The sequence below is a fragment of the Arachis hypogaea genome, chromosome 16 (assembly GCF_003086295.3).
Source record: "Arachis hypogaea cultivar Tifrunner chromosome 16, arahy.Tifrunner.gnm2.J5K5, whole genome shotgun sequence".
NCBI lineage: Eukaryota > Viridiplantae > Streptophyta > Magnoliopsida > Fabales > Fabaceae > Arachis > Arachis hypogaea.
In genome coordinates, this window is record NC_092051.1 from 51158392 (window position 1) to 51230480 (window position 72089).

The window sequence follows — 72089 nt, forward strand, 5'->3', positions numbered from 1 at the left end:
CCTCGATGAATTAATGCCAGTATTTCTATTTTCTATTCAATCACGTTTGTTCCTATCTAAGATGTTCATTTGCGCCTCATTATGATGAATGTGATGATCCGTGACACTAATCACCATTCTCAACCTATGAACATGTGCCTGACAACCACCTCCGTTCTACATTAGATCGAATGAGTATCTCTTAGATTCCTTAATCGGAATCTCCGTGGTATAAGCTAGAATCCATTGGCAGCATCCTTGACAATCCGGAAAGTCGAAACCTTATCTGTGGTATTCCTAGTAGGATTCTGGGATTGGATGACTGTGACGAGCTTCAAACTCGCGAGTGCTGGGCGTAGTGACAGACGCAAAAGGATAGTGAATCCTATTCTGGTATGATCGAGAACCTACAGATGATTAGCCGTGCGGTGACAGCGCACCTGGACCATTTTCACTGAAAGGAAGGATGGTAGCCATTGACAACGGTGATCCTCCAACACACAGCTTGCCATAGGAGGGATGTGCGTGCGTGAAGAAGAAGATAGGGAGAAAGCAGAGATTCAAAAGGCAAATCATCTCCAAAACTCCAACATATTCTCATTTACTGCATAACAAGTAACCCTTAATTCATGCTCTCTTGTTCATTTGCAAGTCAATTTATAACCACTAATTAATATCCTGACTAAGAGTTGCAAGATAACCATAGTTTGCTTCAAGCCAACAATCTCTGTGGGATCGACCCTTACTCACGTAAGGTATTACTTGGACGACCCAGTGCACTTGCTGGTTAGTGGTACGAGTTGTAAAAAGTGTAATTTACAATTCGTGCACCAAGTTTTTGGCGCCGTTGCTGGGGATTGTTTGAGTTTGAACAACTGACGGTGAATCTTGTTGCTTAGATTAGGAAATTTTTGTCTTTTGGGTCAGAGTCTTTTATTTTCTTTTCAAAAATTTTTCTAAAAAAAATAAATAATTTTTCTATTAAATCTCGTGCCAAACTTTAAGTTTGGTGTTTTCTTGTTGATTTTCCTTTGTTTTTCGAAAATTTTATTTTGGTTTTCTAAAAATTTTAAGTTTGGTGTTCTTTCTTCATGTTCTTGTGTTCTTGTGAGTCTTCAAAGTGTTCTTGAGTTTTCCTTGTGTCTTGATCTTAAAATTTTTAAGTTTGGTGTCCTTTGGTGTTTTTCCTCCAAAATTTTCGAAAACAAGGAGCATTAGATCTAAAAATTTTAAATCTTGTGCTATCTTATTGTTTCTCTCTTTCCTCTTTAAATTCAAAAATATCTTTTCTCTCTATTTTTAAAACAAATTTTTGAAATTTATTTTTAAAATTCAGAGTTTTCAAAAATTTAAAATCTTTTTCAAATCATATCTTTTTCAAAACTTCCTGACCACTTTCTCTCTCCTCATTTTTTTTCGAAAATCTTCACCTATTTTTATTTATTTTATTTTAATTTACTCTATTTTCGAAATAATTAAATAAATAAATAAATAAATAAAAATAAATTTTTCATTTTACATCATCTCCCTTTCTCCATCATGGATCTAAGTGGAAATGAACGATCTAGGAGGACTCATGCTAACCCCTCTACTGCTTCATATAGGAGTAGTATCTGCATACCCTCCATTGGAGTCAGTAGCTTTGAGTTGAATCCTCAGCTCATTATCATGGTGCAGCAAAGTTTCCAGTATTCCGGTCTTCCACAGGAAGAATCTACAGAGTTTTTGGCACAGTTTTTACAAATTGCTGACACAGTACATGATAAGGAAGTAGATCAGGATGTCTACAGATTATTACTGTTTCCATTTGCTGTAAAAGACCAAGCTAAAAGGTGGTTAAACAACCAACCTAAGGCTAGCATAAGAACATGGAAACAGCTGACAGAAAAATTCCTGAATCAATATTTTCCTCTAAAACGGATGACACAGCTAAGGCTGGACATCCAAGGCTTTAAACAAGGAGATAATGAATCTCTTTATGATGCTTGGGAGAGATACAGAGAGATGCTACAAAAATGTCCCTCTGAAATGTTTTCAGAGTGGGTTCAGTTAGACATCTTCTATTATGGGCTTACAGAAAGAGCTCAGATCTCTCTAGATTGCTCAGCTGGTGGATCTATCCACATGAGAAAGACAATTGAAGAAGCTCAAGAGCTCATTGATACAGTTGCTAGAAATCAGCATCTGTACCTAAGCAGTGACTCTTCCATGAAAGAAGAGGCTAAAACAGTAACTGTTGAACTCAGTCCTGCAGAGCAAGCTACTGAATTCAATCAGCAATTGGATCTTCTAACAAAACAGTTAGCTGAATTCAAGGATAAACTACAAGAGACAAGGATGGCTAATATAAACATGGAAGTACAATTAAAGTAAACAAAGCAGCAGCTGTCAAAACAAATAACAGAAGAATGCCAAGCAGTTCAGTTAAGAAGTGGGAAAGCACTAAATACCCCACTTCAAGGCAGCAGGAAACCAAGAAATGAGCAAACCACCCAAAATTCATCTGAGGACAGTAAGAGCCCTGGGAAAATAATTCTGGCACTAAAACGCCAGAAGTTGGGTGGAAGGCTGGCGCTGAACGCCCAGACCATGCTCAGGACTGGTGTTCAACGCCAGAAACAAGTAAGGATCTGGCGTTGAACGCCCAAAAGAAGCTCAGTTCTGGCGTTCAAACGCCAGGAACAGATGAGGAGCTGGCGTCTAACGTCACTCCAGCTTCTAACTCTGGCACTCAATTGCCAGTGAGGGATCAGACACACACAAGTACTGATAACAACCCATCTAAAAAGGCTTCTTCAACCACTTTTGTAGGAAATAAACTTACAGCAACTAAGGTTGAGGAGTATAAAGCCAAGATACCTTTTCCTCAAAAACTCCGCCAAGAGGAGCAGGATAAGCAATTTGCTTGCTTTGCAGATTATCTCAGGACTCTTGAAATAAAGATTCCATTTGCAGAGGCACTTGAGCAAATACCTTCTTATGCCAAGTTCATGAAGGAGATCTTGAGCCATAAAAAGGATTGGAGAGAAACTGAAAGAGTTCTCCTCACTGAAGAATGCAGTGCAGTCATTCTGAAAAGCTTTCCTGAAAAGCTTAAAGACCCTGGGAGTTTTCTGATACCATGCACATTAGACGGTAATTGCACCAAGACAGCTTTATGTGATCTTGGGGCAAGCATCAACCTAATACATGCATCCACTATCAGAAAGCTTGGTTTAACTGAAGAAGTTAAACCAACCCGGATATGTCTCCAACTTGCTGATGGCTCCATTAAATACCCATCAGGCGTGATTGAAGACATGATTGTCAGAGTTGGGCCATTCGCCTTTCCCACTGACTTTGTAGTGCTGGAAATGGAAGAGCACAAGAGTGCCACTCTCATTTTAGGAAGACCCTTCCTAGCAACTGGACGAACTCTCATTGATGTCCAACAAGGGGAAATAACCCTGAGAGTCAATGATGATGAGTTTAAGTTGAATGCTGTCAAAGCCATGCAGCATCCAGACACATCAAAAGACTGCATGAAAGTTGATCTTATTGACTCTTTGGTAGAGGAGATCAACATGGCTGTGAGTCTCGAATCAGAGTTGGAAGACATCTTCAAAGATGTTCAGCCTGATTTGGAGGATTCAGAGGAAATGAAAGAGCCTCTGAAATTTCCTCTGGAAGAGGAAAAACCTCCTAAACTCGAGCTCAAACCATTACCACCATCCCTGAAATATGCATTTCTGGGAGAAGGTGACACTTTTCCAGTGATCATAAGCTCTGCTTTAAATCCACAGGAAGAGGAAGCATTTATTCAAGTGCTAAGGACACACAAGACAGCTCTTGGGTGGTCCATAGGTGACCTTAAGGGCATAAGCCTAGCTAGATGCATGCACAAAATCTTATTGGAGGATAATGCTAAACCAGTGGTTCAACCACAGAGGCGGCTAAATCCAGCCATGAAGGAAGTGGTGCAGAAAGAGGTCACTAAATTACTGGAGGCTGAGATTATTTATCCTATTTCTAACAGCCCCTGGGTGAGCCCTGTCCAAGTTATCCCCAAAAAGGGAGGCATGATAGTGGTTCATAATGAAAAGAATGAACTGGTTCCTACAAGAACAGTTACAGGGTGGCGCATGTGTATTGACTATAGAAGGCTCAATACAGCCACCAGAAAGGATCATTTTCCTTTACCATTCATAGACCAGATGCTAGAAAGATTGGCAGGTCATGATTATTACTGCTTTTTGGATGGCTACTCAGGCTATAACCAGATTGCAGTAGATCCCCAGGATCAGGAGAAAACAGCATTCACATGTCCATCTGGAGTGTTTGCTTATAGAAGGATGCCATTTGGGCTGTGTAATGCGCCTGCAACCTTCCAGAGATGCATGCTCTCTATTTTCTCTGATATGGTGGAAAAATTTCTGGAAGTCTTCAGGGATGACTTCTCAGTATATGGAGACTCATTCAGCTCCTGTCTTGATCACCTGAAACTAGTTCTGAAAAGATGCCAAGAGACCAACCTGGTTTTAAACTGGGAAAAATGTCACTTTATGGTGACAGAAGGGATTGTCCTTGGGCATAAAATTTCAAACAAGGGAATAGAGGTGGATCAAGAAAAAATAGAGGTAATTGAAAAATTACCACCACCTGCCAATGTTAAGGCAATCAGAAGCTTTCTGGGGCATGCAGGATTCTATAGGAGGTTTGTAAAGGATTTTTCAAAAATCGCAAAACCTCTGAGCAATCTGCTAGCTGCTGACACGCTATTTGTGTTTGACACAGAGTGTCTGCAGGCGTTTGAAATGCTGAAAGCCAAGCTGGTCACAGCACCAGTTATTTTTGCACCAGACTGGACATTACCATTTGAGCTAATGTGTGATGCCAGTGATCAGGCCATTGGTGCAGTACTGGAGCAGAGGCATGACAAGCTTCTGCATGTCATCTATTATGCTAGCCGTGTTTTGAATGATGCCCAGAAAAATTACACAACCACAGAAAAAGAATTGCTTGCAGTGGTTTATGCCATTGACAAGTTTAGATCATACTTAGTAGGATCAAAAGTGATTGTGTACACAGATCATGTTGCTCTTAAATATCTACTCACAAAGCAGGATTCAAAACCCAGACTCATAAGATGGGTGATGCTTCTGTAAGAGTTTGATATAGAAATAAGAGACAGAAAAGGGACAGAAAACCAAGTGGCTGATCATCTGTCCCGGATAGAGCCAATAGAAGGGACGTCATTCCCCTCTCTTGAAATCTCTGAGACCTTTCCGGATGAGCATTTGTTTGCCATTCAGGAAACACCATGGTTTGCAGACATTGCAAACTACAAAGCTGCAAGGTTCATTCCCAAGGAGTACAGCAGACAACAAAAGAAAAAATTAATTACTAATGCAAAGTACTACTTGTGGGATGAACCCTATCTCTTTAAGAGATGTGCAGATGGCATAATCCATAGGTGTGGGCCTAAAGAAGAAGCACAAAGGATCTTATGGCATTGCCACGGGTCACAATATGGAGGTCATTTCGGAGGTGAGCGAACAGCCACCAAGGTCCTCCAATGTGGCTTCTACTGGCCTACACTCTACAGAGATTCCCGAGAATTTGTACGTAACTGTGACAGTTGCCAGAGAGCTGGTAATTTGCCTCACAGTTACGCCATGCCTCAACAAGGAATCTTGGAGATTGAGTTGTTTGATGTATGGGGTATTGATTTCATGGGGCCTTTCTCTCCATCATACTCCAACACTTATATTCTGGTGGCAGTTGACTATGTATCAAAATGGGTTGAGGCCATTGCCACACCCACTAATGATACTAAAACAGTGCTGAAATTCCTCCAGAAACATATATTCAGCAGGTTTGGTGTCCCCAGGGTACTGATCAGTGATGGGGGCACTCACTTCTGCAACAAACAGCTTTACTCTGCCATGGTCCGGTATGGGATTCGCCACAAGGTGGCGACTCCATATCATCCACAGACAAATGGGCAAGCTGAAGTCTCTAACAGAGAACTAAAAAGAATCCTGGAATGGACTGTAAGTACCCGTAGAAAGGATTGGGCACGAAGCTTGGATGATGCTCTGTGGGCTTACAGAACAGCATTCAAGACTCCTATAGGGACCTCTCCATACCAACTTGTGTATGGTAAGGCATGCCACCTGCCCGTGGAACTGGAACATAAAGCCTACTGGGCAACCAGATTCCTAAACTTTGATGCCAAATTAGCTGGAGAAAAAAGATTGCTCCAGCTAAATGTGCTAGAGGAATTCAGATTCACTGCTTTCGAAAATGCCAAGCTTTACAAAGAAAAATAAAAAAAGTGGCATGACAGAAAGCTGTCATCTAGAATCTTTGAACCAGGACAAAAGGTTCTGTTGTTTAACTCTAGGCTCAGGCTATTCCCCGGGAAACTGAAGTCCCGGTGGAGGGGACTATATGTGATTACAAGTGTATCACCAAATGGTTATGTGGAGTTTCAAGATAGTGATTCTGATAAGAAGTTCATTGTTAAGGGACAGAGAATCAAGCACTATCTTGAAGGCAATGTTGAGCAAGAGTGCTCAAGGCTGAAGCTAGATTAAAAGCTCAGCAAGGTCCAGCTAAAGACAATAAAGAAGCGCTTGCTGGGAGGCAACCCAGCCATGGGGCATCACTTCCTCTAAGCATTTTGCCCTATTCTTGATTTTATTTGTTTATATAAAGTTCACTGATACTAAGGTAAAGAGTCAATTGTATAAGTTCACAGGGTTACAGAAGGATTCTACACACAAAACAGAGAAAAAAAGGCTCACTGGCAAGAAAACGACAGTAAGAGTCTGTTTTGGGCATTCAACGCCCAAAAGAAGCATCCACTGGGCGTTGAACGCCAGTAAGGATAGCCATCTGGGCGTTGAACGCCAGAAAGAAGCTCCTTCTGGGCGTTTAACGCCAGATTTACAGCGTCCTGGGCGTTCAGAAAAATGCCCAGTGACAAAGGAGTTCCTGGCATTCAACGCCAGAAATAAGCAGCAGCTGGGCGTTGAACGCCCAGGAGAGGCAGCATTTGGGCGTTGAACGCCCAAAACATGCAGCGTTTGGGCATTCAAACGCCAGGATGGTGGGGAGGAGGTGAATTCATTTTTTACTTCACATTTTTCATTCTAAATTTGATTTTCATGTTTCAATTCATGATTTCTTGCATAAACATGTTAAGATCCCTGATTTCTAAAATCCCTAATTTTTAAAAACCCTATTTTAAAAATATCAAATGTATCTTAATCCATAAGCACAAATCTTTTTTCAATCCAATTCAACTCTTTTTCAAAATTTTCAAAACAAATCTATCTCTTTTCATTCAAAAATCTTTTCAACTAATCAATATCTTTTTCAAAAATCCAATTTTATCTTTTTCAAATATCTCTCATATCTTTTCAATTTTAAATTATATCTTTTCTTATCATACTTAAATTTTTCTTAAAAATCATATCTTCTATCTTATCTTCCTCCCTATTTTCGAAAACCCACCCCCCTCTCCCTTTAAATATGGGTTCAGCCTCCCTCCCCTCCCATCCACCATTGCACCTAGCTCTCCTTCTCTCCCTCTCCTTTCTTTTCTTTTTGCTTGAGGACAAGCAAACCTCTAAGTTTGGTGTGCTTATCCGTGATCACTAAGATCATGGCTCCTAAAGGAAAACAACCCACTCCAAGAGGCAAGAAAGAAAGCGTTCCAAAACCACTTTGGAATCAAGGGAAGTTCTTAACTAAAGAACATTCAGACCATTATTACAAAATAATGGGTCTAAGATCAGTGATCCCGGAAGTTAGATTCGATCTGAAAGAAGTCAAATATCCAGAGATCCAGGAGCAAATTCAAATCAGGAACTGGGAGATCCTAGCTAATCCTGAAACGAAAGTGGGAAGGAATATGGTCCAGGAGTTCTATGCTAATATGTGGCATACAGACAGGCAAAGACTATCTGGATCTGCTATCTATGACTATCGGACCTTGGTCAGAGGAAAGATTGTTCATACCCACCCTGACAAGATCAGGGAGATCTTAAAACTACCTCAGCTGAAAGATGATCCAGACTCCTTCAATAGGAGAATGATGAGAACAGACAAGGGCCTGGATAAGATTCTAGAGGATATATGCATCCCTGGAGCCAGGTGCACCACCAGCACGAAGGGTGTCCCAAATCAACTCAAAAGAGAAGATCTCAAACCAGTCGCCAGAGGATGGCTGGATTTCATTGGGCATTCTCTGCTGCCCACTAGCAACCGTTCGGAAGTCACTATTAGAAGAGCAGTGATGATCCATTGCATCATGATGGGAAAAGAAGTGGAAGTTCATCAACTGATTTCAACTGAATTCTACAAAATTGCAAACAAAAATTCCAAAGATGCCAGGTTGGCTTATCCAAGCTTGATTTCTTTGCTATTTGCTTAAAGAACAGGAGGAGCAAGGGCGTGATTTAAGGGAATTGAAGCGCCAGAAATTATCTCTTGAAGGACCAAGCACCCCGCAGATTAGAGGAACATCCACTTCCCAAAACAAAGGTTGTTAAATTCCAATCTTAGCCTTAACTCTGTGATAACTGTTTTTATTTTAGTTTTACCTTAGGAGTCATATAGTAGTAATTAGTATCTATATTTTTTATTTTATCCCCAATTGAGCTATAATTTAATTTTATCATCATCATTAAACATGAATAAAATAGAAGAATTTCTTTAGAATAAGAGGCAATATTTTTTCGAGTTTTTAATAAGATAAATTCTAATTATTTATATGTGGTGGCAATGCTCTCTGTCTTCTGAATGAATGCTTGAACAGTGCATATGTCTTTTGAATTTGATGTTTAAGACAGTTAAATATGTTGGCTCTTGAAAGAATGATGAACATGAGACATGTTATTGATAATCTGAAAAAATCATAAAAATGATTCTTGAAGCAAGAAAAAGCAGTGAATACAAAAGCTTGCAGAAAAAAATAGAGAAAGAAAAAGAAAAAGCAAGCAGAAAAAGCCAAAGCTCTTAAAACCAAAAGACAAGAGCAAAAAGCCAATAGCCCTTAAAACCAAAAGGCAAGGGTAATAAAAAGGACCCCAAGGCTTTGAGCATCAGTGGATAGGAGGGCCTAAAGGAATAAAATCCCGGCCTAAGCGGCTAAATCAAGCTGTCCCTTGTAACGACCCAACTTCCAATACGTCATGATCGTACCAAAAGTAAGGCGTTACTGACCTGTTTTCCTTATTAACTATTTACTATTAAGCCTTTAGTTCGATATCGCGATTCAATTTTAGTAAAAATACCAGAAATTTTTATTTTTATTAATTAAAATCATATAGCAAACATCACCAAGTAATAATAATCACATAATTATTAATAATAGTAATATTATACAAAAGAATTTAAATAAAATTCAGGTACAACTCCTATCCCTCTGCATAAAATAAAACCTTAAGCAGTAAGGGCGAGAGAATTCTATGAAAGAAACTCAAGTCATAAACTTAACTCGTAAGTAAATTCTAGAATCGCCCGCAGCTTCAAACTGAATCTTCAAACCTGTATCACTGAAAGGGTGGAAGATTTTGGGGTGAGAACAAACCACACGTTCTCAGTAGGGAATGGGAATGCCGTAAAAGTAATGATTAACATGCAAATAATTAACTTTGCTTAATAAACATTCTTTGCCAACCCTTTGAAATACTTTTTAATCTTACTTCAGATAAATAGTTACTTTCTTTAGATTTCTAAACCCAAAACAAATCTCAATCACAAAATTTGACATATTAAATATCTTTCAGCCACATAATTGATTCTCAGTCACAACAAACAGTTATCAATCATCTCTATACATTCACAAACTACTAGCACAAGTAAAAAAACTCAATTAAACACAAACAAATCACAATAAAACAAACAACACAATCACAGAGAAGTAGTATAAGCAAACACAACCAAATGCAAATGCACAATCAATATGATGCATGTCTGTCCTAAGCAGGCCATGAGCTCACGTGTCGGTTTACACCCTGCAGCCCGACATTACCTAGGAACGAGTCCCAGATATGGCTTCCCTTTGTGTCCTTAGTGCATATGTGTCGGTGGTAAGAATACCACTCCTTCGTGACTATCGGCAGTCGGCGCGAAGCCCGACCCCATAATATACGCACAAGGGGAAACAGTGATCCTCAGTTCGTGGGCGTCCCCGAGATCATTTCACAAACAAAACAGAGATCTTCAGTTCGTGGGTTATACCCGAGATCAATACACAATAACATAGCGATCTTCAGTTCGTGGGTTATACTCGAGATCAATACACAGCAAACAATGATCTTCAGTTCATGGGCTATACCCGAGATCAACATACAACAATTCATGGGTTATTCCCGTAATCAATGATTATCAGTCCGTGGGTTTTTCCCGCATATAAAACAAATAACAATCTATAGGTTTCCCCGAGATCAATGATCATTCAGTTCGTGGGTACTTCCCGATTTTAACCAATTATCAATTCGTGGGCTTTTCCCCGTAGTTAAACAACTAACAGTTCGTGGGGTTTTTCCGCCTTTTATCACTTTTCATTATCCTTTCTAAAACGCAACAATTCACATATCAATTCGTCATTCTCTTTTTCCCTTTGAGTTCTTAATATTTTTCTTTAAACCTTTCTTAACTTTCTCAGGCATTTATCCATAAAAATCTTAACCATCAAGCCAGTCATAATCTCTACTTTAGCAATCTTGACTCAAGCCAACTTTAAAGCTATTTTTCAATTTGGTTCTCTATCGAAAGACTCAAGAAAAATCATTTATTTTAAATTCATTAAACACTTTTCAAAACATAACCTCTCTTTGAAAATAATCGAATAGAACTCTTTCTCAAGTTCACTAACTTCACAAAGATTCAAAAATCATCTCTCTTACTATTCAAATTCAAATATTATTATTTCACCAAATTTCTAAAAAGGTAATCCTTTATTTCAAGTCCAAAACATAACTCTTTCTATATTGAATCAAATTCAAAACATAATTTCTTTCTTAAATAATTCAAGTTCGAAACATAATTCCTTTCCTTGGTAAATTGAACTCAAAATATTTTAATTCTTTTCTAAACTAAATAAAGCTCAAGTAATATAATTTTCCACATTCAAAGCTTCTAAAATAACTTTTCAAATGAAACCTCAGGTTTTTATAAAATTTTGGCAGCACCTCCCCTAAAACTCGGACTTAACCACCCTTACGGGTTCCCTCTTTCTCAACAAGTCTCCCCCTTTCCTCAACAACTACCAAATAAGAGGTTCTCAAATCAGTCAGAAAATTCACAATTTATAATAGCCAACAGTTCGGTCATAACCCACAATTCCCACATAACCCCTCAATTCAACTTTCACCTCATCAATTCGTAACTAACTTTCACTTATCATAGGATTCTTTCAAAATTAAACTCAATAAACTAGTATTCCAAGAAACTTGGTGTTGAGGTAATTTGGTCACAATAAAAACTTGTACCATCTCTCTTAAAATTCTGTTATTGTTTCCTAAGAAAATGCAGAAAAATAGCAGCAAGTAGTAAGTTTGATAAATTCCTTAAAAATCCAGTTTTCACCCAATGCCTTTCAAAACTCACGACCTCAAACAAGACTCTTTTAGCTTTTTATTGAATCAAATTCCAGATTAATACCATGTCATATGAAAAAGTTATAAAGTGAGAAACACAGCCAGGCCTTTTAGAATTCGGTTTCCAAAATCCAGTGAGTTATCCATACTCTTTTCAACATATCTACTTGGTTAAATAGGATATTGACATGAAATTTAAAATAAAGATTGTGGACACAGGAAGCTTGAAAATGCCGTTGGTTTCAGCTCAAATACTTACCAGAATTGAAAGTTAAGTGAGTTGGAAGTTGGTGCTTCTGCAGTAAAGAAACAGAATTTTCTGCAGAAACCATCAATCTTCAAAAATTCATTTCTCTCAAAATACTCATCAATAAATACTGAATTTTTCATGAGATGCTCAAAACACAGTAAAGTTTCATGCAAAAATAGTTTCATTCAAGTACATGACCTGGGATGCTCCCAGAAATTGATTCTTTCTACTGTCATGTATGCAGAAATTCTGCCTTAAGCATTTTCAACAACCTTACTTATCAAAAACCACATTTGAACTTATAACCCTTCCAAAATCACACGTTTAACCTCTTTCCAGTTATTCAAAATTGTCTTCATTGTCAACACAGTCCAAGAATCCAGAATCAATAATTCACACGATGTCAAGTACTTAAGCATCATCAAACCTTTTTCTTTTCTACACTATGCCAAGCATAATTTTTCATGTACACTCATCATCATTCAAACACACAATAACTCATCAATTCACACCAGCAAGCTCAGCAACAAAAGTAACACCATTTATTCTATCCCTTACACATTCAGTACGCACAATCATCAAATCAATCACCAACTACAGTTATAATTCAACTCAATTCCATCCATATCAGAGAAAACAATATCAATTACAACTTCAAACACTCACAACAAAGCCCAAAGACATTCGCAGCCTTAACCTGAATTCAATAATCCAATTGAAGCACTAATAAAACATCATCAAACTTACTACAAATTTCACAACCTCAAACCAAACTTATTTCTATCAATTAGTCTCTCATAACAACAAAACTAATTACATTCACAGCAATAATCAAAACTCAATTCATCAGTTATCCATACCACAGCTTTTCAATAATTAACTCGGCATATTTCAATTTAATAAATTATACTAAATTAATCATTAAACACAGCAGCATCTAAATTCAATCACAGCTCAAAATCATCACAACAATTAACTAACTTCAAACCCATTTCAAGCCATTCATGTCAACTAAGATATTATTAACCATTGTTAACTTTGTATAACTATGCTTCATTGCATACTCTGAGTATCTGTCATGCTTTGTGACTTGTTCTGGTAACAAGAGTTTGTGTTTTATATGCATGATTGTTTGATGATTAACGCTGTTAGTTTACCATTTCATACTTCATGGTATTAGGTCTGGCCAACTTAATACTAATGATTTATGTATATGGGAACACTAATAGTTTATCATAGACGAAATAGAAGTTATAAGTGATGCGATTAACGGGGTTTGGGTGCGATAGAATTTATGAAGTTAGTTTCGATTCAACGTATAATCTTTATTCGTGCCACATGAACTCGTGCCATCTTTTTCTTAGTTGCTTTCATTAGAATTCTCTAGTTTGAATTTCCTCCTTAGAATGTGGTTTGATTCTTTCCCAACCATACCTTGTCATTCTTGTATACCTTTGCTTGCTTATAATCTACTTGTTTACCTGATTCTTCTTGAATCTTCATTTTTGCTCATGCCTATACTTTGTCCATATATTCTGCTTTCTTTGATTTCAGTTTGAACTTATTTTATTTTAGCAATTTTCGAGGGCGAAAATTTTTCGAAGGTGGGTAGAATGTAACAACCCTAGTTTTTGAAAATCAAATAAATAGTTATTTGTGATTTATTTTATTTGTTGATAATTTTATTTTAAGAAAATTATTTTACTAAAGGTAATTAAATGGAGTTTCATGATAATTGGAGTTTAAATTAATTAGAATTTTTATATAATCTTTATTAGATATTTGGTATAATTGAAATTATAATTTTGATAATTGAAAAATAAGAAGATTTGTATAATTTAATTTAAATAAATTCTATTTTGAATGAATTATGTTATTAATTTGAACTCCTAGAAAATGATTATATTGATATTTATAAATACTTTAAGTTTAAGTCAATTAATGTTTGTGTACAATTTTTATTATAATTCATTATTTTATAAATTGAAATTAAAGTTTCAGAGATAGAAAAATAATAGAGATTTGTATGATTTAATCTAGAAAATTGATATTTGAATTTAAATTGTACTTTACAAAATATAATTAACTTGTTCATTTTATAATGTAAATTAGAAATAATTGATTAAACTTAGCCATATGTTGATAAATAATGTTTCTAAATATTTTTGATAAAGTATATTTGATTTTAAAATTACTCTACCTTTAATTTTATCAAAATATCTATTCATACTTATCTTTATTATTTTATAAAATCCTAATTTCTAACCCTAATTCCCAAATTGAATCAGAAACCTAATTTTCCAAATTGGAAATCCTAACCCTAGAGACCCCATCCCTCACCCACGGAAACCTCACAGCAAGAAAAAGGGGGAAAATGGAAATAGGGGAAGATGGGAATCAGAGAGGAAGGGACGGCGCTGGCTGGGGGGCCTCGCCGCCGTCGCCGTCGAGCTGAGGGAAAGAGAGGGAGCTTCACCACACCGTCATCCAACCGGTCGAGTCTGCTGCCTCACCGCCGCCTCCTCCATCGCGCGCTACTGCCGGCCTGGAACCGCTACCACCGCGCCTTGCTGTCACGATCTAACCACGTCGCCGCCGACCCGTGATGCTGCCTCCAGAACCACGCGGACAGAGGGAGGAGAGAGAGAGAGTTCGCGTCGGAGGAGAGAAGGAGCTCGTGCCTCACCGCGGTCACCCATGGAGCCACGAGCTGCGCCGATCGCCGCCGCGTCGCGTCGGAGAGGAAGCCCGAGACTGAGCGCCGCTGGGAGAGAGGAAGACGCGGGCTGGAGGAGCTGCATCCAGTCGCCGCTGACGCGCCACTGACCACCGCCGTTTCGCCGTCGCCGATGTCGCCGCTACATCGCCGGACATCATCGCTGGAGGACCGAATGGAGAAGCTCACCAGTTCTGCTTCTGCTTCTAGTTTCTGGAATCTGAGAAGAAGCCACTGCCACCGCTGGAACTGTTGGTTTTGTTGCTCTGCCCTTGCTCTAGATCCATTCTGATCCGTTACCATCGCCGTTTGGCTGACACTGAAGCTTCCCACTGCCAATGGAGCTGCCCGGAAACCCTGCTGTTGCTGCTCCGATAATTTATTGTAAGCTATCTGTAGTTTCAATTTTATTGAACTCATTTCCATTTCTGACTCCATTGAATTTGAACTCTATTTTGTTGCCACCGTGGTTACTACTGCGAGAGTGAAGAATGAATCGGAAATAATGCTGCTGCCGTTGATCGGAGATGCCAAACTGTTGCTGCTACTACTTTGAGATGATATGGCTGCTATTAAGGTTGTTGTTCATGAGTGCAGCATTCCCAATTTCTATGGATTTCGACACTTTGAGGTAGGGGATTTAACGTTTTTAATTTAGAATGCTTACAAAGTTATTTGGATAAGTGCAAATGGTTAACAATGGTTAAGAATCTCTTAGTTGACATGAATGACTTGAAATAGGTTTGAAGTTAGTTAATTGTTGTGATGATTTTGAGCTGTGATTGAATTTAGATGCTGCTGTGTTTAATGATTAATTTAGTATAATTTATTAAATTGAAATATGCCAAGTTAATTATTGAAAAGCTGTGGTATGGATAACTGATGAATTGAGTTTTGATTATTGCTGTGAATGTAATTAGTTTTGTTGTTATGAGAGACTAATTGATAGAAATAAGCTTGGTTTGAGGTTGTGAAATTTGTAGTAAGTTTGATGATGTTTTATTAGTGCTTCAATTGGATTATTGAATTCAGGTTAAGGCTGCGAATGTCTTTGGGCTTTGTTGTGAGTGTTTGAAGTTGTAATTGATATTGTTTTCTCTGATATGGATGGAATTGAGTTGAATTATAACTGTAGTTGGTGATTGATTTGATGATTGTGCTTACTGAATGTGTAAGGAATAGAATAAATGGTGTTACTTTTGTTGCTGAGCTTGCTGGTGTGAATTGATGAGTTATTGTGTGTTTGAATGATGATGAGTGTACATGGAAAATTATGCTTGGCATAGTGTAGAAAAGAAAAGGTTTGATGATGCTTAAGTACTTGACATCGTGTGAATTATTGATTCTGGGTTCTTGGGCTGTGTTGGCAATGAAGACAATTTTGAATAACTGGAAAGAGGTTAAACGTGTGATTTTGGAAGGGTTATAAGTTCAAATGTGGTTTTTGATAAGTAAGGTTGTTGAAAATGCTTAAGGCAGAATTTCTGCATACATGACAGTAGAAAGAATCAATTTCTGGGAGCATCCCAGGTCATATACTTGAATGAAACTATTTTTGCATGAAACTTTACTGTGTTTTGAGCATCTCATAAAAAATTCAGAATTTATTGATGAGTATTTTGAGAGAAATGAACTTTTTGAAGATTGATGGTTTCTGCAGAAAATTCTGTTTCTTTACTGCAGAAGCACCAACTTCCAACTCACTTAACTTTCAATTCTGGTAAGTATTTGAGCTGAAACTAACGGCATTTTCAAGCTTCCTGTGTCCACAATCTTCATTTTAAATTTCATGTCAATATCCTATTTAACCAAGTAGATATGTTGAAAAGAGTATGGATAACTCACTGGATTTTGGAAACCGAATTCTAAAAGGCCTGGCTGTGTTTCTCACTTTATAACTTTTTCATATCACATGGTATTAATCTGGAATTTGATTCAATAAAAAGCTAAAAGAGTCTTGTTTGAGGTCGTGAATTTTGAAAGGCATTGGGTGAAAACTGGATTTTTAAGGAATTTATCAAACTTACTACTTGCTGCTGTTTTTCTGCATTTTCTTAGGAAACAATAACAGAATTTTAAGAGAGATGGTACAAGTTTTTATTGTGACCAAATTACCTCAACACCAAGTTTCTTGGAATACTAGTTTATTGAGTTTAATTTTGAAAGAATCCTATGATAAGTGAAAGTTAGTTACGAATTGATGAGGTGAAAGTTGAATTGAGGGGTTATGTGGGAATTGTGGGTTATGACCGAACTGTTGGCTATTGTAAATTGTGAATTTTCTGACTGATTTGAGAACCTCTTATTTGGTAGTTGTTGAGGAAAGGGGGAGACTTGTTGAGAAAGAGGGAACCCGTAAGGGTGGTTAAGTCCGAGTTTTAGGGGAGGTGCTGTCGAAATTTTATAAAAACCTGAGGTTTCATTTGAAAAGTTATTTTAGATGCTTTGAATGTTGAAAATTATATTACTTGAGCTTTATTTAGTTTAGAAAAGAATTAAAATATTTTGAGTTCAATTTACCAAGGAAAGGAATTATGTTTCGAACTTGAATTATTTAAGAAAGAAATTATGTTTTGAATTTGATTCAATATAGAAAGAGTTATGTTTTGGGCTTGAAATAAAGGATTACCTTTTTAGAAATTTGGTGAAATAATAATATTTGAATTTGAATAGTAAGAGAGATGATTTTTGAATCTTTGTGAAGTTAGTGAACTTGAGAAAGAGTTCTATTCGATTATTTTCAAAGAGAGGTTATGTTTTGAAAAGTGTTTAATGAATTTAAAATAAATGATTTTTCTTGAGTCTTTCGATAGAGAACCAAATTGAAAAATAGTTTTAAAGTTGGCTTGAGTCAAGATTGCTAAAGTAGAGATTATGACTGGCTTGATGGTTAAGATTTTTATGGATAAATGCCTGAGAAAGTTAAGAAAGGTTTAAAGAAAAATGTTAAGAACTCAAAGGGAAAAAGAGAATGACGAATTGATATGTGAATTGTTGCGTTTTAGAAAGGATAATGAAAAGTGATAAAAGGCGAAAAAACCCCACGAACTGTTAGTTGTTTAACTACGGGGAAAAGCCCACGAATTGATAATTGGTTAAAATCGGGAAGTACCCACGAACTGAATGATCATTGATCTCGGGGAAACCTATAGATTGTTATTTGTTTTATATGCGGGAAAAACCCACGGACTGAGGGAAGGACAGAGGGAGGAGAGAGAGAGAGTTTGCGTCGGAGGAGAGAAGGAGCTCGTGCCTCACCGCGGTCACCCATGGAGCCACGAGCTGCGCCGATCGCCGCCGCGTCGCGTCGGAGAGGAAGCCCGAGACTGAGCGCCGCTGGGAGAGTGGAAGACGCGGGCTGGAGGAGCTGCATCCAGTAGCCGCTGACGCGCCACTGACCACCGCCGTTTCGCCGTCGCCGATGTCGCCGCTACATCGCCGGACATCATCGCTGGAGGACCGAATGGAGAAGCTCGCCAGTTCTACTTCTGCATCTAGTTTCTGGAATCTGAGAAGAAGCCACTGCCACTGCTGGAACTGTTGGTTTTGTTGCTCTGCCCTTGCTCTAGATCCATTCTGATCCGTTACCATCGCCGTTTGGCTGACACTGAAGCTTCCCACTGCCACTGGAGCTGCCTGGAAACCTTGTTGTTGCTGCTCCGATAATTTATTGTAAGCTATCTGTAGTTTTAATTTTATTGAACTCATTTCCATTTCCGACTCCATTGAATTTGAACTCTATTTTGTTGCCACCGTGGTTACTACTGCGAGAGTGAAGAATGAATCGGAAATAATGCTGCTGCCGTTGATCGGAGATGCCAAACTGTTGCTGCTACTACTTTGAGATGATATGGCTGCTATTAAGGTTGTTGTTCATGAGTGCAGCATTCCCAATTTCTATGGATTTCGACACTTTGAGGTAGGGGATTTAACGTTTTTAATTTAGAATGCTTACAAAGTTATTTGGATAAGTGCAAATGGTTAACAATGGTTAAGAATCTCTTAGTTGACATGAATGGCTTGAAATGGGTTTGAAGTTAGTTAATTGTTGTGATGATTTTGAGTTGTGATTGAATTTAGATGCTGCTGTGTTTAATGATTAATTTAGTATAATTTATTAAATTGAAATATGCCGAGTTAATTATTGAAAAGCTGTGGTATGGATAACTGATGAATTGAGTTTTGATTATTGCTGTGAATGTAATTAGTTTCGTTGTTATGAGAGACTAATTGATAGAAATAAGCTTGGTTTGAGGTTGTGAAATTTGGAGTAAGTTTGATGATGTTTTATTAGTGCTTCAATTGGATTATTGAATTCAGGTTTGGGCTTTGTTGTGAGTGTTTGAAGTTGTAATTGATATTGTTTTCTCTGATATGGATGGAATTGAGTTGAATTATAACTGTAGTTGGTGATTGATTTGATGATTGTGCGTACTGAATGTGTAAGGGATAGAATAAATGGTGTTACTTTTGTTGCTGAGCTTGCTGGTGTGAATTGATGAGTTATTGTGTGTTTGAATGATGATGAGTGTACATGAAAAATTATGCTTGGCATAGTGTAGAAAAGAAAAAGGTTTGATGATGCTTAAGTACTTGACATCGTGTGAATTATTGATTCTGGATTCTTGGACTGTGTTGACAATGAAGACAATTTTGAATAACTGGAAAGAGGTTAAACGTGTGATTTTGGAAGGGTTATAAGTTCAAATGTGGTTTTTGATAAGTAAGGTTGTTGAAAATGCTTAAGGCAGAATTTCTGCATACATGACAGTAGAAAGAATCAATTTCTGGGAGCATCCCAGGTCATGTACTTGAATGAAACTATTTTTGCATGAAACTTTACTGTGTTTTGAGCATCTCATGAAAAATTCAGTATTTATTGATGAGTATTTTGAGAGAAATGAATTTTTGAAGATTGATGGTTTCTGCAGAAAATTCTGTTTCTTTACTGCAGAAGCACCAACTTCCAACTCACTTAACTTTCAATTCTGGTAAGTATTTGAGCTGAAACCAACGGCATTTTCAAGCTTCCTGTGTCCACAATCTTTATTTTAAATTTCATGTCAATATCCTATTTAACCAAGTAGATATGTTGAAAAGAGTATGGATAACTCACTGGATTTTGGAAACCGAATTCTAAAAGGCCTGGCTGTGTTTCTCACTTTATAACTTTTTCATATGACATTGTATTAATCTGGAATTTGATTCAATAAAAAGCTAAAAGAGTCTTGTTTGAGGTCGTGAATTTTGAAAGGCATTGGGTGAAAACTTGATGCAGCTCCTCCAGCCCGTGTCTTCCTCTCTCCCAGCGGCGCTCAGTCTTGGGCTTCCTCTCCGACGCGACGCGGCGGCGATCGGCGCAGCTCGTGGCTCCATGGGTGACCGCAGTGAGGCACGAGCTCCTTCTCTCCTCCGACGAGAACTCTCTCTCTCTCTCCTCCCTCTGTCCTTCGCGCGGTTCTGGAGGCAGCGTCACGGGTCGGCGGCGACGTGGTTAGATCGTGACAGCAAGGCGCGGTGGTAGCGGTTCCAGGCCGGCAGTAGCGCGCGATGGAGGAGGCGGCGGTGAGGCAGCAGACTCGACCGGTTGGATGACGGCGCGGTGAAGCTCCCTCTCTTTCCCTCAGCTCGACGGCGACTGCGGCGAGGCCCCCCAGCCAGCGCCGTCCCTTCCTCTCTGATTCCCATCTTCCCCTATTTCCATTTTCCCCCTTTTTCTTGCTGAGGTTTCCGTGGGTGAGGGATGGGGTCTCTAGGGTTAGGATTTCCAATTTGGGAAATTAGGGTTTCTGATTCAATTTGGGAATTAGGGTTAGAAATTAGGATTTTATAAAATAATAAAGATAGGTATGAATAGATATTTTGATAAAATTGAAGGGTAGAGTAATTTTAAAATCAAATATACTCTATCAAAAATATTTAGGAACATTATTTATCAACATATGGCTAGGTTCAATCAATTATTTCTAATTTACATTATAAAATGAACAAGTTAATTATATTTTGTAAAGTACAATTTAAATTCAAATATCAATTTTTTAGATTAAATCATACAAATCTCTATTATTTTTCTATCTCTGAAACTTTAATTTCAATTTATAAAGTAATGAATTATAATAAAAATTGTACACAAACATTAATTGACTTAAACTTAAAGTATTTATAAATATCAATCTAATCATTTTTAATAAAATCATTTTCTAGGAGTTCAAATTAATAACATAATTCATTCAAAATAGAATTTATTTAAATTAAATTATACAAATCTTCTTATTTTTCAATTATCAAAATTATAATTTCAATTATACCAAATATCTAATAAAGATTATATAAAAATTCTAATTAATTTAAACTCCAATTATCATGAAACTCCATTTAATTACCTTTAGTAAAATAATTTTCTTAAAATAAAATTATCAACAAATAAAATAAATCACAAATAACTATTTATTTGATTTTCAAAAACTAGGGTTGTTACATCCCTAACCATGTGCTTGTGGCGTGAAGGTGTCAAGTGAAAACTTGAGACTGAGCGGTTAAAGTCAAGGTCCAAAGAAAAAAGAAGAGTGTGCTTAAGAACCCTGGACACCTCTAATTGGGGGCTCTAGCAAAGTTGAGTCACAATCTGAAAAGATTCATCCAATTATGTGTCTGTGGCATTTATGTATCCGGTGGTAATACTGAAAAACAAAGTGCTTAGGGCCACGGCCAAGACTCATAAAGTAGCTGTGTTCAAGAATCAATATACTGAACTAGGAGAATCAATATCACTATCTGAATTCTGAGTTCCTATAGATGCCAATCACTCTGAACTTCAATGGATAAAGTGAGATGCCAAAACTGTTCATAAGCAAAAAGCTACTAGTCCCGCTCATCTAATTAGAATCTGAGCTTCACTCAAAAACTCTGAGATATTATTGCTTCTTAAATTATTTTTATTCTATTTTATTTATCTAGTTGCTTGAGAACAAGCAACAGTTTAAGTTTGGTGTTGTGATGAGCGGATATTTTATACGCTTTTGGGGTTAATTTCATATAGTTTTTAGTGTGTTTTAGTTAGTTTTTAGTTTATTTTCAGTAGTTTCTAGGCAAAATTCATATTTCTAGACTTTACTATGGGTTTGTGTGTTTTTTTATGATTTCAGGTATTTTCTGGCTGAAATTGAGGGAGCTGAGCAAAAATCTGATTCAGGCTGAAAAAGGACTGCTGATGCTGTTGGATTCTGACCTCCCTGCACTCAAAGTGGATTTTCTGGAGCTACAGAACTTCAAATGGCGCGCTTCCAATTGCGTTAGAAAGTAGACATCCAGGGCTTTCCAGCAATATATAATAGTTCATACTTTGCTTAAGGATAGATGACGTAAACTGGCGTTCAACGCCAGTTTCATGTTGCTGTCTGGCGTCCAGCGCCAGAAACAAGTTACAAGTTGGAGTTCAACGCCAAAAAAGGATCCAAAGCTGGCGTTGAACGCCCAAAACAGCCCTATGCACGTGATTAGCTTAAGTCTCAGCCCCAGCACACACCAAGTGGGCCCAGAAGTGGATTTCTCCACTATCTATCATAGTTTACTCATTTTCTGTAAACCTAGGTTACTAGTTGAGTATTTAAACAACTTTTAGATCTTTATTTCGGATCTCATGACATTTTAGATCTGAACTTTGTACCTTTTGACGGCATGAGTCTCTAAACTCCATTGTTGGGGGTGAGGAGCTCTGCTGTGCCTCGATGAATTAATGCCAGTATTTCTGTTTTCTATTCAATCACGCTTGTTCCTATCTAAGATGTTCATTTGCGCCTTATTATGATGAATGTGATGATCCGTGACACTCATCACCATTCTCAACCTATGAACATGTGCCTGACAACCACCTCCGTTCTACATTAGATCGAATGAGTATCTCTTAGATTCCTTAATCGGAATCTCCGTGGTATAAGTTAGAATCCATTGGCAGCATTCTTGAGAATCCGGAAAGTCTAAACCTTGTCTATGGTATTCCTAGTAGGATTTTGGGATTGGATGACTATGACGAGCTTCAAACTCGCGAGTGTTGGGCGTAGTGACAGACGCAAAAGGATAGTGAATCCTATTCTGGTATGATCGAGAACCTACAGATGATTAACCGTGCGGTGACAGCGCACCTGGACCATTTTCACTGAAAGGAAGGATGGTAGCCATTGACAACGGTGATCCTCCAACACACAGCTTGCCATAGGAGGGATGTGCGTGCGTGAAGAAGATAGGGAGAAAACAGAGATTTAAAAGGCAAAGCATCTCCAAAACTGCAACATATTCTCTTTTACTGCATAACAAGTAACCCTTAATTCATGCTCTCTTGTTCATTTGCAAGTCAATTGATAACCACTAATTAATATCCTGACTAAGAGTTGCAAGATAACCATAGTTTGCTTCAAGCCAACAATCTCCGTGGGATCGACCCTTACTCACGTAAGGTATTACTTGGACGACCCAGTGCACTTGCTGGTTAGTGGTACGAGTTGTAAAAAGTGTAATTTACAATTCGTGCACCACATGCTTTCTTCCTTTTTTGCTCCAAACTCTGCCAAATTGCTCCGAATCTCACCTAAAATCATAAAAATACTAAAACAACTCAAAGTAGCATCGAAAGAGAATTTTTGCACTAAAATCAAGTAAAACTAAATAAAATCTAACTAAAAACAACTAGAAAATGATAGGAAAAAAGGTATCAGATGCTCACGCATCATCCACCGGAGGCTTCTCGGGCGGGGCGTCAACGGAGGGCTGTGACTCCCCCTGGTCCTCGACAACGACCTAGCCATATCTCTCTCCGACGATAGCACTAGGACCCCCCAAGTGGGTCGCTGAGGAGTCCTCTTCACTGTCATCAGTAGAAAGGAAGTGGGACATCAAGTCCGTCATGGTAGTCTTTCCATCAGCCATGGAAACTATAGGGAATAAACACAAGTAAATATATCAGGAAACCAGGAATTCGAAACGAAGGCAAGATTAACCAAGGAAGTGGAAGAAAAACAGCTTATCTACATGGGCTTGACCAATATCCCGATCCCCCATCACCATATGAAGGTTAAAATTTCTAGTGCCAAAGATAGCCAACAAAATGTCGGATATTCGGCAGTCTTCTTCAGTCAACCCCTCATAAGTCACATTTATCATATAAGCAGAGCTAGCCCCAAAGCTCCAATAGGTCAGGATTCGTCGTTCCCCTTCCAGGGTTAGCCAGAAGGGATGATGGCCCTGAATTAGCCTAACTTTAAAGAAAGTGATTTTAAAGCCGTGAAAGGAGTCCTCGCAAAGTCCAAAGATCCTGCAGCCCTGAACGGCTCGAAAAGACATGTATCCCTTCTTTGTCTTACCCTCCCGAGAGGGGTTCGTTAGCAAGAAGAGATAGAGGAACACGTTGACGGAGGCCGGGAGCTCCAAATATTCGCAGACCAGCTCGAAACAGCGGATGGCGGTCCAGCTATTGAGATGAAGCTATGAAGGGGCGACATCGCAACGATTTAACAATGACATGACGAAGGGAGAGATGGAAGTCGGATACTAGCGTGGTGAACATCGGTTATACATCCACAACCAGTCGACTACTCGAGGTGTTGCCATATTTTTGTGGCAGACATGCTCCCTCTCGCCTGGGACAAAGACCTGGTAATTGGCTTCCTCTGGAACCCCCTCTGCACAGGGAACCAAAATCCCGAAGTGCCTATAGATCTTCTCGAGTAATCCGGGATGCCGTATCTTTTACATCTGTAGTGACCCAAATGTAGCGATCGACAACATTTGGAGCTGTCGGGCACTGAGCCATACCTACAGTAGGGGCAGCACTAAAGTCAACCCGGGAGGTCGAAAACTCAGTAAGAATGAAAGAAGAAAATGGAACTACATTTTACGCATTACTCCCTAATATTCGCACCAGTTTAAAGCCTAAATCCAAAAAGCAAATGCCTAATGGTATCCCTTAAAGACTATCTAATAGAAGCTATGCTAATCCAGGCAAAAATGCAAGCTACGTTAATCCAAGCAAACATGCAACGATTCACAAAGAAAGCGAGAGTGGCAGATATGAAAGCCAATGAAAAATGCTTACTAGAAGATGCAGGAAGTGTAGCAGGGAAGAGACAAATAGAAGACGCGCACACCTAATCTCACAGAAAAACCAAGAATGTAAAGGAAGAGGAGGGTTCTGACAAAAGTGTAGGGAAGAGAATACTGAAGGAAGAAAAGAAATGAGAAAGAGGGAGTTCTGGAAATAAAAAGAAGAAAGAAACGTAGAATAGTAACCGTCAGGGAGAGTGCGAAAAGGCAGGGGCATAGTGGTCTTCCCTGACTTTCAAATCAATCATAATGAGTATTAAATGTTCGACGCGAAAACCAAGGCAATGTTCCCAATAACGGACGGGGGAAACTTGCGCGTTAGGGGCACGGACTCCATCAATGGAGTCCCGAACCCAAGAGGATTCAATCGAGGAGAAAGGCGAGTAAATCAAAGGCGTCAACCACGAGTTTCTATTCTCACAGTTGATACGCTGGAGCACTGTTCCGAGCCAGCTCGCTAAAAATCCGGGTTCGGTTGCGAGCCACCGACCAGACGATTCCGTCGACCCAAACCAAGAGGAGACCTGCGCGGCACCTTCTTTTCCCTAGGAACCTGGACCGTGGATGGAAGCTTCTAGACGAGTGAGCCTGCTCACTAGAGATCTACTCAAATGAAGAGTATAAAAGGGAGGAACCTACTCCTCCCAAGAGTATGTCACCTTTTCTAACCCTAATTAACCGCCTCCTAGTACGGGCAATGACTTTGACATTGAAGTGTCCGGCCCACCCACCGCCCAATCAACTTTGCAGCCAGGCTCCGTCCTCCAGCTCGTGCTCAGGTCCCACTCCCCTTCGCACCTGCTCGGACACCACTTCAACACGACCGGTGAAGAACCCTAGCAGACGAACAATATTCATCCTCCACTTTGACGACCTGAAACTCAAGCGCTAGGATTTTTTATCCCGGCATCTAATCCAACCCGCCGATTTTCCACTCTAGCACCGTAATGGCTATTCCTTCTCCATTTTTTTTGGCTATCTGAGTTAATTGTAGTTTTGTAATATGATTCAGGTTTGCTTGTTGCCCCTCTTCCTTCTTCCCATCATCGACATACTCTTCTATTATGTCATGGTAAGTTCTTATTATCTCCCTCCTTGGCTTTTCCGAATTCCCAATTTGATTTAGCATTACAATATAGGAAATCTTTGTTCAGAAAGAAGGGTATGCCATGGCCCATGGAGCACACAGACATGATTCCGCGGTAATAATAAAATCAATTTTTCATTTACTGTTGAAAACTTCATGATTATCACTATTAGTGTATAAGCCATTCTACTGTTATGTGTAGAACCATGCTGGTTTATAGTTAACTGAATTCAGACATTAACAAGGTTGGAACTCCCCAGGATTTCAAATTTCCATAAATGAGATCATTTGTGCAAATCTGTGAGAGGGAAAACCTAGCTGAATTTGTTGCCATTGCAAACTCTTTCTCTTGGTTTCTGAAATGTAAACTTGATAAAATTTTCAGGGTAAAGTCTATTAGCTTTTCGGTTGGGAGTACAGGAAACCAGACAGGGCTTCACTGGCTTGTCCATATAACCCTATAGCCAAAACGGATGGTAAGGAAAAGTAATTGAATGTCTAATATTGTTTTCACAATTAATGAATATTAAGCATATTATGTTCATTTCAATAAAGTTTTTCTTTTTCAAATAAATCTTCCATTCTCAAGCTCTAAATTTATAAAAACCTCCAGGAAATGTAAGGTGTAGAATAGTATGTAACTTTACAAAACAAAGGGAGTCAGAATAGTACATGGGAGTGCTAGGCAAACAAATATCGTGAACCACAATATTCGTCGAAAGAGGGGGAAAAAATAAGAAAAGGAATAAAGAAAGAAATCAACTCAATGTTTTTAACTGTGAAAAGGAACTCTCACATTTGGAAAGATATGAACAGGAAGTGGTGGTAACAGGGGTATCACTAAACTCATCTAGAAGCAAAGTTGTATCAGCAGCAAACTATGATCTCCTCACTCCTGAGGACCTACTTTGATATCCTTTAATAATGTGAATAAGAATGGGCATGAATGGTTCCCATGCTTAACACCTTATTGTCTTATAAACCAAGTATTAGCCTCATCATTTACAACCACAGGAATATGGCACTTCAAACTTGAGAGGCATTATATCCTATCAATCGAGCACTTTCTTTGAGAAACCATGCCTTACATGCGCGCCTTTGCTCTATTTTATTGAATAGGCTTTGTACAATATCTTTGCAGGGTGGTTGTGTATTAAGAGATTACCAAAAAAATTTGCCAAGGGGAAACTTGTCCCATGCCATAATTGTTAATCACATATATCTGGTTTAACTAATCACAGCTCGTACCCGCTGCCGATCATCCTAAATCCTAAATTCTATACTCTAAATTGGTTTTACTTTGTTTCACTTTCAAAAATATTTTTTAGTTGAGTTTTGGATGCTTTTATTGTTTTTAGTTTTGAATGTTTCTTTTTAATAATCAATTGTTGGCTCCCCATACTTTCTCTACTATCACCCTTTAGACCCTAGATACAAGAGAATTTTGCCAGTTAATCTGCCTTTTGTTGTTTCACTTGTTTGTCCGAATAATGTATAGCTTAGTTTTTGTTCTGCTTATCCTGTATTTCATCAAATCGACACTTGAAAATTTTCTGTGTTCTCGGCTTCCCAGTTAAGCATGCCAATGTCCATTTCTGGAGTTGGAGTGTCTCTTTAGTTTTACTTCTCAGGTGTATCTGCTTCATAAGACCCTCGATGATGTGTTCTGCTTTGCATGTCTGCATTGTGTACTCCTGCATAATGTGTGCCTCAACACTTGTGACTCTTACAAAACCATGTTGATCGTTTGATGTTTCAAACTGCATTCATATATAAATACTAAGTAGCATAAATGCTAATTTTTTAGCAGGTTGAGGTAGATTCTATGCTTGGTCATGTAGAACCTGTTAAGCCTGGAGGAGCAGATGTCAAGAGGACTAATCTGAGAATATGGGAAAAGTATGATCCAAATGGTTTGTGTAATTGCGTCCACAAGTTCTATTACCATTATCACGACACTCCTTCCACTTCAAAATAAATATTAATTTGAACAAAGTGACACATTAAAATATCAGTGTACCCAGATAAGATCAATGATGTTTTAAAGTGTCATTTACATCTGAATTAACAGAGATTTTGAAACGAACGGAATAAAAATATATGAAGTGTCGGCTATAATGTTATTTGTAAATATGACATTATTGATGGGAATCCAAAGTTCTATGTATCTTGAAAATGAAAAACTTTGCCCTGTATGAAGTAAATAATGAATATGAATATGCAATCTCCAAAAAAGTTTCTGTGCAGAAAGTGCTGCATGAGAAGCAGCAATGTCAATCTTGTCTTGATGATAAAAGAGTATATATATGTGTGTGCGCGCGCGTGTTAAAGATTGAAGAGCAAGATGGAAATGAGGGCACGTGGATAATTAGAGTTGCGAAGTGATGTTGATGATCGATCATGTATGGTAGCAACAAGCGCTGCGCTGTCCTGAGAATTGAGATAGATGGTGGCCCCATTGAAGGGTTCTTTTCAGTTACCATTCCCTATTAATCTTGTGATGCCATGCATGTGATTTTCATGGGACCCTCTAACTTAAACTCGTGATTGATGTCATCATCACCAACAGCTATCTTAGCACACATAATCTAATGTTTGTGTTAATGTTAAATTTAAGCTTCTGAAGAAAATAGCCATTTCTTGCAGGTTGAATGCTCCCAGCTACTACAATGACCGAGTCAATGACCTGGTTGCCTCCCTCCTTGGCATGCAAATAGTTCTTTCTACAGTAAACCTTTTTTTCCCTTTTTTTTTAGAGATGGGACACAATATGATCTTCGTGAGGATCTCGATTCAATTTTTGGAAGGACACTGCTTGGGAAAACAATTTTGTTATGATTAAAGAAAAGTAGATAATTTAAGAGAAACTCTATGACCAAGCAAAATAGCTAACCAAGTCCAACCAAATTCTTAATGTGTTTTACATCCCGTACGTGCACTCTTTTGCCTTTTTTTCTTTTTACGTATGTCCATGCTCCTTTTTTCTCCTCCTCCTCCTCCTTTTTACTCATTGATAAACCACTATTTTATGATTTATATTGTGTTTAATTGAGTGATTTTTATCAAGCCATTACCTACTTATTAATATGAATTGCATGATTTTATAATTCCTTCCTAGTATTGTTTATGGTTGAAAACTTGCTTCCTAGAAACCTTTAATTAGTACATTTTAACTCTCCTTTATACCATTCGATGCTGTGATCCGTGTGTTAAGTGTTTCAGGCTTCATAAGGCAGGAATGACTCAGAGAATGGAGAGGAAGCTTGCAAAAATGGAAGGAACATAAGAAACTAAGGAGATGACCAGCGAACACTGACGCGAGCGCATGGCTCACGCGAGCGCGCGAAATGAAGAAATCGCAGCGACGCGATCGCGTGCCTGACACGAACGCGTGCCTGACGCGTACGCGTGGATTGAAGTCTACACGAATGACGCGAACGCGTGGACGACGCGCTCGCGTGACAAGGAAAATCGCTAAATGATGCGAACGCGTGGACGATGCGTACGCGTGACCTGCGCGATCTGCAGAAATAACAGAATATGCTGGAGGCGATTTCGGGCCGCGTTTTGACCCTGTTTTCGGCCCAGAAACACAGACTAAAGTTAGGGAACATGCAGAGACTCAACAGGCATCCACACACATTCAGATACATTGATATTAGGATTATTTTTAGTTTTAGATCTGAATCTAGATTAGCATTACATTGATAGTTTATGCTTTTGCTTTGGATTTTGGATGCTGAAGAGTCATTACCTCCGTTGAAGACATTACTTTAGTTTATTTCCCTATTCCTTTACTCTTTTCAGTTGATCATTGACCCTATTCAGATAAGTATGTTGCATTTTGAATTTATTAATATATAGAGTTACCTTTACGTTTAATTAATTATTAATTCTCTATTTTATTTTATTTAATTTACTATGTCTTCTTATATTTTTATGAGTATTATATCCATGTCAATGGAGTAGTTTTCTACTTGACATAGGGGTTGATTAAGATGAGACACTTGAGTTGGAAGGCTTAAGTGTCGGTTAAATTGAACGTTGTTGGCTAGTTCTGTATATACTAACGCTAGACCTTCCTAAGGGAGAGGATTAGGATTTGCGAATAAGGGTTAGCTTAATCACTTGACTTTCCTTTATTTAGTAAGGGTTAACTAAGTGAAGATAATAATTTTTTTTAATACTACACTTAAGAGACCCCAAAAGGATAGAACTTCCAATTAATCATTCCCCCAGTCAAGGCTTTTTATTTAGAATACCAATAATTATTCTTAGTTTATTTTTATTGCTCTAATTTATAATTATTCAATTGTTCATCATTATTCAACTTTCAAACTTTCGGAAAATTCCTAGTTAATAAAATAGCACCCTCTCCTGCAACTCATTGGGAGACAACCTGGGACTCATATTCCCAGTATTTTTATTTCTAAAATTTGTGACAACTTTTCTAAATTGATAAGGCGGACCTTAGCTGATTAAGAACTATACTCACAACGTATTCTATAAGTTATTTCTTAATTATCCGACTTCTGCCTGCTGTTCACTCATCTTTTTCTTTTATTATCGATTTTTCTTTTATTATCGATGTTGTCGTGACCACCACCACCTTCTTTTCGTCCTCCTCATTGTCCTTTATATTTCTCTTTTGTTATTTTCATCACCATCACCACACCTCTACCACCTCCCATCTCCTCCTCCTCTTTCTTTTTTCATTTGAATTTCTTTGATCTCCTACTTCTATTTTCTCCTTTTCCTCCTCCATCATCATCATTATTATCATCAACATTATCGTTATCGTTATTATCATCATCATTGTCGTCTTATTATATGTATAACAGTTCAAATCCAGAATACACCAAAATTCCTTAATGATAACGACACACAAACAAACTCAATTCAAAACAAGTTTAGACAAAAATGTACCTTATTTAAATCTAGAATGCACCAAAATTACTTAATGATGATGACACACAAACAAAATCAGTTCAAAACAAGCACAGATCAAGTGCATCCTATTTAAATCCAGAATTCACTGAAATTACTTAATGATAACTCAAAACTCCTCCTCCCCCTTCTCCTTCTTCTTAATTATCATCATCGCCTTTTTCTTCTTTTTTTGTTCATCTTCTCTTTCTTGTTTTACCTTCTCATGATTTTTTTTGTTTAACTTTTTTAACAAGAATAAAAACAAGAAAAAATAAATAAAGAAGAAGAAACACATAATGCTACAAAATCAATAGGAAGAGGAAGAACCCAGCAACATTTATTCAACTAAATAAGATTGCAATACAGTACATACATGTTCATTCAAGTCTAATATGGGAAGCAATGTTCCTAAAAGAAGAAATAAGAATAACAGAAAAAAAAAAGAAAGAAAGAAGAATAAAAAGCAGAAAACAATGTAGCATTAAAAAAAGATATTTTTGTACTTTTGTAGCAAAATTTTGGTGTTAATACTAGGAAATTTATGTGTTATTGTTAAGAAGTTTCGGTGTTATTTTTTCTGATAAATTCTGCATAATTTAAAGCTCTTCCTCTTCCTCTTCCTCTTCCTCACGACCTCATCTTCTGCTGTTGCTTCCTTTTTTCATCTTTTTTTCTTCATCATCTTCTTCTTATTTTATTTTCTCGTAATTCTTCTTGTTTCACTCTCTTAAGAGCAATAATAAAACTAAAAAAAAAAAAACAAGCAAAGAAGAATAAATAACTGCAATATCACATAAGAAAGAGGAGGAAAAGAAGAAACAAAAATAAAACGCAGCCACAGCAACAGCAATAGAAGAAGGAAGAGGAGGCACACAAAGAAACACGAAGAAGAACGGCGTGATTTCATGTGCATATTGTGTGAGTGAGTTTTGTTGGATTTGGATCAACTTGGTTGGACTTGATTGTCAAAAAGATTTGAATGTATAAATTTAAATTTGTTTTAATAAGGAAGACATATACTCTTAAAAACACCAAGGATTGAATTTAAACTATGCCTTTAGAACTGCATTACTTGGCTAAAATGGTACTAAGCTCATTATAAAGCTATGATGGACGGACACGGATACAGACACAGAACATGACACGCGGAACATGAATTTAAAATTCTTAAAAGATACAGGGACACATCATATATATAAATGTAATGTATTTTTTTAGATAAATTGTAATGATATTTTAGTATTTTATTGACATTAAAATATCAATTAATTTTTAATTATTTTTATTATTTTTTAATTATTTAAAGTATTTAAAATATTTTTTTGTTGTAATAATTAATAATATATGCTATTTCTAAATCCATTTTAAGAATACATGTTAAGAATAAGAATGGACATGCTGACATGTGATGGTATTTAGGTATGTCTGAGAGTGTCCGAAAAAGAATTTTTTATTTTTTATTAAGACATAGTTGGACACAGAAGACATGCATGTCGGACGAGTGTCGATAAGTGTCGTGTCCGAAATGTCTCCGACACGTGGATACGACAAATAAAAAAAGTGTCAGTGCTTCATAGTTATAGAACGATATAAAGTCACACGCTCTTCAAATAGTTCTATTCTTTTTTTTTTGACATGTTCAAATAGTTCTTTTCTACCCAGGTTTGTGTTTCGGATCTAATAATTACAACCCAGGAAGAATCTTGGGTCCCATTAAATAAGCCAACCCAAGTTTCGAAGGACAAACAAGGTGCATGGCTTAGTGCACTTGAGCAGTCACAAGATTGGGCTCTATGACCCGGGTTTGACTAAACTTGAAGAGCAAGTAATAACTCTCTCTCTCTCTCTCTCTCTCTCTCCCTCTCTCTCTCTCCACTATTTCAATTATCATCTTTATGGGAATAATCAACTCAGTATGGAGTAACTTCGCACTCAGTAAGGAAAGAAACTATTTACTAACTTCAGATAAGATCATTTCAATAGATGACTAAGTCATCATTTCTTTTTATAAATATCCAACACCTCAGGTATATTTCATCCATTCTACACTTATTTTGTTTAAATCCCAAAAACATAGTCAGGCCCAAAAGGAATAAAGCCCACTTAAGAGGTATGATCCTATCAACACCTACTCGACCTCATAAAGGTTGGACACGGCGACATGAGTCTAGCCCTACTTATCTTAATAAGTAACTAACTCCTAAGATATCTCCTATTAATCTAGAAGGGAGATCTCAACAACCTCCCTAACAAAAGGGAACAATTATCCATCATCAAAGGAGGAATTACTCTAAAAGATGGTTATTGACTCTATATCTATACTTATAAATACCCTGACATCCTCAGGTATTCTTAGAACCTAATCTACTAAAAACCCGCTTAAAACCCTTGCTAACTTAAGCATTAGAGTCCCTTGTAGGTACCACCCCCACCTCCTCACGAGGATCTCGGATGGCGGCATCTCGATACCAGCAGGCATCGGAAGTTGCCCCAAAAAAGAGTCTGGACCTCACGTCTAGGCCCAAAGCAACCCAGTTTCAAGTAACCCTCAAAACATTGGCGCCGTTGTCAGGGACCTGGAAGTCTACACCCAACTATGGCTGATGATCAACTGAAGATGATCATATGGCATCCAAATCTGAGCCAGAATATCACAATGACTACCGAGAACTTATGATGCTTCGGTGACAAGATAGGACAGATGGCCATAATAGAGAGCGGACTTCGCGAGACCCTCAACCTAGAAGGATAAACTCAAAAGTCTACTAACCCGAGGATGTGATAAATTGGAATTCAACAGAGCTCATGGGTCTGGTACATGGACATCATGGCTAACTAGAGCAACTCGAGCAAGAGATAGAGCGATAGAGAAAAGCTGAAAGAGACCTAAGAAGGGAGGTGCGTCGACGAAGAGAATTGGAAGAAAAGCTCTTGAAATTAGAAGCCGACCTTTGAGGTCGGGACAATCATGCAGATCGTGAAGAAACCCCTTTCGAAGGAGAAGATCCATTCATTTAAGAGATCATACGGGTTAGGGTTTCCCGAAACTTTAAAAGCTCCAACATGGACCTCTGTGATGGGATGACCAGCCCAAGACACCATTTAAGTAACTTCAAAAGTTAGATGTGTCGGGTTCTGGTAAAGTAACTAACATTTGAGCTTAGGCTAGTAGGACAGGTGATGCCAGGGCATCTTGGCTAGTTTCACAAGCTATTTTTGTATGTTTTAGGGTAGTTTCATGCAATTTCTTAGATAATAAGCAAGTATTTGGTTGAATATGCGTTCATACTTTGATTCAAGCAAACATTGTGAATTCTATACATTTTTCATGAGAATAGTGCAAGAGTTGAATGAAAGAATGAATAATGCATCATCTCATGATTAGAACAAGACTTTGATACACCTTGCTTGGTTGATTTTAGGTAACCAGAAGCAGAGACCCACGTTAGTGGTCACATTAGTGCCACTAACGTGGGAACTTACGTGGAAGAGTGGAAGGCTTGGAAAAGTTAGTGCAAAAGTGAACGCCACTAACTTCAGCGAAGGGCAAGGAGACCCACGTTAGTGCCACTAACGTGGGCACTAACGTAGAAGAGAAGGGCAGCTTCAAAAGTTGGTACAAAAGTTGGTCTCATTAACTTGTTCGAAGCAAGGAATACCCACGTTAGTGGCCACATTATTGCCACTAACGTGGGCATTAACGTAGAAGAAAGGGGCACAATGAAAAGTTAGTGGCACTAACTTGTTCGAAACTAAGGATGAAAAGTTAGTGCCACTAACTTGTTCAAAACCAAGGAGACCCACATTAGTGCTACTAACGTGAGCCACTAACATGGAGATGGGAGCTGCATGAAAAGTTAGTGGAAAAGTTAGTTCCACTAACTTTGGTAGGCCAAGAAAGCCCACGTTAGTGGCTACGTTAATGCCACTAATGTGGGGACTAACATGAGTACCGGCCAATCTCAACCCTTCCAGCAAGCTGAGCAAAGCCCAATGAGTTAGTTAACTGCTTCAACTGAGGCCAAGGGCCCACATCCAGAGACTTGCAAACTCAACTGAGGATCAAAGTAGTAGTATAAATAGAAGTAGTTTTTAACTAGAATGAGAATGAGCACCTGGGGGGATCCAGGACTGTAAACACTCTGTATTTTACATTTTCTATAATTTAGTTTACTTTTGGAATGCACTTTTCATTTTCAATTTCCATTCACAGAGATATGAACAACTAAATCCCTCTTCATTGGGTTAGGGAGCTCTGTTGTAATTTAATGGATCAATTGTAGTTTTCATTCTTCTTCTTCTTTCCATTCTCTTGATTTGCTTGAAAGCTTTCGATCTTCATCCAATTGAGCAACTGTCTTAGAAGAGAAATTGCTCATACTTGAATTTTCTCTGAACCTTGGAAGAGGAATGAGGAAATCATGCTAGAAATACTTTCTCATGTTGGACTGGGTTGGGGGTTGGATGGATACGGTGACATATAATCCCACCAATACTTTGATCTAGAAAAACATGTGGTATAATCAGTGATCGTACTTCATCTCTTTTCATAAGCAATTAGATCAAGGAATTGGGCAATTGTTCAAGTTTAGAGAGATTGAATTGCAAAGGAATTGGGATTCAATCACCTAAGATTGCCAAGAGATCAATGAATGCATGGACTGAGGAAGAGATGAGAATAAACTTGATCCGGAGAATGCAACATCTCCTAATCCCAATGAGCTCCCCCACTTCTGATCTTCCCCATTCTTTACATTCTGCTATTTACATTATTGTTTATCATTCCCATTCCTATTTAAGTTTCTGCAATTTACTTTTTACACTTTATATTCTGCAATTTACTTTCCATTATTTACATTTGTTGTTATTTACATTTCCCGCTATTTTACTTTCTGCAATTCTCAAACCAACTTTGCTTAGTTCAACTAGAAAACTCCTCTATTTAAAGTTGCTCAACCAATCAATCCCTGTGGGATTCGACCTCACTCTACTGTGAGTTTTTATTTGACGACAATTTGGTATACTTGCTGAAGAAAATTTGTTGAGAGACAGATTTCTGTACATCAACAGGCATGCATCATTTGCATTTGTGTGTATTGTTTGGGTGTGCATCTTGTATTTGGCTTGTCTATTTGAATAATTGTACCTATATGCTAACTAAACTATTTGCCTTAACTGTCATCTCCGTTTATGTATTTCTTGTATTATTTTGTTTATGCTTGAACAACTAGGAGATTCCTTATAATGGCAGTGGTGATGTTGGGGGTTGTTTTTGATGTTGGTACTGGCTATAATTGTTCTTTGATTGTATTTGCCTTGTATCATTTGATGCCGGTAATTGATTCTATTTTGAGCCTGAGTTTTGATGGTGATTTGATTTGATTTGGATTGGAGGCTGTAACGAGATTTGATTATATTTTGGGACGGAGACTGTAATCGATTATGTTATGAAATATTAATTGAGTTTTGAAATTCTTTTAACTAAAGAAATGAGCTTTAAATTTTGGATAATTAATTGTTAATGATTCATAAGATGAGCAATAATCACTGCAGTTGAAATCAGTTCTTTATTTTATACGTATCCTCTTATGATAATTAATTGTGTGTATATTATAGTTTTTTCTCGCCTTTATCATTATATTTTTGTAAGAGGGATATGAGTTGTAATGATATGTATACTTATATTATTTATAAGTTACTTGTATACAAAATCTGGTATGTTTATATATATATATATATATATGAAGATTGTAATTGAATTTGGTTAGATATGTATGTTTGATTAAGAAAAAGTATCTTCTAGTTTTTCAAAGAAAACAACGATACGATTTCGAATCTGAAAGCGTGACATTCTGATAATAAGGGTGTTACAACTACTATCATCACTATCATTGTTTTTTTCATCGTCATTGTTATAATTATTACCTCACTATTTCAATTATGCAATCATATCTTGTCATCATGATTATCTCATCTACCACCATCAACATCACGATTCTCTTCTCTCATTTTTTATGTGACGTAATTTTTTCTTTTTAAAATGTTTTTGTATTGTAATTACCTTTTCTTCTTGTGACATAATTTCTGACAATAGTCCTTCTTTACATAATCACTATTAGTGAAGGATTTTTTTTAAAAAAATTATTAATAGTTTGTGGGGATTTAAAATTTCCACAAATTACAAATAAAATCTCACAAAACTGATTTTTGATTCGTTACTATTTAATAGATTTTTTAACAAAAAAATCGTGTTTTCCTAAAATAATTTTACTAGGGACCATAGTATTTTTTTTAATAGGAATTACTTTATCTTTTGAAAAAGTTGACCGAAATCAAATTGAGTGTTTACTCTAAATTTAAAAAAAAAAACTAAAATGTAGTTAACAAAATTGATATTATCCAATTGCATTATTTTTTAATTACCGTGAAAGTCAGTCAACCAACAATAAACAAAATAATTGCTTTTGAAAAGAGGTAATAAGTTAAAGAGCTTACTTGAGAGATGGATACAAATTAGAGAGTTGATGACAAATAAATAAGTTAGAAAGGAACCGCTACTAGCTTCCAAAAACGCTTAATGGAAGAATAGAAGAGTTTATAAAAGTAGAACCTTCAATAAATTATTTTGATTCAAATCAAAATATATAATAAAACTTTATTAATTTTTTTTGGTGCTTAAAATATTGTTTTATTTACTTTTCTTTTTTGAATCTTTAACATTAGAGGATGATAATTTGAGTCATTTAGGTGCACCTTAAAAAATTCTGCTTTGCCTTTTGATGGAAAGGCACGTGACACAAAATTAAGAGACTCCCAAATTTCTTTAATTTCACATAGTGCAACATAGTAGAGTTAAGAAAAACAATAGGTAATATACATGCATTGTAATTTAAAATTCAATATGAATTGTTAAGTAAAGTAAAAGGAGATAAGATGTAGTTTAGTTTAGAAATAAATTAACTTTTACTAACAAGGGTCTTAAAAAGTTCGATAAATTTAATAGGATGCAAACAAGGGAAGAGTCACAATAAGAGAGGTGTGGCATTTGTTTAAGACGACTTTAATGTTCTTCCAACTTTATCTGTTTGCATAATATTGTGCTATCCGACAAAGTAACTCGCCCCTAGGATTCTTATCATTCTATAATTATTTTCGGCGAAAAGATTCTAATTACAATTGAATATTCATTCTTAATGTTATTTCCTTTTAAGAGTGGAAAATTATTTAACAAGACAAACGTCCATGGTGTTTATTTTTTATAGTTTATTCCTCCCCAGTGAGAAGTAGATGCATGCGATGTTTACATTTATGATCTTATCCGTCCGTCTTACTTAAAATACAAGGGAATGATGATCACACCAATGAGATCTGCTTTTTACGATAATTTAATTGCACAATTGTGTACTTTATCGCTTCAATTAGGACAGGATGAATAATTTATACGAATTTCTAATTAAACCTGGACCACGATCGAATGTTCATCAAACATGGATCCCAAACAGTAACATAATATATTTATTTTAAAGTGAATTTTCAATTTGATCCCATTTATTTTTCCATTGGACAACTATACGGCTCCTAACGAGAAAAAGAAAGGCATACATCTCAAGTGATGGATTTAAAATTTTTTTTACAAATAGGGACAAAATATATAACATAATTTTTATATAAAAATATTATGTATATATTAAAATCAGCTATCACATTATTATTAATTATTATATATATATATATATATATATATATGACCGTTATGCATCAGTTACAGAACTATAATTCGACTATGAAAACTATCACTACTAGAAAATTAGTTATTACAGACGGATATTTCCGACGGATTTTATCCCACGGAAATACAGACAGAATTTTAGAGAGATTTTTTGTCGGAAAACAAAGAAAATGAATTAACATAAATTACAGACGGAAAAGAGAATTTGTCGATAATTCTATCGGAAAAATTAATTTTTTTTCGTGGAAAATAGTTACAGACAAAAAATTCGTCTGTAATTAAATAGACAGAAAGCTTCAATTTTATTAAATTATTACAGACGGAAAATCCGTCTGTAATTTAAAATTTTCCGTCGGAAATATTAAAATAAAGTTTTGGAATCACGTTCTTCTCTCCGTTTCAGTTCCCACTTCCGCGCTCTACACTCATCCCTCTAAATGCTCCATCGGCGGCGCTATCAGCCTTGCACCGCCGTCGTACCGAACCTCCATTACACTGAACTTCCATTGCACCGAGGCTCTGTCGCACCCCTTACCTGTTCTTCTCTATCGCACCCCCTCCGTCGGCCTTGCTCGCGTTGCTCCCTTACGAACCCTAATGTGCGTGTCTCTCTTTGATCTCGCCACTAGTGCTTGCTCTTCTCCGTGTGTTGCTGCGTTTCTCTCTTCGATCTTGCCTCAGCTGTGCAGGTAACCCTAATCTCCTTTCTCTTTCATCGCTGTTTTATTTCATTCAATTCCATCGCTAACTCTAATTATATTATCCTATGTTCTATCGCTAGCTCTAATTCTATTTCCTATTCTATGGTAAGAACTTGTAACGGTTACAGTTCTTTATTTTGTGTTCTTATAAACTTGTTTGTGAAATCAAGGTTCCTGAATGCATTGACTAGTTTCATTTTGGTTGAATTTTTTGGGGTTTAGGTTTTTATTGATTCACAGTGTCTCAGTGATTAAAGACTTGTGTCCATGTTAACTTGGTCTTCCATATAGGACTGAGAATCAAGATGATATAGATGCCGTAATTGTTGGTGTGCTTGTTGATCCAAAGGAGGTAAATATATTCCCAAATTGATTTTTCAATATAAGAAATTAAAAGGGAAAAAATATATGTTGAATTTAAAGGTAAGAATTTCTAAATCTTAATGTAAATTTTGCAGGCAAGAGCTGGAATCAGGGAGGTCCATTTTTTCCCTTTCAATCCTGGAGACAAGAGGACTGCTCTAACTTACATTGAATCTGATGGAAATTGGCATATATCCAGCAAAGGTGCTCCAGAGCAGGTAAAATTATTCTGCTATTGGCACCAGCTGATTATGTTTGTGCAGGGGACTTAACAATATTCTTTTCTTCCGGTTTAGATATTGAACCTCTGCAACTACAAAGAGGATGTGAAGAGAAAGGCTATGCAACTATTGTTAAGTTTGCTGAGCGTGGGCTCTGATCTTTGGGGGTTGCTAGACAGCTTCGGTAAAAAAAGGATATTAACATTTATAGTTTACAACTTGGTTGAATGAGTTTTTATTCATAATTGCTGCTTGAATATCTTTATATAACAGGAAGTACCTGAGAAATCAAAAGATGCTCATGGTGCACTATGGCAATTTCTTGCGCTGCTACCACTATTTGATCCTCCCAGGCATGATAGCACTGAAACCATCACAAGAGACCTGAACCTTGGTGTTAATGTAAAAATGATTACTGTAAGATTTGTGGTGTTATTTTTCTTTTTTTTTTTTCATACCATTAACTCAAATCATGTTGCTTAGAAATTTCTTTTGGGTTTCTTTTTCTCTAGGTGATCAGCTTGCTATTGCCAAGGAAACTGGAAGAAGGCTTGGCATGGGAACAAACTTGTACCCTTCATCCTCATTGCTTGGTCAAAGCAAGGATGCTGCACGGTTTCTGTTTTGGAAATTTATTCTTCAATTTATCAACTTGTTTGTAGGCTTTTGCAGCTTCCTGCTTAGCATCCATAGCCCACTTCTAGAAATTACCACAAGAGTTTGGTTCAAACAGCAACAATGCAATGTAAACTTAGACTCTGCTGTATTTTTTATTTCCTTTTCTATTTTAGCTTTTAATGCTGTAATTTATGCAGCTAAGGCATTTATGAACTTAGACTCTGGACCTCTTTTACCCCTACTTTGAAAGCTGCTTTCTTGACATCATCTATTCCATCCTGGATCTTTTCTATGCCTTTCAAGCAATTCTACATGTTGCTTTTCCAGATCTGCATATTGTTCTAGAAGTCGTGCATGGCTTTCTATTAAAAGGTAATACTTTGACTTCAAATTGATTGTGACTATCTTGCTGCTTCTTGTCACTTTTGTCAATTAAGCATCAAGATTCTAGACGGCATGAAAAATCATCTCATGTTAAGACTGACAGGGATATGGAGTTTCTGTATTTCATTTACTTTTGTATTCATAATGTGTTATACCTGATATAAAAATTTAGGCAATATTCTTTGTGTGAGTTGTTATACTGGTTACATGCTTTATTATTTTTTCACTGCTTGCTAAAGTTTTAAGTCTTTTTTCTTATGTAGATACCAGCCTCCTCTTCCAGCTGATCAAGTAAAATCTTTAAATGAATATGATGAGGAAGGAGGTAAACTATAATTCTTCTGGCAATTATTTTGATAGATTAATATGGTTGTTATTCTGACTCGATTCGATTGATACAGAAGCCTCACGAAGGGTGCGAGGAAGAGGACATGGTGGAAGGGGGAGGGGAAGAGGAAGGGGTAGAGGCATTGCTGACCACTTATTATTTTTATTTTTTGATCAGAAGATTCCTTATACTTTTTGTTTTGGTTTCTTCGGGAATATGAAAAATACTTACTTGGACACAATCTGTTTCACATAGGAAATTACGATGGAGGTATGGAATACAGTAATGGTTGGGATGGTGGCAGATGACGAGGCCGTGGTGTAACTTCTTCCTTTTGCTGATTTGTGGAACTGATTTTAACTATCATAAAATTTCTCTCAGGTAATGATCGCACAAAGGGGTAACTTCTTTCTTTTGCTGATTTGTGGAGCTGATTTTAACTATCATAAAATTTCTCTCAGGTAATGATCGCACAAAGCGGTAACTTCTTCCTTTTGTTGTCATGCTATTTTACTTTTATTTCTTTCCATTTTTTATAACTGATTAATTATTCTTCCCACCCATTATTTCTTTCCATTTCTTACAACTAATTATTTCTTACAACTAATTATTTCTTACAACTTTTATTTCTCTTTTGTTGTCATGCTACTGTCTCAGGTAATGTTTGTGCTTCTTCAATTTTTACATTTTGTTGAGTTGTTTAGCAAACTTATCTCCAGGGAACTAATTTGTATTCATTTTTCCCCCTTTCTGAAGAGATGTTTCACTTTTATTGGATCAAGGATTCAAGACACAGATGCACTGCTTCTTTCACCCATTGTCAAATGACATGTCCATATGTAAGTCTTATGTAAAAAATTATAACTAGTTTCCTTAGGGCAACCTCTTATGCTTTGTTACTATTTGAAACCTTTAGAAAATCAAGACCCATTTGGTGGGAAAGTCTGGTGTTACCCCCAATGTTGCAACCTCGCTTCAGTATTGTTATGCTTGCCATGTGTTTGATGAATTTCCTGAGAGAGATGGAAAAGAGCGGAACTTGTTTTCTGTGTTTCCTTTTCTCAATTCACAAGATTTAGGTACTTTTCCTCTTGGATTGCTTATGAAATTGGTAGTATTTTTCCTTGCTTGAAGTTGTTAGTTATTATTAAACCACTGTTTTGTGCCTAATATAATTGATGAGTACTACTTGTATGTACTACTTCATGACCAATAATTATTTTGGTTTTTATTTTGTATGAAGTATAAGCAAACTAAAAGCCTTCATGACCAATATTTTAGTTTTGCTTCTCCTTGTTTAATTCAATGTGAACCAGAGATGGCCTTTCAATATAGTACCTTAAGCAATAACTTATTTCATATATTGATTGCTTCTAAAAGTAACAGAGAGCATTATGAATACAAAGAAAATTGGACAATTAAACATCTATTTTCTTTCGGTTTAAATAAAAATGATTCTTTGGTTATTAGAAAAATAAGAAAATAAGAAACTGATCATAAGGTTGAATCATTTATTTATTTATTTATTTATTAAGACTAAAATATTTTCCCGATTGAACATCTATTTTAATTTTTAGGTAGTTGAAGAGGTGTCTATTACAATTCTTGTTCTTAATTATTAGTCCACCAATTTCTGTTGGTTAGTCTTCCATTCTTGTTCTTAATTATTAGTCCACGTCATCTTGTTTGATATGTGATAATCAATGAAGAAGTCTGATTGTAGTGTATTAGGTGATTCAGCTAGATGTTGATTTTCCTTTTAAATAAACTCTTTTTCTTTTTCCCTAGCAACCTATGTTTTCGTTATGATCTCATTGTTCTGTTAATTTGAAGGAAGCAATAATAAGATGCTATTTTTTTCATTATTAGAACTTGTTATGTTGGTTGTGCAATTGGGAATGTGATAAGGATACTGTTAGAGAGGGCGAACATGTTTTTGGTGTTGCTCACATTTTTGCATCATTCAATGACACCTTTATTGTGAGTAAACTATGTTCATCTTTTTTCCTTGTTCTTATTTTATTTGAATTTGCTGAATCGATGGTTTTGATTGGGTGAAGTCTCATTGCAGCATGTGACTGATTTGTCTAGAAAGGAAACCCTTGTCTGCATCACTGGTAAGTGTGTTTCTCTTCCCATTGCATTAAGCTATAAACAAAGATTCTTATTACATGGATACTTTATTCTATAACAGTTCTATAGCCAATTTCAATTTTTTTGGGGTATTTGAAACTCCTGCCATATATTTTTTACTTTTTCTAAGATTATGATTGGACTGAATGGCTGATGATCTCCTATTTTATGAAACTGTTTCAAAATACTAAAAATATTTATTTCTGTGATAAAAGAGTAGAAATAGGATTATATAGGAAGCTAAAACTACTACTGGATAAGTTTGCACCAAAAGAACAACAAAGGTAAAGGAAAACAGAAAATGAAAATCCCCATATACTGATACAGACTTAATCTTGGGGTATTTGTGATACTCAAGGCATTGTTTGAAATTTGGGGAAAGAAAGATGGGCCTCACGGTAATATTTCTCATGGACTAATGATTCTGTATTTGACTGATTGGGTTATGTCAAACTTGATCGATTTCCAGTTTTTGGATAAAGTGCATATTTTTCTCCTAGAAACTTTTGGAACCTCTAAGGAAAACTACACTCCGTTTGTTGTTTTCATGGCTGCGGCTGGAGTTGAGAGCTGCAAATAGGTCTACATCAAGTGGTGTGAAATTGGACATTGTGTCTCGAATCGGAACTTCTGCAGTTGTTTGTATGGAAGCTTTAGTTAGTGATTTGGTTTCCCAGGCATTGAGATTCAAAGAGTTGAGATTGATGATACATTGTTATGCATGTGTTGATTGATGATACATGACAAGTTCATTGTGGAACCTAAAACCCGGTGGAACATGACAAGTTCCTTAAAAATGATTTTCTCTCCTGATATATGTATTAATACTTGTATTTCAGACTGCATCTCAAGTTCATGGGGGACAGTTGGCAGCTGGTTTTGTAGATGGTTCTGTTAGACTTTATGACATCAGGACACCTAAAATGTATGCATCTCCGGTGAATTTCTTCCAAGTTTTGATCTACTTAGTTGATGGCTACTGACAATGTTGCTTCTTAGGCTTATCTGTGGATTACGGCCACATACACAGAGTAGAAAAGGTGGTGGGGATTGGCTTTCAACCTGGACTAGACCCAAGAAAGGTAAGATGATCTTTACTAATTTTTGCTTTCTTTTTCATATAATGTTGTCTGTCTTGGTAGGAATTCAATAACAATCTATGGATTTGATATGAAAAGGATGATTAAATTATGTTGTACTTAAATAAAGAAACCTAAATTGCACTTAGCTTCTCTTTACCAACTTCACATGGATAACGTACTAGAAACATAAAAAAGGTGGTGTACCATGCATCTTTATTAGTTCTTTAGTCTTTACCTTTTTTTTGGTCGGTATTTAATTTGGTAATAAAGAAGAAATTGTATATTGTGATTTAAATAAAATCGCTCATGCACTATATCTTATTCTGTTATTTTAGTTTGGGTGTTTGAGCTGTGTTTGTAACATCCCAAAATTGGGGGAAGAAGTACAAGCTGAGAAAAGAGCCAAGGAAGGAGGATCTAAGGTTCTCGGCCAAGTTCTGCTGCAAACTAGCCACATTCTCCCTTAAAGCTTCATTTTTCAGCTTCAAAAAAGTAGGATATTCTTGTTTAATTTATTTAGTTGAATGCATGTGACTGTAAGCTAATTAGCAAGTAGGCTTGGTTTTGGTTGGGTAGGAAGATCATTGATTCTTTGTTCTTGTAGCTTGAATTAGAAATACACTTTGTTTGTGATGAATTATAGTTGATGTATTAATACACTTTGTTTATGTTTTGAATTATATTAACTTGTTTGTTTATAGTACTTTTCTTTTAGTTTGATAATACGATGAATTTGTTTATTTTTTGAATTATTATAAATATTTGAATACAAAATAGATAAAAAAATTGTATTTATTAAATTTATATTTATTTTGTATGAAAATAGGTTTATTTTTGTAATAGAAAAATCTAAGAAAAAATTATTTTACCTTACCGACGGATTTACAGACAGATTTTCTGTTTGTAATTAGAGTGTAAGATGGTTTTTCAAGATTCAAATTACAGATAGAAAATCTGTCGAAAAATCTGTCTGTAATATTTGTAATTACAGACGGAAAATCAGTCGAAAAATTCGTCTGTAATTACAGATGGAAAATTCGTCGGAAAATCCGTCTGTATCCGTCTGTAATTACAGACGGAAAATCTGTCGGAAAATCCGTCGAAAAATTCGTCGTCTTAGGAAAATGGATAGAGAATTTACAGAGGGAAAATCCGTCGGTAATTGGTAAAAATCCGTCGGTAATTTTCCGACGGAAAAAAATCCGTCGGTAAATAATTTCCGACGAGGCTTTTATAGAGGGACAAAATTCGTCGGTAACCAAAAATCCGTCTGTAATAAAGACTAAATCTGTCTGTAAATCTGTCTGTATTAATTTATTTTCTAGTTGTGTATAGTTTGGCTACGAACGTTATAAGATCAAAATACAATTATTCGAAAATGCAGCGGTTATTCCTGACCTCTTAGTATAAGGAAACAGTAAGAAGTTTTGTTCAGGTCATAATTTAAAAAAAAAAAGAACTTATTACTCACTCACTTACTTGAGCGTTGGAGAGCTTGCCGACATTTACTGGAGGACGAGCTATACATCGGTAGAATCAGGCAAGAACAATTGGTGCCCACCGTGGGGCCGAAGATATAAAATTTTTCCTTACCCCTTTCATTGGCATCAAAACTTTCTTTATCCATCCATGGCTGATCTACCTCCACCAACACCCTCTGAACTCCTTCAGATGGTAATTGAGCTGCAATAAGCAAGTCAACACATGGCGGAGAAAAATCAAAGGATGGCGAACCAGATAGCCGAGCTAACTAATGCTCGGATTGAAAACAATGGTGATCGTACCAAACGAGTGGAGAATGAAGAGAACGAATCCGATCCAACACGTTTTTGAAACTCCTCAGCACGAGGAAGCTCGGCGAGAAAACGAAGACAATGAACCCGACAACGCTATAGGGCCGTTCACTGCTGACATCATGAATTTTCAAGAGTAAAGTATCGTTTTTGTCCCCAACGTTTAGGGTAAATCCTATTTGTGTCTCTAACGTTTAAATCGTCCTATTTGTATCCCTAACGTTTGTAAAAGTGATTCAATGTTATCCTGCCATCAATTATACATCATGAGCGCTTTAGTTTGAGTTTTAAAAAATCTCTTCTTGAAGTTAGAATACAAATGTCTGGAATAGAATTGATGATCTACTTCGAAAAATAACTCATCAAATGTTGAAACTAATTCCTACAACATTTACATAATTCACTTTTCTAAGGATATAATTAAATCTAAACACAAATAATGAGTATAATATTAAAATCGAATATATCCAAGTGAGACCTAATTGAGAATGAATACATCCAAGTGAGAATAATTAAAAAATATAATCTGATTTGTTAGTATAATTGATAGTAGGATAACATTAAATCACTTTTATAAACGTTAAGAATACAAATAGGACGATTTAAACGTTAGGGACACAAATAAGACTTACCCCAAACGTTGAGAACAAAAACGATACTTTACTCAATTTTCAAATACCCAGAAGATTCACTTTGTTGACGACCCTAACTCCTTATGATGGGTTAGGAGATCCAAAGAAGCACGTCAAGAAATTCCGATCAATAATGATAGTAAACGGTGCTTTTGACCCTGTGTTATGTCGTTGCTTTCCTACTTTTTTAGATAGTTTTGCACTTGATTGGTTTTGTTCTTTGCCTGCAAATTCTATCTCGCGCTTTCAGGAGCTTCCCAAGTAATTCGAAGATCGCTTCGCTGCATCTTCAATCTACCTTCACGATTTCGAATATTTAAACGCCATTAAGTAAGGACAGCATGAGAGTCTGAAGGATATGTTACTCGTTTCGCCAAGGTAGCGATGACCATTCTAGACCTCCAGGATATGATCACAGTTGCCAAACCAAAAACCTTCGCCGAGTTTCAAGAAAAGGCTAAAGGCCAAATGAAAATTGAAGAATTAAGACAAGCCAGGAAATCTGACAAAAACTCGGCCAATAAAGAAGATGACAAAGGATGTGACAGCAAGAGGCCTCCACGATTAATGTCGTGATGCGATTCATATACACAGTTCAACACTAAATGGGAGGACATCATCAAAGAAATTATGAACTCCAAATTATTCAAACCTTCTCGGAAGGCTGGAACCTACCCAGAGGCAAAGAATATTGACGAAACCAAGTACTGCACTTTCTACCAGAAGCACGGACATACAATTGATGTATGTGTCATAGACAAAGATTTGCTTCAGCGATTAGCTCGGCAAGGATATCTCGACAAGTATATTGGAGGCCACATCCAGAAGCGAAGCACACAGAACTTTGACTTATCCCCTGCAGGTCAATCTTCTTGAGACAAAGACAAAGCTCATATAACTCAACCTAATCAACCCCGTGGAGTGATCAATTGCATCTTCGGAGGTTTCGCTAGAGGGGGACAAATGAGCTCTGCTTGAAAGCACACATACCGGGCCATGCTTGTAGTGGAGAGTGCAACCAGTGATCATCAACCAATGCTGAACATACTAGAGATGACTTTCCAACCATCCGACTTTAATTCAACCGAGCTTAATTTGGACGACCCAGTCATTATTTTCTTCAACTGGGAGACCTAATAGTTCGGAAGGTACTGTTAGACCCTAAAAGCAGTGCTAATGTCCTATTTTATTCTAAATTCCAGAAGATGAAGTTAAGTGACAACATACTCCAACCATCCACTAGCGACCTCGTCGGTTTCCCAGGCGAACGAGTACCTGTGCTAGGTTCAGTGTGGTTACAGACCACACTCGGTGAGCACCCTCTATCTAAAATACAAGATATCCAGTATCTTGTGGTAGACTGTTTTAGTCTGTATATTCTCATACTTGTTGCTACAGTTCATCTTTTTGTGAAGTTCCATGTGCAGGACAATCTTGTTGCTACAGTTTATAGTGACTACCGTGAAGCTCGGCATTGTTATAACATAAGTCTAAAGCTACCTGATGGAGGAAAAATGTCGGTAAAGAATTTCATAAAAATATTGCGTTGCAAGTATAGTTATGAACCAACAAATTATCCTCGGTCAACGTTTAGATTGTTGTCACTTAAGCAAACCCAATTAAATTAACTGAAGTATTTAAACCTCGGATCGTCTCTCAAGGAATTGCAGGGAAGTGTATTTATTATTGGTTAAGAAAAATTATATTTTTGGGTTTTGTAATAAGAAACAAGAAAGTAAAATGGCGAGAAAATAAACTAATAACTAAGAAAGCTCTTAGCAAGGAAAGAGAATTAGAAGTTGGTGCACGGAATTGTGATCACACTTTTCACAACTCTGATACAACTAACCAGCAAGTGCACTGGGTCGTCCAAGTAATACCTTACATGAGCAAGGGTCGATCCCACGGAGATTGCCGGCTTGAAGCAAGCTATGGTTATCCTGTAAATCTTAGTCAGGAGATTCAAATGATATGAATGATTTTGTTTATGAAAAGTAAATAACATGAAATAAATGATACTTGTGATTCAGTAATGAGGAACAGGTTGAGGTTCCGGAGATGCTTTGTCGTCTGAATCTCTGCTTTCCTACTGTCTTCTTCTCCAAACACGCATGGCTTCTTCTATGGCCGGATGTATGTTGGTAGATCACCGTTGTCAATGGCTACCATCCTTCCTCTCAGTGAAAATGGTCCAAGCACGGCTTCTGTACGGCTAATCATCTGTCAAATCTCTCGTCTTGGATGAAAAATACTAGGCACAGCTAACGCACAGCTAATTGAAGAACGGAATGATTGATGGTTTAGAATTCAGAATAAATTCCCGTTGCAAGTATAGTTTCTAAACCAAGCAATCATCCTTTCTTACAAACGTTTTAGTTGTCACAAGTAACAAACCCCTTTGAAATTGATAACCGAAGTATTTAACCTCAGGTCGTCTTCTCAAGGAATTACAGGGAGGTATGTTCTTATTATTGGTTATGAGTCTTGTAAATTTGGGGTTTTGAAAGTAAGGAACAGGCAATTTAAATGACAAGTAAAATAAATTAACAATAATAAAATCTCTTGGCAAGGTATGAAAATTCGGAAGTCCTATCCTAGTTATCCTTATGAGAATTGAGTTTAATCCCACTTAGTTAACCTTTACGAAAGCAAGGGAAAGTCAAGTGGACTAATTAGTTAGATCCCCAAGTCCTAGCCAACTCCTAAGGAAAGACTAGAGTTAGTGGAATTCAATTCAATTAGCAGACATAACAATCAATCACGATAAGTTTGATAACTCAAGAGCCTCCAGTTAATCAATTAAAGCCAAGAATATAAAAAAAACTAAATAAGAATCAATAATTTGAAATACCTCAATTTATATTAAATAAAGAAAATCCTAACATGAATAGTTCATAAGCCAATTTGGCAACATAAATCAGATACGAATAAAAGCATTAGAGTAAATAGAAATATAAAAGGAGTATTGAACCTGAGAAGAAGTTGAAATAATAAAGTTGAAATAATAAGAAATCCTAATTCCTTTAAGAGGAATCCTAATCCTAAATCCTAAGAGAGAGGAGAGAACATCTCTCTCTAAAAACTACATCTAAAACTAAAAATTTTGAATTATGAGCTGATGATGATGAATGGATGCATTCCCCCACTTTATAGCCTCTAATCTGTATTTTCTAGGCCAAAAACTGGGTCAAAAACAACCCATAAATCACCCCAGCGATTTCTGTTACGTTCAGGTCGCAGCAAAGTGACGCGGAGGCGTCGTGCACGTGTTTGCGTGGATTGCATTTTTGCCAGGTCACGCGTCCGCGTGATTCACGCGTTCGTGTCGCCTGGCGTCGGGGCAGCTATAGAAAATTATATATCGTTGCGAAGCCCCGGACGTTAGCTTTCCAACGCAACTGGAACCATCTCATTTGGACCTCTGTAGCTCAAGTTATGACCGTTTGAGTGCGAAGAGGTCAGGCTGGACAGCTTAGCAATTTCTTCAACTTCTTGTATTCCTTCCACTTTTGCATGCTTTCTTTCCATTCTCTGAGCCATTCCTACCCTGTAATCTCTGAAAACACTCAACACATATATCAAGGCATCTAATGGTAATAAGAGAAGATTAATAATTAGCAAATATAAGATCAAAGAAGCATGTTTTCAATCATAGCACAAAATCAGGAAGGAAAAAATAAAACCATGCAAATAGTATGAATAAGTGGGTAAAGAGTTGATAAAAAGCACTCAATTGAGCATAAGATAAACCATAAAATAGTGGTTTATCACTAATCATCTGTCGGTTCTCACTCGTGTCGGAATAAGACCTCTCTGTCCTTTTGCACACTGTCACTGCGCCCAAAATTTGTGAGTTTGAGGCTCATTTGTTCTAGCCTTCACCACGAAGGTTCTGATCTGATGGGTTTGAATGCTCTATTGTCAGGAGATTCAAGTCAAACTCGTGGATTAGAAACCCAAGAGATACGCACTCAAGCTGTCGCCCAATGACTACGTTGAGCTCAGATAGAACGGGAGTGGTTGTCAAGTACGCGTTCATAAATTTGAGAATGATGATGAGTGTCACGGATCATCATATTCTTTATATTGAAGTATGAGTGAGTATCTTAGAATAGAATGAAGCGTGATTGAATAGAAAATAATAGTAATTGCATTAATCCATTGAGACACAGCAGAGCTCCTCACCCCCACCTATGGGATTTAGAGACTCATGCCGTAGAAGATACAATATGAGATGTAAAATGTCATTAGTTCAAAATGAATCTCTAAAAGTAGTTTATATACTAAACTAGTAACTTAGGTTTACAGAAAATGAGTAACTAAGTGCAGATAGTGCAGAAATCTACTTCCAGGCCCACTTGGTGAGTGTTTGGGCTGAGCTTTGGAGCATTCACGTTCATAGGCCATTCTTGGAGTTAAACGTCAGCTTGGGTGCCAGTTTGGGCGTTCAACTCCAGTTTTGGTGCCAGTTCCGGCATTTTACGCCAGAAAAGGGTCTCTAGCTGGCGTTTAACGCCAGTTTGGGCCATCAAATCTCGAGAAAAGTATGGACAATTATACATTTATCGAAAGCCCAGGATGTTAGCTTTCCAGCCCAATTGAGAACGCGCCAATTGAACTTCTGTAGCTCCAGAAAAATGCGTTTGAGTGCAGGGAGGTCAGAATCCAACAACATCTGCAGTTCTTTCTCAGCCTCTGAATCAAATTTTTGCTCAGATCCCTCAATTTCAGCCAGAAAATACCTGAAATTATAGAAAAACACACAAACTCATAGTAAAGTCCAGAAATGTGATTTTTGCATAAAAACTAATAAAAATAATAAAAAGTAACTAAAACATACTAAAAACTACCTAAAAATAATGCCAAAAAGCGTATAAATTATCCGCTCATCACAACACCAAACTTAAATTGTTGCTTTTCCCCAAGAAACTAAAAACAAAATAAGATAAAAAGAAGAGAAAATACAATAAATTTCATAATATCAATGAAGCTTAGTTCCAATTAGATGAGCGGGACTAGTAACTTTTTGCTTCTGAACAGTTTTGGCATCTCACTTTATCCTTTGAAGTTCAGAATGATTGGCATCCATAGGAACTCAGAATTCAGATAGTGTTATTAATTCTCCTAGTTTAGTATGTTGATTCTTGAACACAGCTACTTTATGAGTCGTGGCCGTGACCCTTAGCATTTTGTTTTCCAGTATTACCACCAGATACATAAATGCCACGGACACATAACTGGGTGAACATTTTCAGATTGTGACTCAGTTTTGCTAGAGTCCCCAGTTAGAGGTGCCCAGAGTTCTTAAGCACACTCTTTTTGCTTTGGATAACGGCTTTTACCACTCAGTCTCAAGCTTTTCACTTGGACCTTCATGACACAAGCACATGGTTAGGGACAGCTTGATTTAGCCGCTTAGGCCAGGATTTTATTCCTTTGGGCCCTCCTATCTATTAATGCTCAAAGCCTTGGATCTTTTTTACCCTTGCCTTTTAGTTTAAAGGGTTATTGGCTTTTTGCTCTTGCCTTTTGGTTTAAAGAGCTATTGGCTTTTTCTGCTTGCTTTTTCTTTATTTTTCGCCATTTTTTTCGCAAGCTTTGTGTTTTTCACTACTTTTTCTTGCTTCAAGAATCAATTTTATGATTTTTCAGATTATCAATAACATTTCTCTTTTTTCATTATTCTTTCAAGAGCCAACAATTTTAACATTCATAAATTTCACTATCTAAAATATGCACTGTTCAAGCATTCATTTAGAAAACAAAAAAGTATTGCCACCACATCAAAATAATTAAACTATTTTCAAGATAGAGTTCGAAATTCATGTACTTCTTTTTCTTTTTCAGAAAATATTTTTTCATTTAAGAAAGGTGAAAGATTCATGGAACATTAATAGCTTTAAGACATAGACACTAAACACTAATGATCATGTAATAAAAACAAGACTTAGCCAGAAAATAAACATAAAAACAGACAAATAACAATAAAAGCAAGAAAATTAAGGAGCGGGTCCACCTTAGTGACAGCGGCTACTTCTTCCTCTTGATGGTCCAATGGAGTGCTTGAACTCCTCTAGTTTGCTCCATCCTCTTTCTTAGTGATGGGCTTTGGTGATGAATTTCTCCATCTCCCAAGGTTCGGAGGTAGAAGCAATTGCCTTCCCTTTCCTCTTTCTAGAGGATTCTCTGACTTTGGGTGCCATAAGTGGTAATGGAAAGCAAAAAGCAGAACTTTTTCACACCAAACTTAAAAGCTTTGCTCGTCCTCGAGCAAAATAAGATAGAAGGGAGTAGAAGAAGAATGAGGTAATTAATTTTGAAAAACTTGTTAATGTTAAAAAAATTAAAAGGATTTGAAAAGAATTTGAGAAGATATGTAAGTTTGGAAAAAAGATATGGACAAAAATTAAAAAGAATTAAAAAAGAATTAAAAAGAATTTAAAGGATTATTAGTTTTTGAAAATAGAAATTGAAAGATGAACATTTGAAATATTTTTTATGCAAAACAATTATGAATTAAAACATGAAAAATTGAAAAAAATCGAATTGGAAACAAAATTACCTCCCCTTTGCTGTTCTGGCGTTAAACGCCCAGAATGATAGCCATTCTAGCATTTAACGCCCATCTGGCAGCCATTGGGAGTTTAATGCCTAGCCAGGTATCCTGGCTAGCGTTAAACGCCAGAATTTCTTTGTTACTAGGCTTTTTTTCTGAACGCCCAGGATGCTGCTGTTTCTGGCATTAAACGCCCAGAATGCTACCCATTCTGGCATTTAACGCACATAATGATAGCCTTACTGGCGTTAAACGCCTAGAATGATAGCCATTCTGGCGTTTAATGCCCAAAATGCCCCTTTATTGGCGTTTTGACGCCAGTGAGGTCTTTTTCTCTTTGATTCCTCTGCTTTTTGTCCTGAACCTTCATTTCTCTGACTTATTCACTGAAATCCATTAACGAACATGAATAACAAAATTAAATAGACTCATATAATTGTTATAAACATCTAATTTTTGATAATGGCTGGGTTGCCTCCCAGCAAGCGCTTCTTTACTGTCTTTAGCTGGACTTTACTGAGCTTTTAATTTAGTCTCAGTTTTGAGTACTCTTGCTCAACATTGCCTTCAAGATAATGTTTGACTCTCTGTCAATTAACAATGAACTTTTTGTCAGAGTCAATATCCTGAAGCTCTACATATCCATATGGTGACTGACGTGGCAGAAATTGGTGAGTTAAGAAATTAATATAAGAGATACGTTGCAAGTACAGTTCTTAACCAACCAGAAATCCGCTTATCAATTTAGAAGGTTGTCACACAATTTTTATTAAAATATTGGGAGTATGAGTCCCAAGTCATCTCCCAACGAGTTGCAGAAAGGTGTGCTATTTTATTAATCAGATGTTTTCAAAAAAATGGTTTGAGTTGAATAACAGGAAATTAAATTAGAGAATTTGTGTAATTTTAAATAAAAGCCTTGGCTGGGAGTAGATTAGTTGGAAGCCCTATTCTTGTTGGAGTACTCTCAAGATTAATTGATAATTGAGGGTTGTTCTGTTTAGTTATCCCTTACTAGGTAAGGGAAAGTCAAACAAGTTGGAAAGCTATTTCTATTCACAAGTCCCAATCCGCTCAATTGAAAAGGATTGGTGTCGGTGACTAGAGGGCAAACCAACAATAAACTCAATTACAATTTTTCTTTTAAGCATTCCAACTCAAGGTCTTCCTTTCAATCAACTCCCATCCAAGTTATGGAACTACTCACTCATTGTGAATGTAGAATTCATAACATAGGAAAGGGAAATATAGAAAGACATGATAAACAATAATCAAAGGGATCAATTAAAAATAAAAATAGTTCTTGTATTAATAAACTCTAAAAATAATTCAATAATAATTCTAAATAAACAAAGGACATGGAAGAGTAAGAGACAGGTAAAGAAAACAAACTAGAATGACGAAGTCTTGCTGAGGTAATAGCTCTTCTCAATATCCCAATGCGAAAAGCAATAAAAAATAAAATCCTAAGAACTATGAATGTGTAGAGAGAAACCTAGAGGAGGAGAAAACTAGATCTAAAACTGAGAATTGTCTATAATGAATTGTTGTTTTCGTTTCTGCATGTTCCTTGGCTCTAGTCTGCTTTTCTGGGCCGAAAATTGGGTCAAAACAGGGCCCAAAATCGCCTCCAGCGAATTCTGCAGATTCTGCAGATCGCGCATGTCACGCGATCGCGTCATTCATGCGGATGCGTCATTCGGCGTTTTGCCTTGCCACGCGTGCATGTCGTCCACGCCTCTGCGTCACTTGTGCAGTTCCAATCCGCGCGGTCGCGTGAGCCATGTGTCCGTGTCACTGTGATTTCCTCTATGTCGCGCGGTCGCGTGAACCATGCGTCCGCGTCACTTCTCGCTGCTCATCTCCTCAATTTCTTGTGTTCCTTCCATTTTTGCAAGCTTCCTTTCCAATCTCCAAGTCATTCATGCCCTATAAAGCCTGAAACACTTAACACATAGATCACGGCATCTAATGGAATGAAGGAGAATTAAGATACATAATTAAAAGTCTTTAGGAAGCAAATATTCAATCATGTAATAATTTTAGGAAGGAAATATAAATGCATGCCAATCATATGAATAAGTGGGTAAAGAATTGATAAAACCATACAATTAAGCACAATATAAACCATGAAATAGTGGTTTATCAACCTCCCCACACTTAAACATCAGCAAGTCCTCATGCTTAGTTGAGGGAGATAAAATAAATGAGTAGGAACATGTAAAACTCATGTAATGCAATGCAACCTATGTATATGAATGCAACTATATGATTCTTGTCTACTTGATCAAAAGTAAACAGGTTCTTCGAGACAATCACAAATCAAACTCCACTAATTCAATTCTTATATAGTAAGAACAGATAAAAATGCAAGAAGGTAGCTCATGAAAGCAGGAACATAGAATTTAAGCATTGAACCCTCACTGATGATGTATGTACACTCTAATCTCTCTAGTGTATAGGGCAATCACTCTATCCTTCTCTAATCATGCTTTTTAATTTTTGTTCTTCACCTAACCAATCAACAACATTTAATATATTAATGCAAACATCATGAGGTCTTTTCAAGGTTGTAATGGGGCCAAGGTAAGGGTAAGGATACATATATGGCTAAGTAAGATTATAAATTGAATCTTTACTTAACCCAAGCTTCAACCCAACATATATATATTCAATATAACTTAAAATTTACACCCAGCTACCCAAAATTTTTCTTTCACATTCCATACTCATGTATCAATTTTTTTTATTTTAATTTTATCATACATGCATTGATCTTTGAATTCTTAACTTAGCATTGGGGTAATTTTGTCCCCTTAATTATTTATTGAATATTTTTGGATTTTTTTTTCAACATAAACTAAAAATAAACATAGCTAATCAATGCACATAGATTTTTAATTCTTATAGTTTCACATGAGTAGGTACCCAAATTTCCATTGTATTATCATGACACATTTCCTTATTATCTTTTGTTCCCACAATTTTCCATACTTAATTAACACACACAATTCTATCTTAAGCTAACCAAAGATTCAATTGGGGTATAAAATTGTTTTTCTGCTTAAGGCTAGTAATGTGGTAAAATACAGAACAAATGGGATTTAAAGGCTCAAAGTGGCTAACAAAGGTAATTGAAAGGGTAGGCTTAATTTGGATAAGTGAGTTTAAACAAGTAATGGCCTCAATCATATGCAAACATATAAATATATTAAACATTGGACATATAGGATGAAACAAAATTTAGATTACAATCAAAGAGAAGTAAACACACAAGAATAAAATAATTATGGTTAAATAATGTAACCATACATTTGGGCTCAAATCTCACAGGTTGTGTGTTCTTTAGCTCAAAAATCATGTTCCAAATACAACTTCAAGCAATTTTAACATAAAAGTTTTGATTAAAATTAGTGAAATTTTGTTCTAAAGATAGGGTCTTAGAAGAAACTTATTGTCTTTTCAATAAAGTAGAACATGCATGCAACTAATCTATTACTATGCAATTTATCCTATTCTACAAAAGAAAAACTAACTAAATATCCTAATTTATTGGTGTTAGGGAAGAGAAATTACCTCCGAAAGTCAGGTACTGACCGACCTCCCCACATTTAAGGCTTTGCACCGTCCTCGGTGCCATCTATCAGGAACAAAGGTGGGCTGGTAGCAGTATCTCCACAGTCGGGACCGTCATGGCTCCCTGTGCTGGTAAAAGAAGTGGAGTCCGGGGTGTCTGAGTCCTTAAATTTTCCCATAATCAGCTCCTTAAGGTATGTGAATTGGCGGTTGTTACGGCGCTCTCTCAGCTTAGCTTTCTGTTCCTGCCGATCCAACTTTTCAAGTATCTGATAGAGCAGTTGGGTTGTTGTAGGTGCTTGTGGTGTGGAAGGAGGAATGTCCTCAGCCAGTTCGGTAGGCTGGCTTGTAGTGGCTGCTGGAAGTCTAATATATTTCCCGTTAGGGACGTATTGATCATCCCGTGGAAGCATGGCTTTGGTGTCCCCAGCTCTGTAGGAGACTCCGACTGCTGAGACGAGATCTGAGACCAAGGCGGAAAAAGGTAAGTTGCCCGTAATCTGTACGTGTCCCATGGCATTCCGGATGTGTCTTGGTAAGTTCAGAGGCTGGTCTGTAAGGATGCACCATAGTAGAACGGCCATGTCTGCAGTGAAAGAGGACTCGTGAGTGTTCGGAAAGACGTAATGGGGCATGATCTGTGCCCATACGTGAGCCTCCAAGGTAAGTGCTGAAGCCGATATTCCCTTAGGGCGGGAACGATGGTATCCGTAGATCCATCTGCTGCCAGGTAGTGTGATAACTCTGAGAACGGCGTCCCAATCAATTGGTACATCTGGCGCTTGAGTGCGGCTTCTTGAAAGGCATCCAATGCTTCTGGAGCAGGGGGAAGATCTATAGCTCGTTGAATGGCCTCTTCTGTAATGGGGACTTGCTTCTGACGTACATAGACAGACTGCAGGGTTGGCAGGTGGAAATTAGAGTAGAACTCAACTACCCAAGAAAGATTAGCCTGCCTTGGCTGTCTCTGTAGGAAACCCCATTGTCTTCGTTCAATTTGCGGCTCAACAAAGGTAGCAATATTGGGCGGGAGGATAAGAAGGTATTCGTTGTTGTAACTTCGTTCCGCCAGGATAGGGAACATCTGCTCACAGTAGCGATTGGGAAATCGCGCAGTGTCCTTTGCTGGTAAGGCTTTCTCCTTTTCATCAACCTTTATAATCCTCTTAATTCTCTTTGTTGAGGGTTTGACTGCAGTTGAAGAAGGCTCTTCCACTAATGCTCTTTTTGTTCCTCTTCTTGCTGGTGGTTTAGGAGTAGCTTTCTCTTTTCCTTTCTTTGTGGCCATCCTGAAAAGGGAAAAAGAAAGTAACATGAATTCAAAGGGACAGAGCAAGGAAGAGGATGGTATAAGTGATAATCAATGCACGGTAAAGAGGATGTCGTTAACACATGGTCATAACTACATGTGAAAAGTTCACCAATGGAAATATAGAAAGTGCATTTGATGACAATTAAATGCAAGGTGTTTATTGGCATGCAGGAAAAGGCATGAGTAGCATAGATCAAGCATTTAATTTGTTAAATATGTTATCACTCGTAACAAACTAACCATCACGTTTGTATTGACAATTAAATTAAATTAATAAAATAGTAAAGGGAATTGATGAAAAGCAAGCATTGAATAGTAGAATAGAATAATGTAGAAAATGCATAATGCCATATGGGATTTTTTACAAACACGTAGCATGCATGATGAATAAACTATTGAAAATAATAATTTGAACATGCAAGCAATCCTTTAAAAAGTAATATATAATTGCCAAACAATTTTTGCAACAATCCACAAGCGTATAATGAGAAATAATGACTCAATTAAATTTCTAACACCAATTAAAAGAAAAAAAAGAAAGAAAAAGAAAATATGGATAATGAAAGTAAAAAGAAAAGAAAAGAAGAAAACATAGAAATAGGAAAGATAATGGAAAAGTAAGGAAATAAGAAGAAAAACCTTGTTAATGGTGGTGAGAAAGTAGAAAGTGAGAAAGAAGGAAGAAGGAAGAAGGAAGAAATAAGGAAGGAAAAGAGAAAATAGGATTTGGGGAAAAGAAAGATAAGATATTTTGGCAATTTAGGGTAAGCTGTGCGGCGCAAGCGACGCGGACGCGTGGGTGACGCGTTCGCGCGAATTGCGCTTATTCAAATTGACGCGGTCACGTCGGTCATGTGGTCGCGTGACACGGTTTATGCTACTGGCGCGAGGGCAGCCTCGCGCTCGCACAACTCTCTGTTCAAAATCTTATTGTGCCAAATTTTGGGTGACACGATCGCATGGGTCATGCGACCGCGTGAGTGGCCACTATTGGGATATGACGCGGACACGTGGGGCACACGTTCGCGTGGTAAGGGCTGTGCGTCTAGCGCTAGTCCAGCACCACTCCAGCATAACTTTTGGCTATTCATCATTTTCACGTCGATTTTCATGTCACGCAGCCGCGTGGGTGACGCGGTCGCGTGGGAGGCCAATTTTTTCCACCTGACGCGGATGCGTGGGGCGATTTGTGCCAAAGGCACGTCTCCAGCCACGCTCCTGCATGACTTTCTGTTCGCTTTCTTATTCTTTCTGAGCCACCTGCGACGCGGACGCGTCATTGATGCGGTCGCGTTGCGTGAATTTTTTTTTAAATAAAAACATGCAAATGCAGATGAAAGCTAAATGTGCGAATAAGGAGAAGAGTTATCGAAAAAGAAAACTGTGAATAAAGAAAAGAACGATCATACCATGGTGGGTTGTCTCCCACCTAGCACTTTGCTTTAACGTCCGTAAGTTGGACGCTCCACTAACTCAGTCTTCGGCTATGTGTGGATCTTCCAAGAGGAAGATCTTGAGCTCCTTGTTTTTCTTCAACTTCTCATCATGGTACAGCTTTAAACGATGTCCATTAAATTTAATGAGTTCAGAGCTTGAAGGATGACTTAGGTGAAAAACTCCGTACGGCTCAGCCTTCTCTACTCTGTATGGACCTTCCCATCTTGATCTCAACTTGCCTGGCATGAGCCTCAGTCTAGATTTGTAAAGGAGGACTAAGTCCCCAGGTTGGAACTCTTTCCTGTTGATGTGCTGATCATGTACAGCCTTCATCTTTTCCTTGTACAACCTTGAGTTCTCATAAGCTTCCAGGCGAAGGCTTTCTAATTCTTGCAGTTGTAATTTCCTTTCAGCTCCAGCTATTTCAAATCCCATGTTGCACTCTTTTACTGCCCAAAAGGCTTTGTGCTCTACTTCAACTAGGAGATGACAGGCTTTTCCATAAACTAAGCAGAAAGGACTCATCCCAATGGGTGTCTTGTATGCTGTTCTGTATGCCCAAAGTGCATCTTGTAGCCTGGTGCTCCAGTCTCTCCTATGAGGTTTGACTATCTTCTGCAATATACGCTTTATCTCTCTGTTTGACACCTCGGCTTGCCCATTAGTCTGAGGATGGTAGGCTGTTGCAATTTTATGAATTATCCCATGCTTCTTCATTAATCCTGTTAGTCCCCTGTTACAAAAATGGGTGCCTTGATCGCTCACGATTGCTCGTGGGGATCCAAAGCGACAAATAATGTGGTTTCTAACAAAGGAAACAACAGTGTTAGCATCATTAGTGGGTAGGAATTGCTTCCACCCATTTGGAAACGTAATCCACAGCTAACAATATATAAAAATAACCAATAGAATTTGGAAATGGACCCATGAAGTCAATGTCCCAAACATCAAAAACTTCACAGAAAAGCACAATTTGTTGAGGCATCTTATCCCTCTTGGATATATTACCAAATTTTTGGCATGGGAAACAAGATTTATAAAATTCAGCAGCGTCTCTAAAAAGAGTAGGCCACCAGAATCCACAGTCTAGGATTTTTCTAGCTGTTCTTTGAGGGCCAAAATGTCCTCCACTCTCAAATGAGAGGCAGGCCTCTAAGATGGACTGGAATTCTGATTGAGGCACACACCGTCTAATTACCTGGTCAGCGCCACATCTCCATAAATATGGGTCATCCCATATATAATATTTAGACTCGCTTTTCAGCTTGTCTCTTTGATGCTTAGTAAAGTTTGGAGGAAAAGTGCGGCTAACTAGATAATTAGCTACAGGTGCATACCAAGGGACTACTTCAGATACTGCTTGCAGGTTATCAAATGGGAAATTATCAGCTATAGGAGTGGAGTCATGCTTAATGTGCTCAAGGCGACTCAAGTGGTCTGCCACTAGATTCTGGTTACCACTCCTATCCTTAATTTCTAAATCAAATTCTTGTAGTAGCAGTATCCAACGTATAAGCCTTGGTTTGGATTCCTTTTTAGCTAATAGATACTTTAGAGCTGCGTGATCTGAGTACACTACTACTTTTGTACCAAGTAAATAGGCTCGAAATTTATCCAGAGTTAAAACAATAGCAAGAAGCTCTTTCTCAGTAGTAGTATAATTAGACTGAGTGGCATCTAAAGTTTTAGACGCATAAGCAATTACAAAGGGGTCCTTACCTTCATGCTGAGCCAGTGCTGCACCTACTGCATGGTTGGAAGCATCACACATTATTTCAAATGGCTGGCTCCAGTCTGGTCCTCTCACAATTGGAGCTTGAGTCAGGGCGGTCTTCAGCTTATCAAACGCTTGTTTGCAATCCTCACTGAACTCGAACTCAATATCTTTCTGCAGTAGTCTAGATAAGGGAAGAGCTACCTTACTGAAGTCCTTAATGAATCTCCTGTAAAAACCTGCATGGCCAAGGAACGAACAGACTTCCCTCACAGAAGAGGGGTAAGGTAAACTAGAAATAACATCCACCTTTGTTGGATCTACAAAAATACCAGTATTAGACACAACATGTCCTAGTACAATCCCTTGTTTGACCATAAAGTGACATTTTTCAAAATTCAATACAAGGTTTGTACTGACACAACTATCTAACACTCTAGATAAACTATCCAAGCAAAGAGTAAAGGAGTCACCATATACACTAAAATCATCCATAAAACCTCCATACAGTCCTTAATAAGATCAGAGAAAATACTCATCATGCACCTTTGGAAAGTAGCTGGTGCATTACACAAGCCAAGGGGCATTCTTTTGTAAGCATAAGTCCCAAAAGGACATGTAAAAGTGGTCTTTTCCTGATCTTCAGGAGCTATATGAATCTAGAAATAGCCTGTGTAACCATCTAAGAAACAATAATGTGATTTACCTGACAAGCGATCCAGCATTTGATCAATGAATGGAAGAGGATAGTGATCCTTACGAGTGGCCTGGTTTAGGCGTCTGTAGTCAATGCAGACCCTCCAGGCGTTCTGAACTCTGGTTACCATGAGCTCTCCATGCTCATTCTTCACTGTAGTGACTCCAGACTTCTTGGGCACCACTTGTACTGGACTTACCCATTCACTGTCTGAGATGGGGTAGATGATATCTGTCTCCAGTAGTCTGGTCACTTCCTTTTTGACAACCTCTAAGATAGTGGGGTTTAGTCTTCTCTGGGGTTGATGGACAGGCTTTGCTCCCTCTTCTAAAAATATTCTGTGCTCACAAACTTGAGGGTTGATGCCTACTATGTCTGCCAAACTCCAACCAATTTCCTTCTTGTGCCTTCTCAGCACACTAAGTAGCTGCTCTTCTTGTGGAGAAGTGAGTTCCCTTGCAATAATAACTGGAAACTTCTGCTTGTCCTCAAGGTAAGCATATTTGAGGTGTGGAGGGAGGGGTTTCAATTCTAATTTCTGCTCATGGTCAGGCTCTGGGGTGTCTGGAGCTGGTAACAATGGTAAAGCACTTTCATTGTCCTTTGAGAATGTCCCCACACTTGGACCTTGTCCTATGTACCTCTCTTCAAATTCCTCCTGGTGAACTTTAGCCACAGTTTCATCTGTGATGTCACACTGGAGGATAGAATGATCCTCTGGAGGATGCTTCATAGCTCCATTCAGATTGAAGATTACTACTCGGCCATCTATTTCAAAAGAGTATGTTACTGAAAAAGCATCCAACTTGAACTTTGAGGTCTTCAGGAATGGTCTTCCGAGTAGGATTGATGATGGCTTTTCTGAGTCATTTTGGGGCATCTCCAGGATATAAAAATCAATGGGAAAGGTGAGCCCCTTAATGCCCACTAATACATCTTCAGCAACTCCAGCCACTGTAATAATGCTTCTATCTGCTAACACAAAATGAGCTGCCAACCTTTTTAAGGGAGGGAGCCTCAAATTATCATATATAGACAAATGCATTATACTAACACATGCTCCTAAATCACACATGCAGTCAGAAAATATCACACCACCAATAACACAATTAACCATACATGGACCTGGATCACTACACTTTTCAGGTATACCTCCCATTAAAGCAGATATAGAACTACCTAAAGGAATAGTTTCTAATTCATTAATTTTGTCTTTATGTATACATAAATCTTTTAGAAACTTTACGTACTTAGGTACCTACTGAATAACATCAAAAAGGGGAACAGTTACCTCAACCTTTTTGAATATTTCTACCATTTTGGGATCAGGTTCCAGCTGCTTCCTGGGCTTCCTTGCAAGTTGTGGAAATGGAATGGGAATGGTGTCCTTCAGAGCTTCAGCATCCTCTGGTGCTTCTTCCCGTGGTTGAACTTCTTCTTCATCAACCATGTCCTGTATGTCCTCTTCCTCTTCAACATCTTCTACTTCCACTACCTCTTCAGCTGAGGCGTGTTCTGGTGGGTTTGGCTCCTCCTGATTCCTCTCCTATAGTGTGGTTCTGGACCTTAGGGTGATGGCATTGATGCCACCCTTTGGATTGGGTAATGGTTGAGAGGGGATTCCACTAGAGCTCAAAGGCTGGTTATTGGAGTTATTCATTGATCCAATCTGTGAGATAAGAGCTTGCAAGGTAGAGTTCAGACCATTTAGAGTAGAATTAAGGTTATTTTCCATGGCCTGTTGTCTCTGATCAATAGATTGTAGTAACTCATCATTAGCAGATGAAGAAGGATAAGTGATCTGAGAGGTCTGCTGTTGGTTATTCAGTGGTCCTTGGGATTGCCTCAGGTGAGGTGCTCTGTATGGCTGGTTCTGGTTCTGCTGCCTGTTGTTGTTATTATTCCACCTCTGATTTCCCTAATTGTCTCTGCCTCCTCTGTTATTGTTGTCCCTCCAATTCTGGTTAGAATTGTCCTGCCATCCATGGTTGTAACTGCCACCTTGATTGTACCCTTGGTTGGGGCGGTCATAGAAGTTATGAGTGGCTGCCACGGTATTATCTTCCTGCTGGAGCTGCGGACATTCATCAGTATAATGGCTATAATCAGCACAGATTTCACAAACTCTTTGTGGGACTAACTGTTGGCTTTGCTGTGGTGGAGAAGGTTGAGCTTGCTAACTTTGTTGTTGATTCAATTGCATCTGCTTTAGTAAGTTGGTCATTTCACAGATACTCTGAGTTAGAGCAGCAGTCTCTCTGCTAGAGGATACTTCTGCAACAGCTTTTGAATGGCCTTGTTTTTGCCTGTGATTCCGAGTAGATTCAGCTAAATCGCTGTTCAATTGCCATGCCTCATCAGTGGTCTTGTACTTTTTCATGGACCCATTGCTAGTACTTTCCAATGTGGTCTTATCTTGGGGGCTCATACCCTGAGTGACGTAGCCGAGCAACACTATCTTGTCAATCATATGGTGGGGGCATGCTTCCAGAAGGTTGTTGAAGCGCTTCCAGTATTCATAGAGAGTCTCGAATTCATCCTGAACAATCATGGAGATGTGTTTCCTCAGTTTATCAGTAACTTCAGCTGGAAAGAATTTTTCTAAAAATTATCTTCTAAGTGTATCCCAGTCGGATACAGTTCCTGCGGGTTGAGTGTAGTACCATTCTCTCGCCTTTCCCTCAATAGAGAATAGGAAGGCTTTTAACAAAATTGAAGTTTCATCTGCACCATCACGCCTGACAGTAGAACAGGCTGCTTGGAAGTCTCTAAGGTGCTTGATAGGTTCTTGAGCAAGTAAGCCATGAAACTTGGGCATCAAATTGAGCAGTGCTGTTTTTATTTCAAAGTTCGTAGCCACCGCTGGGTGATGCGCTTGAAACGGTTGCATTGAAAAATAAGGGGCTCCAGCCTCCTGGATAGTAATTCTCCTAAGTGCTGTCATGTCACCTGCACGTAAATCAACCGAATCAGCAGAAAGGCAGCCTGTTTCTTCCTCAAGTGACGTTTCAGATCCGCCCTCAGAGAGGACTAACCGACGCCGAGCTTGCCTTATTCGTAAAATAGTTCTTTTAATCTCAGGATCGAATACTGGCAAGCTTGGATCAGGAAGTGAACGCGTCATCTAACCAAAGAAACATGCAGCTCATAGTAGCAAAATAAAATAAAATGCAAATAAATAAATTCAAATTAATAACTTTAGCACTCTATTGCAACTCCCTGGCAACGGCGCCAAAAATTGACGTGGCGGAAATTGGTGAGTTAAGAAATTAATATAAGAGATACGTTGCAAGTACAGTTCTTAACCAACCAGAAATCCGCTTATCAATTTAGAAGGTTGTCACACAATTTTTATTAAAATACTGGGAGTATGAGTCCCAGGTCGTCTCCTAACGAGTTGCAGAAAGGTGTGCTATTTTATTAATTAGATGTTTTCAAAAAAATGGTTTGAGTTGAATAACAAGAAAATAAATTAGAGAATTTGTGTAATTTTAAATAAAAGCCTCGGCTGGGAGTAGATTAGTTGGAAGCCCTATTCTTGTTGGAGTATTCTCAAGATTAATTGATAATTGAGGGTTGTTCTGTTTAGTTATCCCTTACTAGGTAAGAGAAAGTCAAACAAGTTGGAAAGCTATTTCTATTCACAAGTCCCAATCCACTCAATTGAAAAGGATTGGTGTCGGTGACTAAAGGGCAAACCAACAATAAATCCAATTACAATTTTTCTTTTAAGCATTCCAACTCAAGGTCTTCCTTTCAATCAACTCCCATCCAAGTTATAGAACTACTCACTCATTATGAATGTAGAATTCATAACATAGGTGGTGCACGAAATTACAATCACACTTTTGTAACTCCGCACAACTAACCAGCAAGTGCACTGGGTCGTCCAGGTAATACCTTACGTGAGTAAGGGTCGATCCCACGGAGATTATCGGCTTGAAGCAAGCTATGGTTATCTTGTAACTCTTAGTCAGGATATCAGTAATTCTCATATTTAATTGTAAAAAGTAAAAAAACATGAAATAAATACTTGTTATGCAGTAATGAAGAACAGGTTGAGGCTTTGGAGATGCTTTGTCTTCTGAACCTCTGCTTTCCTACTGTCTTCTTCTTCATGCACGAAAGACTCCTTCCATGGCAAGCTTTATGTTGGGCATCACCGTTGTCAATGGCTACATCCCGTCCTCTCAGTAAAAATGTTCCAAATGCACTGTCACCGCACGGCTAATCATCTGTCAGTTCTCGATCATGTCGGAATAGGATCCATTGATCCTTTTGCGTCTGTCACTACGCCCAACACTCGCGAGTTTGAAGCTCGTCACAGTCATCCCTTCCCAGATCCTACTCAGAATACCACAGACAAGGTTTAGACGTTCCGGATCTCAGGAATGACCGCCAATGATTCTAGCTTATACCACGAAGACTCTGATTTGAATCATGAGGCTAAGAGATATGCATTCAATCTAAGGTAGAACGGAGGTGGTTGTCAGGCACGCGTTCATAGGTGAGAATGATGATGATTGTCACGGATCATCACATTCATCAGGTTGAAGTGCGAATGAATATCTTAGAATGGAAGCAAGCGTGATAGAATGGAAAACAGTAGTAATTGCATTAATTCATGAAGAACAGCAGAGCTCCTCACCCCCAACAATGGGGTTTAGAGACTCATGCCGTAGAGAACACTACAAGAAACGTGTAAAAGTGTCATGAGGTACAAGATGAATCACTGAAAGTAGTATTTATAGTAAACTAGTGACCTAGGGTTACAGAAAATGAGTAAGCTATGGTGTTTATTGTAAAATTCCACTTTCGGGGCCCACTTGGTGTGTGCTTGGGCTGAGCATTGAAGCTTTCATGTGTAGAGACATTTCCTAGAGTTAAACGCCAGTTTTTATGCCAGTTTGGGCGTTTAACTCTAGCTTTTGTGCCAGTTCTGGAGTTAAACGCCAGAATTCTTGAGCTGACTTGGAACGCCTGTTTGTGCCATCAAATCTCGGGAAAAATATGGGCTATTATATATTGCCGAAAAGCCCATGATGTCTACTTTCCAACGCAATTGAGAGCGTGCCAATTGGGCTTCTGTAGCTCCAGAAAATCCACTTTGAGTACAGGGAGGTCAGAATCCAACAACATCTGCAATCCTTTTTCAGCCTCTGAATAAGATTTTTGCTCAGGTCCCTCAATTTCAGCCAGAAAATACCTGAAATCACAGAAAAACACACAAACTCATAGTAAAGCCCACAAAAGTGATTTTTATTTAAAAACTAATAAAAACATAATAAAAACTAACTAAAACATACTAAAAACATACTAAAAACAATGCCAAAAAGCGTATGAATTATCCGCTCATCCCAACACCAAACTTAAATTGTTGCTTGTCCCCAAGCAACTAAAAATAAAATAGGATAAAAAGAAGAGAATATACAATGAATTCCAAAAACATCTATGAAGATCAGTATTAATTAGATGAGTGGGGCTTTTAGCTTTTTGCCTCTGAACAGTTTTGGCATCTCACTTTATCCTTTGAAGTTCAGAATGATTGGCTTCTATAGGAACTCAGAATCCAGATAGTATTATTGATTCTCCTAGTTACATATGTTGATTCTTGAACACAGTTACTTTATGAGTCTTGGCTGTGACCCTAAGCACTTTGTTTTCCAGTATTACCACCGAATACATAAATGCCACAGACACATAACTGGGTGAACCTTTTCAGATTGTGACTCGGCTTTGCCCAAGTCCCCAATTAGAGGTGTCCAAAGCTCTTAAGAACACTCTTTTTTTGCTTTGGACCACGACTTTAACCGCTCAGTCTCAAGTTTTCACTTGACACCTTCACGCCACAAGCACATGGTTAGGGACAGCTTGGTTTAGCCGCTTAGGCCAGGATTTTATTCCTTTAGGCCCTCCTATCCACTGATGCTCAAAGCCTTGGATCCTTTGCTTGAAATTTTGTGCCCAAGGACAATTCCTTCAGTCACCATAAAGTGACATTTTTCCCAGTTCAAGACCAGGTTAGTTTCTTGGCACCTTTTCAGGACAAGTGCTAGATGATCAAGACAGGAGTTGAATGAGTCTCCAAATACTGAGAAGTCATCCATGAAGACTTCCAAGAATTTCTCTACCATATCAGAGAAAATAGAGAGCATGCACCTCTGAAAGGTTGCAGGTGCATTACAGAGACCAAAAGGCATTCTTCTGTAAGCAAATACTCCAGATGGACATTTGAATGCTATTTTCTCTTGGTCTTAAGGATCCACTACAATTTGGTTGTAGCCTGAATAGCCATCCAAAAAGCAGTAGTATTCATGACCTGCTAGTCTCTCTAGCATTTGGTCTATGAATAGTAAAGGAAAATGATCCTTTCTGGTGGCTGTATTGAGCCTTCTGTAATCAATACACATACGCCACCCTGTAACTGTTCTTGTGGGAACTAGTTCATTCTTTTCATTATGGACCACTGTCATGCCTCCCTTCTTGGGGACAACTTGGACAGGACTCACCCAGGGGCTATCAGAAATAGGATAAATAATCCCAACCTCTAGTAACTTAGTGACCTCTTTTTGCACCACTTCTTCATGGCTGGATTTAGCCGCCTCTGTGGTTGAACCACTGGCTTAGCATCATCCTCTAGTAGGATCTTGTGCATACATCTTGTTGGGCTAATGCCCTTAAGGTCACTTATTGACCACCCAAGAGCTGTCTTGTGTGTCCTTAGCACTTGAATTAGTGCTTTCTCTTCCTGTGGATTTAAAGCAGAGCTTATGATCACTTGAAAAGTGTCACCCTCTCCCAAAAATGCATATTTCAGGGATGGTGGTAGTGGTTTGAGCTCAGGTTTAGGAGGTTTCTCCTCTTCCTGAGGGATTTTCAGAGGTACTTTTATTTCCTCTGATTCCTTCAGATCAGGCTGAACATCTTTAAAGATGTCTTCTAGCTCTGATTCAAGACTCTCAGTCATATTGATCTCTTCCACTAAAGAGTCAATAATATCAGTGCTCATGCAGTCATTTGATGTGTCTGGATGCTGCATAGCTTTGACAGCATTTAACTTGAACTCATCCTCATTGACTCTCAGGGTCACTTCCCCTTTTTGTACATCAATAAGAGTTCGTCCAGTTGCTAGGAAAGGTCTTCCTTGAATGAGAGTTGCACTCTTGTGCTCCTCCATTTCCAGCACTACAAAGTCAGTGGAAAGGCAAATGGCCCAACCTTGACAATCATGTCTTCAATGATGCCTGATGGATATTTAATGGAGCCATCAGCAAGTTAAAGACATATCCGGGTTGGTTTGACTTCTTCAGTCAATCCAAGCTTTCTGATAGTGGATGCAGGTATTAGATTGATACTTGCTCTAAGGTCACATAGGGCTGTCTTGGTACAGGCACCCTCTAATGTGCATGGTATCATAAAGCTTCCTGGATCTTGAAGCTTCTCTGGTAAGCTTTTCAGAATGACTGCACTGCATTCTTCAGTGAGAAACACTCTTTCAGTTTCTCTCCAATCCTTCTTATGACTTAAGATATCTTTCATGAACTTAGCATAAAAGGGCATTTGCTCAAGTGCCTATGCAAATGGAATCTTTATTTCAAGAGTCCTGAGATAGTCTGCAAAATGGGAAAATTGTTTATCCTGTTCCACTTGGCGGAGTTTCTGAGGGTAAGGCATCTTGGCTTTATATTCTTCAACCTTAGTTGCTGCAGGTTTATTCCCTACAGAAGTGGTTGGAGAAGCCTTCTTAGAGGGGTTACTATCAGCACTTGCAGGTGTCTGATCCCTCATTGGCGTTTGAACGCCAGGATTGGGTGCTGGATGGGTGGTGCACGAAATCACAATCACACTTTTGTAATTCTGCACAACTAACCAGCAAGTGCACTGGTCGTCCAAGTAATACCTTACGTGAGTAAGGGTCGATCCCACGGAGATTGTTTGCTTAAAGCAAGCTATGGTTATCTCGTAACTCTTAGTCAGGATATCAATAACTCTGAGATTTAATTGTAAAAAGTAAAAGAACATGAAATAAATACTTGTTTTGTAGTAATGGAGAACAGGTTGAGGTTTTGGAGATGCTCCATCTTCTGAATCTCTGCTTTCCTACTGTCTTCTTCTTCAAGCACGCAAGGCTCCTTCCAAGGCAAGCTGTTTGTTGGGTTTCACCGTTGTCAATGGCTACCTCCCGTCCTCTCAGTGAAAATGTTCAACGCGCTCTGTCACAGCACGGCTAATCATCTGTCGGTTCTCGATCATGTCGGAATAGAATCCAGTGATTCTTTTGCGTCTGTCACTAACGCCCAACACTCGCGAGTTTGAAGCTCGTCACAGTCATTCAATCCTTGAATCCTACTCAGAATACCACAGACAAGGTTTAGACCTTCCGGATTCTCAAGAATGGCCGCCAATGGATTCTAGCTTATACCACGAGGATTCTGATTAAGGAATCCAAGAGATACACACTCAATTGAAGGTAGAACGGAGGTGGTTGTTAGGCACACGTTCATAGGTGAGAATGGTGATGAGTGTCATGGATCATCACATTCATCAGGTTGAAGAACAAGTGGTATCTTGGAATAGAACAAGCATGATTGAATGGGAAAAACAGTAGTAATTGCATTAATCCATCAAGACACAGCAGAGCTCCTCACCCCCAACCATGGGGTTTAGAGACTCATGCCGTAGAAGATACAAAATGAAACGTGTAATGTGTCATGAGGTAAAGATACAATAGCAAAAAGGTCTTATTTATAGAGAACTGGTAGCCTAGGGTTTACAGAAATGAGTAAATGACGTAAATATCCACTTCTGGGACCACTTGATGTGTGCTTGGGCTGAGCATTGAAGCATTTTCGTGTAGAGACTTCTCTTGGAGTTAAACGCCTGCTTTTGTGCCAGTTTGGGCGTTTAACTCCCACTTTTGTGCCAGTTCCAGCGTTTAACGCCGGGAATTCTGGTGCTCACTTTGAACGCCAGTTTGGGCCATCAAATCTTGGACAAAGTATGGACTATTATATATTGCTGGAACGCCCTGGATGTCTACTTTCCAACGCAATTGAGAGCGCACTAATTGGGCTTATGTAGCTTCAGAAAATCCACTTCGAGTGCAGGGAGGTCAGAATCCAACAGCATCTGCAGTCCTTTTTCAGCCTCTGAATCAGATTTTTGCTCAGGTCCCTCAATTTCAGCCAGAAATTACCTGAAATCACAAAAAAACACACAAACTCATAGTGAAGTCCAGAAAAGTGAATTTTAAATAAAAACTACTAAAAATATAACGAAAACTAATTAAAACCTACTAAAAACATACTAAAAACAATGCCAAAAAGCGTATAAATTATCCCCTCATCACAACACCAAACTTAAATTGTTGCTTGTCCCCTAGCAACTGAAAATCAAATAGGATAAAAAGAAGAGAATATACTATAGACTCCAAAATATCAATGAAACTTAGCTCCAATTAGATGAGCAGGACTAGTAGCTTTTTGCCTCTGAATAGTTTTGGCATCTCACTTTATCCTTTGAGGTTCAGAATGATTGGCATCTATAGGAACTCAGAATTCAGATAGTGTTATTGATTCTCCTAGTTTAAGTATGTTGATTCTTGAACACAGCTACTTTATGAGTCTTGGCCGTGGCCCAAAGCACTCTGTTTTCCAGTATTACCACCGGATACATCCATGCCACAGACACATAACTGGGTGAACCTTTTCAGATTGTGACTCAGCTTTGCTAGAGTCCCGAATTAGAGGTGTCCAGGGTTCTTAAGCACACTCTTTTTGCTTTGGATCACGACTTTAACCGCTCAGTCTCAAGTTTTCACTTGACACCCTCACGCCACAAGCACATGGTTAGGGACAGCTTGGTTTAGCCACTTAGGCCAGGATATTATTCTTGTAGGCCCTCCTATCCACTGATGCTCAAAGCCTTGGATCCTTTTTATTTTTACCCTTGCCTTTTGGTTTAAAGGGCTATTGGCTTTTTCTGCTTCTTTTTTTTTTGTATTCATTGCTTTTTCTTGCTTCAAGAATCAAATTGATGATTTTTCAGATCCTCAATAACATTTCTCCTTTTGCATCATTCTTTTAAGAGGCAACAAATTTAATATTCTTTAAACAACAAATTCAAAAGACATATGCACTGTTCAAGCATTCATTCAGAAAGCA

The 72089-nt window shown here is 37.8% G+C and overlaps 2 protein-coding genes and 1 long non-coding RNA gene across 3 annotated transcripts; all 3 read left to right on the forward strand.

The window, feature by feature from the left end:
* The first annotated feature begins 16199 nt into the window (after positions 1-16199).
* On the forward strand, positions 16200-22301 carry LOC140180125 (uncharacterized). The gene is made up of 2 exons (XR_011874243.1): positions 16200-18458; positions 21685-22301. It is a non-coding gene; the product is annotated as an uncharacterized lncRNA (long non-coding RNA).
* A 3180-nt stretch (positions 22302-25481) lies between these two features.
* Positions 25482-26211, forward strand: LOC112757077 (uncharacterized). The gene is made up of 3 exons (XM_029293833.2): positions 25482-25706; positions 25774-25878; positions 26122-26211. The coding sequence occupies exons 1-3, from the start codon at positions 25638-25640 to the stop codon at positions 26209-26211; spliced, it is 264 nt and encodes an 87-aa protein (XP_029149666.1). The 5' UTR covers positions 25482-25637.
* A 1169-nt stretch (positions 26212-27380) lies between these two features.
* On the forward strand, positions 27381-44889 carry LOC112754217 (uncharacterized). The gene is made up of 17 exons (XM_072220520.1): positions 27381-27440; positions 27532-27634; positions 38699-39068; positions 39372-39432; positions 39539-39661; positions 39740-39848; positions 39938-40081; positions 40177-40409; positions 40610-40654; positions 40930-40991; positions 41068-41833; positions 41911-42073; positions 42864-42974; positions 43066-43111; positions 43967-44052; positions 44127-44209; positions 44545-44889. Exons 1-7 carry the CDS (start codon positions 27381-27383, stop codon positions 39946-39948), a joined length of 837 nt encoding a protein of 278 aa, XP_072076621.1. The 3' UTR covers positions 39949-40081; positions 40177-40409; positions 40610-40654; positions 40930-40991; positions 41068-41833; positions 41911-42073; positions 42864-42974; positions 43066-43111; positions 43967-44052; positions 44127-44209; positions 44545-44889.
* The last annotated feature ends 27200 nt before the right edge of the window (positions 44890-72089 follow it).

Coding starts and splice junctions, on each gene's coding strand:
- LOC112757077 (XM_029293833.2), top strand. CDS start 25,638: ATGATTCAGGTTTGCTTGTTGCCCCTCTTCCTTCTTCCCATCATCGAC. Junction 25,707..25,773: donor TACTCTTCTATTATGTCATG/GTAAGTTCTTAT, acceptor ATTACAATATAG/GAAATCTTTGTTCAGAAAGA. Junction 25,879..26,121: donor ATTTACTGTTGAAAACTTCA/TGATTATCACTA, acceptor AAAGTCTATTAG/CTTTTCGGTTGGGAGTACAG.
- LOC112754217 (XM_072220520.1), top strand. CDS start 27,381: ATGTGTTCTGCTTTGCATGTCTGCATTGTGTACTCCTGCATAATGTGT. Junction 27,635..38,698: donor GGAAAAGTATGATCCAAATG/GTTTGTGTAATT, acceptor AAATTATTACAG/ACGGAAAATCCGTCTGTAAT. Junction 39,069..39,371: donor ATCTTGCCTCAGCTGTGCAG/GTAACCCTAATC, acceptor TCTTCCATATAG/GACTGAGAATCAAGATGATA.